We start from the raw sequence: 64100 nt of genomic DNA on the forward strand, positions 1-64100 counted from the left end.
GAGGCAGTTCGTTAACCGAGGCGCTTCATAACCGAGAACCACTGTATGCTTACTAACATCGCTATTAGTCACTACTATCTCGCTAATTTATTTTTCAGCTATCTGTATATAGTCAATGCCTCGGGTATCATGTTTAAATTTTTGGTGGTGAAAACTGTTGAAAAATATTTATCCAGATTATTGCTCATTTGTCCGTCGTTATCAGTTAGCTCGCCAGTATCTGACTATATTGGTCCAATCTTTTCTCGTGTTTTAGTTTGATACGTTTGATAGAATCCCTTGGGGTTTGACTTCGCCTCCCTTGCTACCTTCAGTTCATTATTCCTCTTTGCTTTTCTTATCTCGGTCTTAACCCTACCTGCCAATACTTTATAATAATCTCGGAGGTAAACTTCACCATGATTATTTTCTTTAAATCAACACTGCACTGCACTATATATTGTCAATAAGTAAAATAAATTTCAGAATGACCAATAATTGTACTGTAAAAATTTAAAAATAGTTTATGTTCAAGAGAGCCACAAGCAAGATGTTACCTCCACTGACCAAGAGATACAAACTCACGCCTTGGTGGGTGAGTCAAGTTGCTGATTGGCGCACCAAAAACTAGTTTCCTGTACTAAAGTTATGTTAAATAAGTGTTAAAATGACTAAAAAATTTAATATAAAACTTGGACAATTATTGAATAGTACAACCTTCTTTGATGTTTACTCAAATGGGAATGAATTGAAGCCCTAGAACCGACACTGTATTGGCTGACTACTATTCCAGCTGGTGAGCAAGCACATGTTGACATGATTTCAGAAAATTTCAACCGAATTGAAGATTCTTATGGAAGGTAATTCGCTAACCGAAATTTCATTAACCGATGCCGTTAACCGATCACTGTATTATTTACGTGTGTCGACAACTGTGACCGTGGTTGGCCAGTCTTTAACCTACAGTGACAGTGTTTGATCTAATCTTTGTTGTGGGTTTGTTCATGTTGCCACAGCCAGTGCTACTACTTTGTACTTTTCAGAGCATAAGCTGCACCGTAAAACCCCACGGACAAAATGCCCAAACGCAAATGTAAATTCACTGTAGGGTTACAGAGCAAACTTCCATGTTTTAAGAGAGCAGGGATGAATGGGAAGCGCAGTGTTTGGTGTGCAAACCAGAACGTATCTCTGTGGCAAATAAAGGTATTAATGATTTGCAAACACATGTGAACTCGCAAAACACAAGAAAGCAGTTCGAGGAGAGGGCTTATCCATGAAACCGACAGATTTTTTTGTCAGCCTTAAGCAAAGGTAATTTTTTATATTATTTTTATGATTTCTATACCGTGTCTTGTATTTTAGCCTACATTAAAAACAATGCAATACAGTACACCGATACTGGTGTATATACTGTATATATATTAATGTTATGCAAATATACAAAATTAATTGTCACGGCTGCTTCGAGGTTACAGAGCACCAAAGTGGGAGGGGGGAGGCAGGGGCAGGATGTCTGAACGCCCTTATCAAACTGATATGGCAACCCTACCTATGTTGCCCTATTTTTGTAAAACTCAAACCTTTCTTTTCAGAATGGGTGAAGACAGTCAAGCTACAGTTTTGTCCGGGAAACAGGTGGCTCAGTAAGTGAATTTAAAACTGTAAATTGTCCTTCATTTACTGTAGTGTATTTCAGGGCTCCTAAAACTGACATTAACCCTATAATGTACTTCTATCTGCCTAAAGTTGTCATTGGCATCTGCTGCAATGTGAGGTCTTATTGTCCACAGACCCCAGTCAGTTATGGAAGTAGGTACAGTACACTAAGTCATGATTACTGCCAAGAACCTCATGAAATAAACTGTTTTTAATCTTGTATGCAAAATTTTGGTTGAAATTGCCAGATATGGATTGCTTTTAATTTTTTCATGGTATGGGCTTTTAAATGGCTTATCTGTTCACCAATATAGTACATGTATACTGTACTGTAGTATGTGCATTAACTGAAGTGTTCTCCACAGAGATGTCCGGGACAAGTTGAAGGAACATGTTGAGAAGCTTAAGAATGAATTTGCTGGCTTTGCTCCGAATGCAATTGTTCAGGTTTGTATATTTTAACAATGCTGACTCTGTCAATTGTTACAATTTAAGAAAAACTCAAATCACTGAAGGTGTTGCTGACATACCCAATTTTGCTACAACACATGAACTGACTTACCAACCCAGACCATATATGGCAGCTAGTTGTATGTGCTAATAGCTTACAGGCTGTATTGTTGGCTTACATACAGTGTGACTGATAGTGTGTATTGAGTAATTTCATATAATTTACTGTATTTAATTTTGGGAAGTATAGTTGTCTAACAATGTTTATTTATTCCTATGCCAATGACAAGCCAAATGTGACCAGTTGACCAAATTAAAAAGTTTGGTATAGTATCATCGCCCCAGCAACCAGTCAATCTTTTTTTTTAGCTGGAAGATTGGGGACCAGATATATTCATGCAGGTGGTTGTGTTGTAAATTTGAAACATAAAGAAATTATTTTGAATTATTTTTAAATGTGAGCATTCCTTTATGCATCAGACTGCAATAAATTAATTTCTCATAATAGTCAGATAATCTTATTTTCACTTCCCTTAAGTTTCCACTTGAGTGTTTTCTCTTATGTACTCCTGGGTAGTCCATCAGTGGTGGACATAGTTTCTGTAGGACAACAACCAGGGACAATTTATTTGCCATGTCCTCACAAGGACCTCCTGTATGTCCACTGTCTTCTGACTGTCCACAGTGTTGGACTTAAGTTCATTATTTATGAATACAGTACAGTACTGTACATGTGTGTGTACTGTACATACATGTTGAGAATCATTGTATTAGTTATTGAACTGCAATACTGTATATTGAAGTGGAAGAACAGAACAGTACAGGCATGGCATATCTGTAGGAGTTAATCATGACTGAATATCACCTTTGTTTGGTAATGGTTCATGCATATAGAGTTTGTTTGAAGCGTAGACAATAGGAAGTACTTTATCAACTTGTATATTGCTGCAGGTTGCGGGCGTGAAGACAGCAACGTTTACATTCGAATGAAAATCAAGGCTGCCGAGGAGATTGGGATCAAGGCACAGCACATCAAAATTCCAAGAACAATAACCCAATCACAGGTGGGACATACCGTATTTCTCGGCTTATAAGACGAAATTTGAACATTAAAAAAATCTGCCCAAAGTTAGGGGGTCGTCTTAAGCAACAAATATAAAATTCTTACATCTTAAATATTGTGTCAAGAGTGGTGATGGACACATCGTAAGCCACTCACAAAGTCCTACCAGTAATTATTTTATACTGAAACTTACGTTTGGCAAGCTGGATTCAAATTAAGATTACCGTATATTAAAATAATAAAATGTATTATAAACCTGTCTAACATACCCTGTAATAAACACAGCTGCTATCATCACACACACACCCCCATTTGCCAGTGAGGAGACAAGAAGGAAAGTGACAGCGAGATTGGGCTATTTTTAATGCTGAGGTGATCAGTAATGCATACCGGTATCGTATATTTACTGAAAATAATATTTATCTCCTATAAATAATTGATTTAAAAATTTATTTTTTACAAAGAATATTCAGTAAATGAGTCTGCTAATTCTGAAACTATCGACACTAGTGTTTACACTACACCAGCTGGTAAACATTTGATGCCATTACTTGAAATGAATTGGCCTTATTTTAAGTAACTAACTATAAATAAATAAAAAAATTAAAAAAAAGATCAAAAGTGAGAAATAATATACTGTATGTATGTTGTGTTGTCAAAGTAAGAGGAACAATTGAAACTGCAATTGTGTAAATGAGGCAGAAAGAGTGTGTGTGTATATATATATATATATATATATATATATATATATATATATATATATATATATATATATATATATATATATATATATATATATATATATATATATATATATATATTATATGTAATATTTTTCTAACTCAACCTAATGAAACACTACTGGAGAACATTCCTTTGCCTAAAACAAGTTTATAAATTAAAGAAAAATAATTAGTGTGTTTTATATATTACAGTATATTATAAATAAATAAATAAACAAATAATTTGGTAAATCTATTTCAAGTAAATGGAAAATAAGCAAACAAATGTTATTTACCACAGCTTCCCTCTGGCTCAGGGTGAGATGTAGGGTAGATAACAAGGCTATTTATAGCCTGTCTTTGTGTCTGAAGTGGTCAGTACCCTAATGCACCATAAATAATTCATTGAACATTCATTTTGTACATAGTCTCGTAAGAGCGTATAAATGAAAGAAAATACTTGCAGTGTGTTTAATATGTTACAGTATATTATAAATAAATAAATAAACAAATAAATCGTAAATCCATTTCAAGTAAATGGAAAATTTTACTCGACACCGACATTAGTTCCAGTTACCGGTAAATAAAGGACTTCCAGGTGACGCCACTAATGTTTACACTACACCAGCGGTAATATTTGATGACATTACTTGAAGTGAATTGGCCTTATTTTAAAAACCAAGGATGGTTGGTAAAGGACTACTGAGTCAGTGGGTAAGTGTCACATTTGGGGTACTGGTCTTATACAGCAAATAGAGCTCAAAAGCTACTTTTAAATGAAAATTTGGGGCTGCCTTTATGCACCCCTACACTTTATAGGCCATGTATATACGTAAAGTATATTAATTTTGTTGAAAGGTTTCTGAAATATTACAACAAATTGTACATTGTTTTTGTTAGCCTCATACAATAAGAATACAGTAATAACTGATAATGTATTTATTTCTTGAAGGTAGTTTTAATAACTACTGTGTGGTTCAATTTATAGTGATCTTCTCCACCTAAAGTGAAATGACCAATGACTGTCACTTCAGTATTTATCAGATTTGGTAATTATTTCGTGAATTATGATGTAAGGAATGGAATTAATCAACACAGGTTGTTAGGAAAGTCACTGTGCTCTTGCAATAATTGAGTACAGTAAACCCTTGCCATTCGCAAGTTTGATGATTCGCGGTAAGCAGATGGTGGCTAGCTTGCAAGCCTTTTCCTCAAGAAAAGTGAGTCACACCACAGCATCTCGTGTTGTGCTGTACTCTCAAAACTTTAGTGTTTGTGTGTAATGCCCCAAAAGACTGCCTAGTGTCAGTGCTACTGATGCTAGTGGAGTGAAATGTAAAAGGCAGAAGTCAATGATGACCCTGACATAGAAAGTTTTATTATTAGAGAAGTTAAAAGAGGGGATGAGTGCTGCTGTGGCTGGTCAGTTGTTTGGTATGGGTATACAGTAGTGCACTAAGGTAGTTTAAGTTGCTATTTGCCAATTCGTGCCATTTCTTGGAACCTATCCCTCGCGAATGTCAATGGTTTTCCGTACTGTACAGCTTTATCCTATTCTACTGTCAGTAAATATTGGAAATGTTTACAGTAAATGTTGGAAGTGGATACCATTCCTAATGTTCTCTGCAAGTATAACAAGGTATATAACAGTGTAGGTATAACAAGGAACAACTATACTGTTAATTATTGTAGGTGGACAGGGACTTTTAGATCACCCTGTACAAATTTCTCCACTAGCATAGTAATTCTTACATAACTTTGTTTACTCAGCTTGCTAGAAGTGAAGAAGCTGAACAATGACCCCACCATCCATGGAATGATAGTTCAGATGCCACTAGACTCTGACAACAACATTGATTCAGATCTGGTACTGGACACTATATCACCGGATAAAGATGTGGACGGGTGAGTAAGGCAGCCCGTGTGTTGTTCTTCATCATCTGCTGGTTATAGTCACCATCATCAATAGTTACTTGGTTGGTCACTTAACAACGGTGGTATTGTTGGTGTTCCATGACTGTACTTTGGTAGAGACAAAAATGTAAACAAAATGGGTTGAATCAATCTTGTCTGGCACTACTGTACCTCCTTGCTATAAACATCGGCACCAGTAAAGGGATTCTGTAGGTGACTGGTGGTTGTGTTTTGTGATGGTGACACAACACTTTCTTATGGTGTATAGAAAAAGTTTAGTTCTCAAATAATATTTTGTAAATTTATCAGTCAAGGCATCGGTGAAGATTTTGGCGAAGTCGAAAGAGCTATGGCACTACGTAGACCATTTGCATCAGATTATTCAACTGTTTATCTTAGAATATAGATAACATAGTCTCTCTCTCTCTCTCTCTCGCTCTCTCTCTCTCGCTCTCTCTCTCCTATATCAGATATTTGAAAAAAAGATATTTGATGTCAAGATTTTTTTACACACTTAGAAGTTCGTGTCAGAGACTTGTTAGAATCACTATAAACATAAAGCTTACTGACCTCGTGAAGATACCCAGCCCAGTGTACTTACCAGAATGTTATACAGTACTTGATATACCTATTAACATCAGTGTCTTAATTAACTGTACTGATAAACATTCCTTTATGTTGTTCTATGTGTGGTGGTGTGTGCAGCAGGTGGACTATAGTGTACCTGTACCACATACTGTACACAATATTGTTGATTGCTCGCTTGGAATTGGTACATGTGGGAGTCTGTCGCTCATCTGTTGGTATAATGTAAATAAGATGAAATATATACCATTAGGTCGACTGTATCATCCCTTTGGTACTGTAAATGGAATGCAAGGTCGGGTGGGCTTACCAGTTATGTCCATACTGGTGTGAACTGAGACAGGATGAGAAGCTTTTGGTTTATTCAAGTGTAAGTCTGTGGTGGATGTGACTAGTGATGGGCAGCGGGGCAGTGATGGGCAGCGAGGAGCAGTGATGGGCAGCGGGAACTAGTGATGAACTAGCGAGGAGCGAGTGATGGGCAGTAGGAACGCATGGGACAGAATGGCCTAGAGCGAGGATATTGTTTTCAGTTGGTAAGAATAGAAGAACCCTGTTGGTCTTGTATGGGATATAAGGGTTTAATAATGTACATGCTTACAGTATAGTAATTTATACTGTATATGGAGGTGGTGGTAGTGGTGGTGATGATGGTGGTGATAGTTGTGGTGATGGCAGCAGTGGTGATGATGGTGGTAGTGATGTTGATAATAGTGATGACGGCACTTCATTAATTACGGTTACTGTCATGGCCTTGTCTTGTTACCATCTACACTTAACCTAGCATCACATTACCTCATTTCCACTGATCTTCATTTACCTTGTGACTCTCACCACCACCACTGGGAGGGGAATAAGATGATACAGTACTGGTAAATAAAGATGTTGCTTATTTAATGTACAGGTGCTCCTCGAGTTAAGTGCCCAAGGCTTGTTTGTAAGTCCAACTTTACTCTTGTAGATACCAAACATATTGTAAAAAGATTATGGATATTTAGTAAAGCTACCCGGTATATCCTTTAATACAGCCTTAAAACCTGACTTGCTATTCTCCTCTTAGGTAATGTTTGTTCTATCTGGAATTTTCTTCAAAATAATCCAGTCTTATCCACATTAAACACCTGTTCTGGCAGGTAACCCCCCCCCCCCCTTTCAGTGATGTTTGTGTCTGAAAGTTTGTAAGTTGAGCGTTTTTAAGTAGAGGAGCACTTGTGATGTATAATTTTCTTTTTTCAGTCATCTGGTACAGTACTTGCCTCTCATTCAAGCAGTTTACATAATATTCTGTACTTTGTAATTAGTTATTGTATTTTAGTGTCTTGTGTGAGTCATTATATGAAACCGCTTTATCTGTGGTCCTAAAATTATGGGTAGTGTTTGTCTTAAATCTGATTTTGATGACGTAAACACTAATGACAATTTTTCATCGATTATATAGGAGTCCATATTAATAGTAGTGTTATGTAACTAGATATACGTTCATATAACTACCTGAATATTGGGTCATTGTTATAAATAATCCGTTCTTTCAGGTTGACCACAGCAAGTGCAGGCCGGCTCTCCCATGGTATGTTGGGCCGGAGGCTTCATGCCCTGTACACCAAATGGATGCATGGAACTTATCCCGAGGTGAGGAGATTAGACTTTAACACCTAAATTGTATTTCAGAGATAAACTTGACTAAATATTGAATCTTTTCTGGATGTTTTAATTAGTGTATAAAATCTTCATAATAAACAGATCGGGAGCCAAGATCCAAGGAGCAACAGCTGTAGTGTTGGGTCGCAGCAAGATTGTTGGCACCCCTATGGCAGAGCTGTTGAAGTGGCACCATGCAACAGTCACCACCTGCCACTCTCGCACTGTTGACCTCCCTGCTGTGGTATGTGACCTGGTTTATGTTGCATCAGTACTAGTTAAGAATATAATAAAACAGTAGTGACTTGTATGAAACAAATAAGTAGATTTAGATATACAGTCATGCGCCTGTTAACGTCTGACTGAACAACGTCCGATCGCATATACGTCCGTGCCCCCCCAAACCCCACGTGACGCCTGCTGGACCACCACTCCATGACCCCCTGACGGAGACACGATGATCCTCCCCATACTGGTCAGTTATTATGTGTTAAAGGAATATGCTTCCTTACTTAAGCTTTTCTAAGCATTTGCCTACAGGTGAAATGTTAACCTACATCTATTGAGGATAAAATCTTTCACCTACAAATTGACAATAACACATTTTCTGTAATCAGACATAGCTAGTTGCCTCAACAATTGCAAGTTGCAATTGGGGTTGCAATTTCAAATTCTGTGGCATTACTAAAAATAGGTAAGTTTCTGGTGCACTCTAAGATTAAGAGAAAACGGAAGACTCGAGGCGTCCTGATGTGAGGAAAGCGGTTCGTATGACAGGGACCAAATAAAAAAGCATAGCTACATGTTTTGTGGACTACAGTATTATGGTACAGGGTACCAAGTGACAGCACTGATTCCACTTCCTCTATCAAGGAATAAACAATTAAAATTTAAATTGAAAAAAACATTCAAATAAATTACTATCTTAAAATAATCCCTCAATGTAAGTTATATTCACCCAGGTCGTTTGGGTGGAAATTATGAAGAGCTTAGTCACTTAAGTAATGATAAATAAACAAGGCAGGCCTTCAGAGCCAACTGTCAAATCTTATCTCAAATAAATAAACAACAAAAGCGCCAAACATTCTGTCACCTCCCCCCGTCTTCCCACCACCCTCGTGTTCAAAAGATTGGTGATTTCTTTGCTTATTTTATATAATATCTCGGACTAAAGTTAGGAAAATATAATTTGCATTGCTGAAATCCTTGCAAGACAGAGATTAATTTGAATATAAGCGTCATATATTTTGCTCAAGATATAAAATATGTAGTTCATTAGTGTACAATACTGTAGTACATTTTATAAAAAGTTTTTCAACTGTATTTTTGGGTAGATTTACATAGATTTTTTAGTGCAAAGCTGGAGTGCACATGTACTAATTTGATTACGGTACTAAAATTGGTTTGTCTAGTGCAAATTATAGCATGTTTATATTCAAATTAATCAGTATGTTACAAGAATCCCAGCTATGTTAATTATATTCACCCAGGTCTTTTCACTGGCTTTTTATAAGAGAAGCTTAGTCACCTAAGAACTGATAAATATACACGCGTTAGACCTGGGCCTGTGTCAACTGTCAAACGTACTACCTCCCCTCCCCCCACGCCCCCTTGCTCGCTCCCACCCTCTCTCTCCCCCATCTGCTGGCGTTGCTGGAATCCTTGTAAAACAGTGAGTAATTTTAATATAAATGTCATGTATTTTGCACAAGAGATAAAAATTAATCACCTGTATCACATTACAGTAATGATTTAAGAGTAAAAGTGTATATGTACGTATATAGTATTCCACATACACATAAGTATAAATAAAAAGTTTGTGATAATCGGACAACGTCCATTTCGGTTAACGTCACGTTCCAAGAACGTATCTAGGACGTTAACCGGCGCATGACTGTACTTTTACAGTGAAACCCCCATATATAACAGACCTTGATCTAATGTCTTAAATACAGTCCGGTAGGAGGTTGTTTCACTGGAAGGTTTTTGAGTGCTTTGTTGGCCGAGTATTATTTTTAACATTTGTATCTGGCCAAAATATCATTAAAAGACTGCTAAAATAAATAACCTCCAGCTTGTTGTGTGTGTCTCGGTAATGGACGTAAAGAAGGTTATTGGATACTGCAGGCTGCCCTAACTTTTCAATGAGGATGTGTTGGAAAGGTTATTTATTACAGATAGAAGAAATAGATCACCTTAGAAATAAGTGCTTGGTTATCCTTGATCATATTGCTTAAAGTCAATTGTTGTTATTATTGCTATTCAGTGATCTCATATTAAGGTTGTGTAGTGATCATGTAGTGTGTTCAGCATAATGGATTAGTGACTTTGATGGTACAGTACAGTAAAAGATGAACAAGTTCACTTCTAGAGGTCAAATTATGTGTAGTGTGGTCAAAGTCTGCTAGAGGGCAATACAAATGCTCAAAAGTGACCCCAGGTGCCTCACAAATGCTCAAAAGTGACCCCAGGTGCTTTACAAATGCTCAAAAGTGACCCCAGGTGCTTTACAAATGCTCAAAAGTGACCCCAGGTGCTTTACAAATGCTCAAAAGTGACCCCAGGCGCTTTACAAATGCTCAAGTGTCAGGTTTCTAACAAATGCTCAAAGGTGACCCCCCAAGTGCTTACAAGTTTTGTCTGTGCTCATCCACTTGTGTAGAGTTGATCTAGGGGGCACACTCATAAAAAAAGAGTGTTAGTTACCACACTGGATTTCATGTTCTTGTGTTGTTGATCAATCCATCAAGGAGCCATTCTTAGGTGTGAGTGTTGACCAACATGACATTACTTAAAATGCTGTCAGGCTGTCCTTATTAATCCTCACAAATTTTGTATCATTAGAGACCAGCTTTTAATTCTGTTTGTTCAATTTATTTAAGTGTTTTCCCCTGGCCTTCCTGCCTTCAGCTTTACCCATAGTGTTGGAATAGGAAGCCCAGAGAGCAAACTTGAGCCTAACAATAAATTTGTTGTCCCTCTAGACTCGGACAGCTGACATTCTGGTGGTAGCAATCGGCCGACCAGAGTTTGTGAAACAGTCATGGATAAAGCCCGGAGCTGTGGTAATTGACTGTGGTATTAATGCAATCCCAGGTAAGGTCTTGGTGTTCGTTTTTAAGTACCGGTACTGTACATTTATTAAGTGTTGTGCACACGAAGAAAACCTGAACAAGTCCTGTTATTTAGTTCATTGGGAGTTTATTTTTGTAGTTTGAGTTCTGGGAGCACTAAAGGTTCTAGTGATATTCACAACTTGTTCCCCTTTTTCAAAACACATGAACACATCCATTTTCACATGTTAACACTTCACCACCGATTGGCTCTATGGCTGGTCTGGTGGTTAGGAATTTTTTACACACAATTAGCGAGTACAGCTTGAGTGTACCAGAACATGTATCAGTGTTGGTCAAGTCTGGTCTTAACAAGAGTTCTCACTTGGTGCTGTTACATCATTCTCTGGCAGGTTATTATAACAATTCACAACCGAGTCTTTTACGTTAAAATAACAATTCACAACTACTGTCACAACATTGTCAGGTATTACAACAGTTCACAACTACTGTCAACAATATCAGGTTACAACAGTTCATAATTCCTACTCCGAATAAGTTAATTCTGATAATTTTTTCTGTACTTGTGGTTTCTTTAACTTGAGGCTGAGAAGTTTAGTATAAGAAGACCATTAGAGAAGCATTAATTATTTTTACTATGTATCATTGAACATGTTTTTTGAGGTTTAATATCAACCAAGACAATTTATTTGCTGATGAAAACCCTTGATAGATGGCAACACTGGCCAGCATCTATATAGATCACACATGATTCATAACACCCTAGATTCTATTGTTCCATCAGGCACCTTGAGTCTGAACAACTGCAGTCCAGGAACCAGTTGTTCAGACTCAAGGAGTTATAATTTGTAAGTGTTTTGAAATGATGGAATTAAAGATGAAGTGAGAAAAGGTGGTGTGTTGAGGAATTTATTGGTATATGTTTTGAGCTGTGGTCCAGTACCCTACATTTCCTGTTGAAACACACAAGAGCAATATACAGTAATGTGATTCACTAATGTACCGTAATTCATGGTCTCCCTTTCACGTTACAGTATATCGAGGCTTGACTGTACTCACTACTGCAGGATTGATAAATGTTGATAAAGAACAAGTTTCATATACATGATTAAGATAGATGAATAAGTTAGCCAAATGATGATATAGAAGTATTGTTTATTAATGCTCTGTTTACTACTCAGATGCCACCAAGAAATCAGGATCCAGGTTGGTTGGTGATGTTGCTTATGCAGAGGCTTCAAAGGTGAGCCTCTTAAGTGTTGTCTTTATGTAGTGTGTGTGTGTGTGTGTGTGGCTCAGATTTGGTAAATACTTGTCTGATTATTATCACTATTATTCAGATTCAGTAAACAATTGTTGTTATAAAATGAAAAGAAAAACTAGTCCAGTGAGGTAGGTGTCAATCCATATGCAATTAAGTTGGTTTTTTAATGTACTTTGCCATTGGGTCATTACTCACTATCATGGACAACTGTCTCGCCTCACACACGGATTTAACTCTAGTCTTGTAGGTTGGGACCCCACATAACCTTGTGTCAACCTCCTACTAATAATTTCTAAAGTTTGGGTGAAGAAGTTTATGATGAGAATAGTGTGTTATGGTTTACTTTATTTGTGTAATATTTAATGATGAAAGGTATTTAATGCTTGTTTTGAGGTACTTGGATTACTACAAGAAAGTTTTAGCAGTAAAAATCACATTTTATACTCTTTGAAGACACTGATCATAGATTGATAGAAAAAAAGGTAATTTTCCTCTGGGTGGATTACTTTATTTATCTTGTACAGGGGATCCCCAACTTATGAACAGGGTTAAACTTGAAATGTACGCATACAGGTTGACAACCCTTATCCGAAATTCCGAAAAACGAAAAGCTCTAAAAACCGAAAGTTTTTTGTGGGGTTTTTTTTTTTTATTTAAACAGGGATTATTAGCCCAGCCAGGCACAGATCACTGACCCACATCGGGGCCTGGGGGGCAAAAATGTAATAGTAATAATAATTATAATAATAATAATTATTCATAGTAAATAAAATTTTTAATAATTATACACCAAAATAAAATAATAATGATTACAATAATATAATAATAATAATAATAATAATAATAATAATAATAATAATAATAATAATAAAATATAATAATAAAATTAATAATAATAATAACAATAATACTGTAATAATAAAATAATAATACAGTAAAGAAATACAAGAATGAAAAAAAAGATCAAAAGTGAGAAACACGACCTAGACCTATGAATTATTATTATTATTATTATAATTTTTATTATATTTTAGACCCCCAGGCCCCAATGTGGGTCAGTGATCTATGCCCGGGTGGGCTAATACACATAAAAAAAAAACCCTAACCATTCTGAAAACCGAAAAATTCCGAAAACCGAAATGCCTCCGGCCCCAAGGATTTCGGATAAAGGATTGTCGACCTGTACAGTATTTTATTTACCTGATGACTATTTTTTTTACTTTTATTTACTGTATTTTGTCTTTCTATTTCTTCTTTTGTCTTAAATTAAGTGATTTTAGATGTATATAAGGATTTGGCCTTTGATAGTGGAATTTTAAAACATTTTTCTGTAAGTATGGTAAGCACATAGCATGTGTTTTGACTTGCTTACAAATCCGAGTTAAGAACGTCCTCAGGAATGGAACCCGTTCATAACTTGGGGACCCCCTGTACTGTAAAAATAAGTACTGTAGGTAGTCTTTGATTACTTCAGGGGTGATGCTATTGTATACCTTGCCAGCTGTTCACACCCTGTGGGTTGGCATTAGGAAGGGCATCCAGCCATAAAACTTTGCTTCAACATGCCTGATGGCAACTGGGTAAGCTGAGCTGTGCCCATACCCTGGTCTCTGCTGCATTTTCTGGGCTGGTGCCCTGGGGTTATGGTGATGGGGAAGGGTCTGTTCTGGTTTTACCCAATGGCTGCCATCACGTTATCACAGCTAACCCCCAAAAGTATGGAAAATGGGTGTATAATGTTGATAATCATCATTATCATCTTTGTACGGCCAATGGAGTAATGGATGAAGATGAAATATTATGCTGTAGTTAGAGGTCTTGGTTTACATGTACCATAACTTTCTACTCTGGTGTGAACAGGTGGCTTCAGTGATCACCCCAGTGCCAGGTGGTGTTGGGCCCATGACTGTAGCCATGTTGATGCAGAACACAGTCATCTCGGCTCAGAAGGCTGCTGCCCAGATGAAAGTGTCCAAATGGAACATCAGTTATTTACCTTTAGAACTTCTTGAAAAAGTCCCGAGGTTTGTCAGCTTTGTTATGTTGACTATTGTCTGCTTGTATACTGTACTACTTTTAATAATACTTCACCAAAGATTGTTTTAGATATACTGTACTGTACTCTAGGATAATCTCGAGAACTGTTGGTACAGGTATACTATACTGTGCCTTCATTTATGGTAACTATATAACTTTTCTATTTTATGGTGGTAAATTTACATATTCAGATATTTTTAAAATTAGTAAGTTAACTTGGGAGTCTTGCCAATTAAGTTAACACTCACTCATCACTCAGGTGGTCATACTTTTATTGATCACTCGCATTGTAAATTGGAAGAATTTTATTAATCTAGATATTTTTAATGGATACTTTATATATTATATATTTTGCTAATAAGAAATTCTACATTTTGAAGATGATTCATATTTCAATGCCATCAAAATTGTCATTATAGCATAAGCATAAAGGAGGGCCACCTGACTGGTGCCTTGCTCTACGGAACCTCAGCTACTCGGAGAGATTAGAATACCTGCAATTGCCTAGCTTATACTATAGACAGGCGAGGAGCAACCTAATTGAAGTGTATAAACATCTCGGAGGAGCATTACTTGCTCGAATGTACATACCTGGAGAGGTCACAGCTCAAGGTTGAAAAGCTACAAGTCCAGAAAACTGTGAGGGCAAACTTTTTTGGAGTGAGAATTAGGAATTCTTGGAACAACCTGCCAGTGTTGTGACAGCACTGAGTGTGAGCTCTTTCAAGGCCAGACTTGACCAATACTGGAGCAGGTTCTGATATACAGTTTACAGAAGCCACTGCATGCCCAGAATCTGCCAACAGTGCATAACAGAGATGTGACCGACCACCCAAGCTACTAACGAGCTGATCAGTGGCAAAGAGGATAAAAGTAAAAGTAAATAAATTTATAGGAATAAATAAAACGGTACAGAAAAACAGACGTCCTACAATCCACGAGCGTGTATACAATACTTTGGAATAACCGAATAGTGTTGCTGCCAGACATATGAATCGGATATGAATGTGTATCTGATAGGCCAAGCTCTTACACACACAGTATGTTGTCTGTTGGATGGCAGCTTAAAATAGTAACCCAGGCTGATTAGCTGAGTATGTGTGTCCTTGATCTCGGTGTCAGATGTTGTCAGCGGGACATCACCTTGTACACTAAGTAGTGATACATACACACTAATACTTGATATGTTAGTTTCTTTGTCTCTTTTCAGTTGAGCGAGTCACCTGCCTACTAGTGGCTTTCATCTCTTAAATATCCAGTTAGTGTTAGTGTGGTATTAACAGTGCTAAAGATGGAAAAGAAAACTATCTTATTTGATGAGTGACACAGTTCACCATCATCTGTGGTGTTGAGGATAACAGCAGTGATGACGCTCTTTGATTGGAAGATAATTAAAACTTTTATTTACTGGTTAATTTTTCCTTTGTGAAAAAAAGTATTTCAAAATGTTGATCTAGAAGTAAAATGAAAGCTTTGAGGCCACAGCCACAATGAATGTTGGAGTGAGTAGAAAGTGTCCTTTACTCTTAGCTGCTAATTTGTGAGATTTTAGCTACAGTCATAATCAGTGTTGGAAGGAGTAGAAAATATATGCTATTGATAAACACACAGGTCTTGTCATTGTCCATTTCACTTCTTTGAAAAATTTTGAGTTTTTACAACAATAACTTCATGAAGCCCTGAACAAAATGGATCCAGTTTAGTGGTGGTTGTTCCTTTGAGAAGAAAAAACTGAAAACTTTTGATATAAGGAAACTTAAGATTTAAGGCCAGTAACCTTAAGCAACACTGGTGAGGAAGTTGTTGCTAATTTAAGAAACTGAAAAATATTTGTTCCCCTAAATATTCCTGGCTAATTAGGGGCCTGTTTAATGTGGTAGTTTGTTTTTCATTAAATCATTACATATTAAAGACACAATAATATTTAATATTGAATCCACAGAAATTAACATTATTTTTATATATAGTAATTTAGTACAAAGTAATATCCCTATAATTTCAGTGATATTGAGGTGGCTCGTGCTCAGACACCAAAGGACATTGCAGAACTGTCAAAGGAAATAGGACTGCTTGGGTCAGAAGTTGATCTTTATGGTAAAAAGAAAGCCAAGGTGTCCCTTTCAGTCTTACAGCGACTTGTTTTTCAAAAAGATGGGAAATACGTCGTCGTGGCCGGGTGAGTATAGCCGGGTCGCAGCTGTTGATGAATTGTAAACACTCTTGAAACTGTCATGTGTTGATCACTTGAAACTATAATATCATTTGCTTGTAGGTGTCCCATGCCTTAAGTGCTTCTGTTTGTATTACTAATGCTCTCTTCTGTACCTTAGAATTACTCCTACTCCCCTGGGTGAAGGCAAAAGCACCACCACCATTGGCCTGGCACAAGCATTGGGAGCCCACCTGAAGACGAATACTTTTGCTTGTGTCCGACAGCCCTCACAAGGTCCTACATTTGGCATAAAGGGTAAGTAGTAATAGTCTCATTCTTCATCCATTTGTCTGAGCTGGTGTTGGTGTCTGTAGGGTTTATGGTAGAAATCTTCCCATATCTTAAGTGACTTGAAACAGTGAAATAAACAAGATGAAGAGTGATAGTTCCAAGTTCTCTTGATCTTGACTGTCAAAGTAACATTAGTTGGTATTTTCCCATTATGCGTTGATTGTGTATGTAAAGTAAAAATAAATGTTGGTACAGATACGACCTAAGTAGATGCTTGATGAGTCTCTTTTAATGCCCCACTGTGTATAGAGTAGTAAAGGCGTAGTGTTGCTTCCGTCTGTACTCTCATACATACTGCCTGGCCACACACACACACACACACACACACTACTGACCAAACAGTATTAGAAGTTACAATCACTTAAAGTTTTGTATAAAAGGTTGATGACTAATCTGTGTTTTTGATCTTGGTTAAACTTTTGTGTTTATCTCATTTTAGAAATAACCTTCATGGTCAAAATATAACACAGGTCATCATGTCTCACAGATAGTTACTGTGTTAGATAAGCTTCATCATTAGTGCAGACCTTGAAATTATGATAAAATCCTTCAAGACAAATCAGTTAATTTACTATTGTCTTGAAGAATGTGTTCATTACCAAACTTGTTTGTGATTAATAAAATGCAGTAATGTATTGTATAGTGGCCAGGTAGTGTGTGTAGGACTGGTCATGTGAGCAAGGTAAGATGTCTGTCACAGTCAGGACCGGTGTTCATACAGCTGTCTGTTGAAGTTAAATAAAAAATCTTAAAGCTTTAATATTTTGTTAATTCTGTCGCTTTTCCATGAATTTTCGTCTTTCCTAGAGCGTATTGTTTCTGCCAGACCGGCTTGTGCCAATTTCCGTTGTCAGTTCGAGCTCCACACTCGATGATGAGGGATAGTTATAGAAGATACAACTTTGAACACAGAAAATAACTGTACAGTATTATTTTCAATGTACAGTAAACCCTTGATAACTCGGCACATACGGGGACTCTGGCCTTGCCGAGTTAACCCAAATTCCAACTTATCGAGGCACTTCTCTCCTATGAAAATACTTGTACAACGTAAAAAATTATCGACCCATATGTGTACATGTAATTACTAACTGTAAAAAGGTAACACTTACCAGCACTGTAGGTGAAGAATGAGGCATCATAATAGGTGACACAGATGCCTGGTAGGTGACAGGGGCATGGTGACACAGGCATGGTAGGTGATCCAGGTGGCTAGATATGCCGATATTTTCCCAGATAATTTTATATATTTCGGCATTTCCCGAGTTATACAGTACAGTACTAATACATTCTGAGACCATGGCGAGGGTTTACTGTCTTCAGTATCACATTCTTAAAAACATTTCTTAAGTTTACAATTTTTATTGAGGTTAATTTTCCTAAATACAGTACATACAGTATACATCCGATATGTTTGTTTACATTAGAAGTGCTTGGCCGGGGTTTGCAGTTGACGAATAACAATACATACGTGTGTATCACAAGGGAACGCTCAGAGAAAATAACAATCCTTCGGAAAGTTTATACACGAAAATAACTCTAAAAGTGTCAGGTGTGATGTCACTTTAACTGTCTAATGTTATGTTTTCCTGCATGCTTACCAGACCTATGTAGTATTAAGAGGTAAACAATCACTGGAGTATAACTAATGTGTTATGTTGGGGGTCCTACAGGTGGTGCTGCTGGAGGAGGGTATTCTCAGGTGATTCCCATGGATGAGTTTAACCTCCACCTGACCGGAGACATCCATGCCATCACAGCTGCCAACAACCTCTTGGCTGCCCAGATTGATGCCAGGATGTTCCACGAGTCCACCCAGACTGACAAAGCCCTGTATGGTAGACTGGTTCCTAACATCAAGGGTGTTCGTCAGTTCTCACAGATCCAGGTTTGTTGGTTATTGTGGTTCATGGGAATAACATCACTGATTATATTGATGGGCGGACTCTGGGTGTCACTGACTCCTGTAATTTGAGGTAAATGGGTAAGTATTAAGAAATACTGTACGATGGCTGAAGAGATAGTGAGGAAGCATGAGAAGTGTAACCAATGTTGAAAAATAATCAGTGTCTTTAGTGAATAAGTTGCTAAAGTAACTTGTGTATTTCTTGAATATTTTCTTGCGTTACAAATTTTGTGTCCCGAGTACTGTTGTCATATTACTTAGGTTCAGTAATACTCTTTAAATTTTCTCGGCACAACAGGTGAACCGCTTGAAGAAATTGGGTATTGTAGAAACTAACCCTGACAAATTGTCTGAGGAGGAGATAACCAAGTTTGTGCGTTTAAACATTGATCCAGCGACCATTACCTGGCAGAGAGGTTAGTTCACATCTTACTGTTGATTATTCTAGCATGGCTGACCTCACATATTAATGAAGTGAGGCATCTTGGTCAACCTTATGCTCTGTTATATCCTCCCTCATATTTTAACCAGCTTTTCTTTTCCCAACATTATTGTAAAATTATTATTTTTTTATTGCTAAATTCTTAGTTATATATTTTGGGAAATTGCATGAAATTAACTGACTAATAATGCATCTGTCCGAAGTTATGGACACAAATGACCGGTTCCTGCGGAAGATCACCATTGGCCAGAGTCCCACAGAGAAGGGCAACACGAGAGAATGTCAATTTGACATCACAGTGGCAAGTGAGATCATGGCCATCTTGGCTCTGACGACCTCCCTGTCAGACATGAGGGAGCGGTTGGGGAAGATGGTTGTTGCCTCTGATACATCTGGTAACCCTGTCACTGCAGAAGACTTGGTGAGCAACTCTGTCTCAGGAATATCTTGTTTGAAGCTGTGTTGAAGTTACAGTAATGATTAACCCTTACGCCCCGGGCTAGGGTGCCGCCGGCCTTACCCCCAATGCAGGGTAAAATGAGAAAGATCAACTTTTCCAAAAATAAATTTTAACCTTTATAAATGATAAAACAATAAAAAAGAAATAAGAAAACTATACATTGTCCCTCAATATTCTTCTGTGGCGCCTCAATGACGAGGCAAATAAAGGGAAAGTTTATTTTTATTTTTATTTATTTATTTTTTTTTTTTTTTTTACATCAAGTGCTTGCTGTCACTATGCACTTAGGGGTCATTTTTCCACTTGCCTTTGTGTCCGAGTTGGCCAATAATGCATATATTTACTGATCATAATACTCGTATCTTATAAATAATTCATTTATAATTTATTTTATTTGCATTTCTCTTCATAAGCAGTTCTCAGCAACACACACACGCAGTCTGTCGTCAGGCTTTGTTTGGGAGAGCACGTAGGTCATACAAATAATTATTGGAATAATAATTCCACAAATAAATACATTTCTAACATAATCGAAGCATTATCATCTAGTAATACTAAACTAAAATAAAACTACACAACTTTTAGTAATATTACTTTGATACAACATGATAAAATAGACAATGAAAATAAACAAACAAGTTATTTACCAAGAAGCTTCCCTCTGACGGCTCGTAAGAGGGAGGGAGGTAAGAGGGCTAATTTTAGCTTGTCTTTGTGTCCGAGGTGGTCACTAATGCATATATTTACTGATCATGACACTTCTCTCTGTGTGTTTGGTATAGCAAGTAATACGTACATAAAATAATAATAATTCCACAAATAAATACATTTATAACATAATCATAGCATTATCTTCCAGTAATACTACACTACAATACAACTACACTACTTTTGGCAATATTACTTTGATACAACATAATAAAATGGACAAACAATGAAAATGAAACCAACGAAATCAGTATTTACGTTCAGGAAGCTTCTCTGTGGTTGGTGTGGTGTGATAGACAAATAGTCACAAGGGAACCTGATAACCCGCTCTGGGCATTTAAACAGTGGCAGTAAAAGGCGAGCGTTCTGGAACGTCACCCGGGGCCAAAGGGTTAATAATGTTGATAACTATTTAGTTTGTTTAATTTTTTATTAGAATGTAATTGCATAAAGTCGTTAATTCCACATATTGTGTTGGCATTTTGAGGAGATAGGCAACAGCAGATTCAAGAAGAGGTATAAATTAGAAGTTGATGACAGAAACAGAAGACCAAGGATGAAGAACAGGAAGGGAGGGAGATGGAAATGCATGAAGCAGCAGTGTGATGTGTGGACCAGGCTGAAAGATATTTATCAGGATAGTTGTGCTGGGTATGCCTGGGTGTACGTTATTATGAAGTACGTACATGTAAATCCTATGAGTACTGTATCTTGAGGCCTTGTTGTGGACGAGGACCACCATAGCAGAACACATGGCCTGGCAGTTAGAGAGGATAAACAGTATAAGAAGGGTGTGTGTGTGTGTGTGTGTGTGGGGCTCTTCATTTTGGTTGACTTGTACACTTAATAGGAACAAACTTGTAAAGAAAGTGAAAGTGAATATCATTTGGCAAGATTTGTTTGCTGTTGTGTGAGGTTTCTAGATTGAGAAAATTGCTTCAGTTATTTGTTAGATGTAAAAACTGAATTTAACTGTAGGGTTTATATTTTTAAAACGCTCGATGGCCTTTGGTTTTTATCTTTCTAGGGAGCGAGTGGTGCACTAACAGTCCTCATGAAGGATGCCATCCAGCCTAATCTCATGCAGACCCTGGAGGGCACACCAGTGTTTGTACATGCTGGACCATTTGCCAACATTGCCCATGGCAACTCTTCCATCTTGGCTGATAAGATTGCACTTAAGGTAATTTTTCTTATGACTAGAACAGACAATTATTGGGCATGTCTAAAACTCGTGTGTAGTTAAATGCAATTCTTTTAGATTAATTATTGAATAAACTATTGTTACTCATGCCATCAAGGCTAAATGAGTAGGGGAATTAGCACCATCTGTCTATTTGTCTGTATACTGTAGTTACCAAGCTGTGTATGTCAACATACCTCAAGAACAGAGATGGCTACAGTGTTTGTTATTGTCGTGTTCTCATCTTAAGTTCAAGCATTAGAAAGATTTTCAGATTAAATGGCCAAAAGACAAGGCCACAGCATTGAGTATATCACCACCTGGCATGCATTAGCACCTCTTTCGAGTAAAGACTACTTGCAAGTTTATTTTGGTTATTTTTAAAACCAACGTGCAGGTCCCATTTGTTCAATTTAATCACATGGTTTAATAGTGCAGTATATTCCATTCAACATTACCACAGCTGGTTGGTGCAGAGGGCTTTGTGGTGACAGAAGCTGGCTTTGGTGCCGACATAGGTATGGAGAAATTCTTCAACATCAAGTGCCGGTACTCTGGTCTGGTGCCCAACGCTGTGGTTCTGGTGGCCACGGTACGAGCCCTCAAGATGCACGGTGGCGGTCCTACCGTCACACCGGGAGTACCTCTCCCACCCGAGTACACTAAAGTAGGTTGATGGGGGATTGCTTTACACACTTGATGCCAACCATTGCATAGTATGGAGGATTGCAGGTCAATTGTTTTGTTTTCTTTACTAAGCTCCAGCCAGCCTCACTTAATCATTAGAATTGAAGTCTGTTAGGAATGGTTATGTTAGGACCCATTTGACTGATTACCGTAAGAACTAAACTGCTTAATAATGTAGGAAAAACCTGGAACTCCTTACTCAATGGATGCTGATTATTAATACAATATTAGCACAGTCATTGAGGACACCTGGTGACCATCAGGACTCTGGCAACTGCTCCCAAAGTGTGATAATGGCCCCATAGTGACAATGGCCCTCATAGTGTGACAGGACTACTTATGCTCAGTAATTTTTCAGGGTATTAGTCAAACTTTCTCTTTACCAGGAAAACTTGGAGCTAGTTGAGGGAGGCTTCAGCAACTTGAGGAAGCAGATTGAAAATGGTAGGATATTTGGTATCCCAGTGGTAGTAGCCATCAACTCCTTCATGTGAGTATAGCTGTTGTGTTCTTTGTAAATAAGAATGAAATTAATGAAGTGTTATATATAGGAGTCATTCAGTTGTTGGTGTCATAGTCTTTGATTTTGTACAAGTTGTCTACTGTAAAGGTTGACCCTTCTGTAAGGGATAAACTTTTTTTGTTGAATTATTAGTCTCTTTCTCTCTCGTATATAGATTGTGAATTAATGAGGTGTGACTAAAAAAGAATTGCACAAGACCAGCTTCATGAGGGTTTAGTAATGAAAATGAAGCTCTCAAAATTATGATGTAAATTGTGTTATTTTCAGAACTGACACAGAAGCTGAACTGAATCTGATGAAGAAGCTGGCCATAGATGCTGGTGCTGTTGATGCTGTTATCTGCAACCACTGGGCCAAGGGAGGAGCTGGAGCAGTCCAGTTGGCAGAGGCTGTTGTTGCTGCCTCAAACCAACCTTCAGATTTCAAGTAAGAACTGGTGGCTGCTGGTAGATGGCCAAATGGATAGATGACGTTACAAAATTACTGTCTGTAGGAAATAGATAAATGAATTGGCAAAGGACTGCTGTATGATACTTACAAAGGTCATTATTATTATTTAATCAAAATTATTCAAAAACAAATGTGTCCACCTTGAAATATGAAGCATTGGTAACCACTCATCTGTAGTAGTGGAGTTGTGGGAGAAAGCTAAGTATAAAGAATCTAGTACTGTATATGCTTCTGATAACCCGAGGAAGGTAACCCACATATCCGAGACATTTTCCATGAATTTGTGTCTTCCATTGCATACGGTTTGCAAGTTCTTCACTTTTGTTATAGATACAGTTAATGAACTTGTGTAATGCTCTGTAAGTCTGGAGCAACTGAAGTTTGATTTTATATTTTTAGATGTGAATGTGTGTGGCTGTTGATGACAAGTGCAAGAGTCATTTAATGTGGAAGCTTGAAGATAGATAACATGCACATGACATTGCCTTTGATTGCTTGGAAAATGTCTGTGAATTTTGGAAGGTGGGTGAGTGAAAACACAGGAGAAAACTTCAGCATTCACAGAATTTTGTGCGATCCATTTCATAATTTTGCAGGATCTCCTTTTGAAGTTTTGTAAGACCCGTCTTTAAATCAGGTGATAAGTTATAGAAAACAAGTCTTAAGTTTGTCCTTGTACAGATATTTATGGAATGAATTGACTAAATGTTGGAGCTCTTCATTTTAGGTTCCTGTACAACTTGAATCATCCCATAGAGGACAAGATTCGTGCCATTGCCCAGAAGATCTACGGCGCTGACGACATAGAGATCCAACCTGAGGCGCAAGAACAGATTAACCGCTACCGGAAACAGGTCGGGACACACAAACAAACACACACACACACACACACACTGTAGTCTTTTGTATGGGTTATATAGGATGCCTTACATCCACAACTGAACAAAACCTGCATATTGATCTAAAATATGTTGCTTCTTTTTTTTTTCTTCATCTATGCATGTTGCTGTGGTGTAATGGTCAGCATGCTCACCTCACGAGCGAGCGGACTCGGGTTCAATCCCCGGGCAGGGTGAAACTATGGGCAAGTTTCTTTACGCATTTGCCTCTGTCTACCCAGCAGTAATTGGGAACCTGGATGTTAATCGATTTGCGGATTGTGCTCCGGGGTAATGGTTAGCCAGTGCAGTTAACGAGTTGTCTGGTCTTCTCGGACTATTCCTTGACACTGTGTGTAGCTTGTTAACTTAGGGTGTGGTTGTTATGTTAGCGACATCTTCTACACCTGAAACACTGGGTCATGCAGCTCATTAACTTAGGGTGTGGTTGTTATGTTGGCGACAGCTTCTACACCTTAAATAAATTCATGCCAAGGTGGCCCTTTGGCCGGCTATCCTCGTTACACGATGGGCAGCATTATTTATTTATATTTGAAAACCCAATTGGCACTGATGTTGGACTCTCGGTATTGTCTTATTTTTTTTCTGGCAATTTGTGGACTTGTGATTGAGTTTAGTACAGTATTTCCAATATACAGTACGGCCCAATTTGTGATCCATCTTGTATTTTTGTCTTGCACTTGGGTTTCCTCTATAGATCCCTCACACAGTGTAGAGGAGCTATGTTACACCCACAAGCTGTAGTTGTTTTGTCAGTGGCATTCACCGGCATTAAGCTTTTGTGGTCCATTGGTTATAATTTAGTAGCCAACCACTCTCCCCGTTCATTTTGTATCTGAAATGTAACAATTTAGTTCTGCGGGTTACCTACCTTTTCATCAAATAACACTTGATTACTCTGTCAGTTATGGTTAATTCACCTCAGTAGTTACTTTCAATCTTGTTCATTTACATATACATTAATGTATAGTATTTACTTCATTATCATGGTTTTTGGATTTGTTCTGGAGGGTTATAGTTTGTCTGATCTCTCCAGTAGCAGGTAACTGTACCAGTGGTTTAAATGGAAAGATGATCCATATATGACTGGTTGGTTCTACTTGACTGAAGTATAATACAGTTTATATAATAATTAAGTTATCCAACAATTTTCTGCTGTGTTTTGTGAGGCTTAGTGCGAGTCTTGTTGGTGATTGATGGGTGCACATATGATCAAATGATTCCAAGTACTGTACTCAATTGTTAGTACAGTAGTTACTCTCAGAATGGCTGTCATCCCATTTGTATGACATTGCCAGGAATGAATTATCCTCATGTGATTGGCGTTGTTATTAGACTTTATCGTAATTTATTAGTCTTATGGTGATCAATACCATTGAGAGACTAATTGATACATTGCCGTTATTGTAGTGAACGAAACAATGTTTAGGAAACCGCATATAGTGCAGTATTTTGGTTGATATATTGGCTTTTTCAGGGCTTCAATGACCTTCCAATATGTATGGCTAAGACTCACCTGTCCCTGACATCAGATCCTAGTAAGAAGGGCGCACCCACAGGCTTCAAAATTCCCGTTAGAGACGTACGAGCATCAGTCGGTGCCGGCTTCCTCTACCCTCTTGTAGGAACGGTAAGTACCCCCACACACTGCTCTTGTATGAGGTGCATGATGTAGGTCTTGAGTGGGTGTGAACTGTCTTGTATTAGTCTAATAATTTGACAGTGTAAGGTTTAGTGGTATGATTATTAGTCCTGTATTATGATTTAGGTTTTGCAAGTCCCTTATACCAGATCATTTAATCACCCTAATATTGCATGACTCTTAAGGTTTACTACTTAACTGTGTATTATCTAAAGCATTTACCTGTATTTGTGGAGTACTGTATACTTGTAGACTGGTAGAGTACAATGGCAACCCAGGTGTTGTGATGTAAACCATTACATGCCAGAATATGAAATGTTGCCTGTGTCAGTTTGTCCCGATTTTTACTTCAAATTATTGAATATTTTGCTTAACTTAGTCTTTTTATCCTGCTTGTTTATTTCTGGGTACCTGAATGGGCAGGCTGCGTCAGTGGGGAGGATCTGCTTGGTATACAAACTACAGTATTACCCCGCTTTACGCGGTTTCACTTAACGCGATTTCTCATATACGCGGTGCCTCGCCAGAACCGAACTTTCACTTAACGCGGTTCATCTACTCATATACGCGGGAAGCGGCGCGGGCACGATGCGCACAAGGTCGCCCAGTCATCAAAACATTACCGAGTTCTTCACCCACCACAGCCGGCCCAAGTCAGTGATATTAATTATAGTGAGGATATGGACTTATATGGACTTTGAGGGGTTTGACAAAGAGGCCCTGCAAGCCTCTGTGGTAGATAGTGATACAATTGATACAAGTGATACAGGTGAGGGCCAATAATCTGCCCTCTGCCTCGGAACCAACCCCCCATCCCCGTGTGCCCACCCATCTTTTCTACTAATGTAAGTGTTAAAAAACCTAATATTATTGATATTTCTCTTAATTATTAATTGCGTGTGCATACCATCATAAAGTTAAGATAATATTTTTACTACAACATAGTTGTGTGTCATCAAAAAGTGGAGTTTGGGGGTCGGGCCAGTCTCTATTGGAATTAATCCCATATGTTCTGTTGTTCCATTTACGCGGATTTCACTTAACGCGGTACCCTGTGGGTTCAATTGACCGTGTAAATCGGGGTACTACTGTACTGTACTGGAATATTACATTGTTATCCACAGCTTAATATAGTTAGGTTCTATGGTGTTTGTGCTTTGGTGCTCCATGATTTGAGAACCTATTATGTCCCTGTTAGAGAACTTGGTCACTTGTCCTTGATCTTCCTGTATAAAACATTGGTAGGCTTGTGTAGTTTCATGTCGGTAATAGTTTGGTTAAGTTTAATGGTCGTGCAGTTTTTCTTACATTGCTGTGGCTCCAGTTTGATATGAAATTTTCTAGACAGAAATATTGGAGGAGTGGGTATATGAACCTGAAACAATTTCATTTTCCTTCCAGTGGTACTGTACTGTATTGAGGAAGTGATGTGTTGTAGCCTCTTGATGGTCTGTTTGAATACTGTACCTGTAGAATTAGAACACAGACTAAAACTGTGTACATAAACATAAGACTCAAGTGCTGGAATAGATTCTATGGTGGCCCTTACGAGATGTTCTACGGAATAATTACTTGGGACACTACTGTACTTGTGGCATTGTCTTAGCTGTGTCGTGTGGTATTCTGGATTCTTCGTGGTCAGTTTTATCTTGTCAGTGGTGTTCGTCCTCTTGTCTGGTACAGTGTTGATGTGGGTTTGTTATATAAATCTACCCCTTTATGAAGGCAGTCTGTGGCAAGGTAGTGTTTAGTGCAGTCAGACGTGATGCAATGTTAAATATGTGTGAAAGTTGTTGACAAGTATAGATGAAGAGTTAGGCTTTAGAATGGAAATTGGCAGAGAAAAAGAATATATAAATGCAAGAAAGGCAAATTTGGATTAAGAAAAAGGAAGTTTTTGAATTCGTTGTTTGATATCAACTAATTCAAAAACTTTATCATGAGATTGGATGAACATGAATGGTGAAAATGTTAAGTACGTACTGAAGATGAACGGGATGGCGAAGATGATGTAAAGGGAGGAGAGCATTAATGAGGGTAAGAACAAAGTAGAAGTACCATGTGGGTGAGATGGGTGTTAGTATGATTTAGGGAGCATTGTTGTGCTTGGTTAAAATTCTTAAGTTGAAAGGTTCATTTAACCCCCAGCTGTGTAGTGGTAGGTACTGTGTGGATGTTGGCAAGTGATGAAGTGCTTTGGTTGTACTGTAGCAACAAGTACAGTGTGACAGGCCTTGCTTTCGGAGGATTCAGTTGGAAAAGAATGTGTGAAGTTAAGGGGAAGTGCTAGTAAGAGAAAGCTGTGTATTTTGCTGTTTCTTAAGGATTGGAAATATGCCAGAAATGCTCCTTTTCCCCCATTTTTTATGGACTAATTAAAATGGCTAAAAATATCTTTGATATGATAGTTACTAAAAACTATAACCCAAGACCGTTTTTAAAATGGAAGTGGCTACTTAGCCGGGAATTCTCAGCCTGGTAGCCTGGAAGCTACTTTGCCGGAAAACCAATCATGATGAGCTGGTGTGCTCAGTGACTGTATTCTCGGCTAATTCGTGTGCTGTTCCAGCAGTACACCATAGGTATATATCGATCATATTATAAAGAAATGTATTAGTAGAATTAATATAATTTATAGTCATAATTTTTTATGTGAAAATTTTTACATGTGAGTACAATAGTAGTTTCCTGTCAATTTTATTTATGAATTCAAATGTGGTGTAAAGGTTGTGTAATGCTAGAAACCTGTCACCTTACTCTTCACCTCTCCTACCAGGCAGGTCTGTTAAATTCACATATAAAAAACTTATCCTCTCATGAGCTCATGTTCCTTGGGTGGTGAGGTCAGAGAACCTTCAGACCTTGGCTTATGAGCTGGAAATTGTACTGTATAGATCTACTTTACTGTACAGTACTCTGTAAATCTCCCTCTGTACTTTATTTAGTTTGTTTGATGACTTGATACATGAAATATCTTGTTCCTGTGGTTTATTTGTACTTTAGATGACTTGTGCGAAGCTTGATACATGGCAAGATGTCGAGTTGAAGAATATTGGAAAACAAGATGTGTTCAGTTGTGGCAGAGATTCTAGAAAAAAAAAATTTCTATCAATACATTTTTTCAAAATGGGTGATACTGCATATACCTACAGTGTAATACTAGAACAGCACATGAATTAGTCGAGAATACCATCGTTGTGCTCGCCAAATCGCTATGATTGGTTTCCCGGCAAAGTAGCCTCCAGGCTGCCCGGCCGAGAACTCCCGGCTAAGTAGTCACTTCCATTTAAATTAGATCCTTTGGTGTTTTTATTTTTTGTTTTAGTTGTTATTTTGAAGACTAGATATTTGTCAGATTTAAGCATGATCATGTGTGTTACCTCGTAGAAGGAGTGTGGGCAAGTCCCACGTCCACCCACGCTGGCTCGTGGCTTGCAATGGCTGCGACGCCTCACGCCAAAGTGAGGCCTCGGTAAAATTTGAGGTGAGTTGATGCAATTAAAGATGATAAGGACTATAGTGTTAGTGCCTCTTATGTTGTAAGATATCTTGTGTGAGTGAATGGCAGAGATCATAGCTAGTCACTTCCTATCACAAGTTTTATCTCCCAAACTTTCTCCATTTCTAATTAAGCAGTTGCACCAAGTCTCTCAACAATATGCAATTAATCTATTTAAAGTTTAATCTACAACGAGTAAAGTGAATCGAGATTTCCATTACTATTTTCACATTTCCTGAATGCTTCATAATTATTCATTCTTCTTGGTAAGTGGACTATCTAATGTGGCCTCTGTCTATATATTTTAGCTTCTCTAAAACCATTGAATCATTGGCTGTTAAAATTAATCCACTCGGTCATTTGGTTAATTCACGAAGTTAAGTGATCTACACAATTGTCTTGGTTTGTATTATCAGGTTCATAATATGGGTGTTTTGTTCCTATCAGAATTTAAGGGGCAAGTGTGTGTAGATTCTTGTGTATGAACATAGCCATGAACCACCTCTTAAAGTGACCGACTTTATTGGCAGTGCTGAAAGACGTACTGTTGGCATCTGTGTTGAATATCAGAAAAATTCTCTTTGAATCAATAATCAAGAGTATGGGAACATTGAGGGATGTAGCAGGTATAGATGTATAGGACAGTAGTGGGAAGTTACAACAAAACAAAATGGTAAGGATAGAGAAATGAATTCATGAGTAGGAGAGAGAAGGGGACCTTACCTTTACAACCCTCCAACATTGTGATTCCTGCGTGGTCAAGGCTTATTAGGCTTCCTCGTTACAGTCGAACTTAATTTTGTAACTAATATCCCAGGTCTAATACATCTAATAGTCTTGCTATTAAGCCCATGAGAATTGTAAGCGCTTCTCTAGGGTAATGTACGGTGAAGGATAAAGTCGGATCTTTAAACATTTCAGGTAAAAAAAGGTTGGCTGTGTGGTTTAGGGTTCATGTGTTGATGGTTACTGAGTACTGTACCAACCCACTTGGGAATGGAGAATGTTGAGAGATAGAACATAATTTTTTGTTTTTCATTATAAACTTCAGTGTTGAGCAATGGAATATACTGATGTAAAATCATTAGGTTTACTTATGAGATGAAACTTGTACAATAATTTCAGTGGTTTTATTTGTTGTTGATACTTTCACGTCTGAGTACAGGATGGAGTGGCCTCATTGTGGTAAAGGAGCCATTAAGATTAATGAAGGGAAAGTGAGCGGATATTAACCTGGCATGAGCAATTGAACTATATCGAGCTTACTATTTGTATTTGTAAAAGCTTGAAGACTGGAGTGGTTTCCTTCTTAAGCTTTGCTTTAAATCTTACAAAATATGCTTGTTAGATTCATAAGCTTTTGCCTACATTAAAATCTCCTGCTCTTTGCCTCCCCCTAGAAAAAAAACCTTTTATTGTACAGTACTTACAAACATTTTAATGCCTAAAGCTTATGTAACACTTCATGTATGATTAAACTTAACCTTTAAGAATCTTTTAGTAAATAGCATTGGTTTAGTTTCATACTTCCACTCCATTACTGGTACTGTACAGTACGTATTATATATAGTAGAGGTCTTGGGTGTTGGGGTGAACCAGACTCAGTTGTATCATTCACACAGCAGAAGAGAGAGAGTACACTAGTAATTAGGTTCTCGGGTCAGGTTACAAAGGGGCTGGTGATTTATTAAGTTTGTCTAATCAAATATAACCAGAGAAATAATGTTGGCAGTTATTTGAGAATATGGAAATACTGTACTGTCATCTCTCTAGGTCTTTGTTGTGGACATTGCCTAGGAAGGAGAACTTTTAATGAGAGGAGAGTTACAAGTGTTGATTCCAGTACAGGTTTTGTTTTGAGCCGACCAATGGCCAATTTGGAGCTTGATCTTAATCTTCCAAGTAAATTTGTAGTAAATTGTGGAAGATTTCAAAGCATATTTAAAACTACAATACATTATGCAGTGGTGGGCACAGCTAAACGAAAAGTTAGCTTTGCTAACCTCTAATCCGTAGTATTTATTCAAGTCAATTAGGATAGAATATTATTGTAATACAACAGTTTTTTAACGGAAAACCAATCGAAAAGCGATTACGGTAACATCTTTTGAACGAAAGAAAGCGAAAGTCATTGTTTTGTCACTATTTTATCCAACTTTCCACTGTAATATGTACGTCATTTCAGCAAAAATATTCCTTTTCCATGAATGCTTTATATCAAGCACAGTATGAATAGAATACCATTGTAAAATAACAGTATTTTAACCAAAAACTATTTGAAAAAAGTACATAAACCCCGACTTACGACGGGGTTAGGGACCCAAATCCAGGTCGTAAGTCCGATATGGTCGTAAGTCCGATATAGATAAATAAAAAATCTACAATGAAATACAGTACAGTAAAAGTAATGAATAATGATGAATGGATACAGTACAGTGAAAGTAATAAATAATAAGGAATGGATACAGTGTGACTGAGCACTTAACCTTTAATGTAGTCAGCTGAATGCACATGGGGCCCCCATAATTTTCTAATTATACATGGAGACTACATTAACTGGAAACGTTTCGGTATAGAAAATGCGTGTCTATCTGAGGCGGTCGTAAGTCCCGACGGTCGTAAGTCCAAAGTCGTAAGTCGGGGTCTAGGTGTATATTCTCTTGAACATCGGAAGGTTAGGTAAAATCTTTTGTTTTCGTCATGTATTTTATCCTATTTTACATTAAAATACATCACGTTTCAGCAAAACCACTATTTATTTCCGAGAATATATTCATTCAGGCGCAGTTTAGGTATAATATACGTGTGATGTAACAGCTTTTTAACTGAAAATGATTCGAAAAACACGTGTACCGTCTAGCTGATACTCAACAGCTGGTGGTGCGTCATGCATCGTTGTAAACAATAGGAGGTTGAAGTAGATTACCGGGTATTATATTAAGTGTGAAATATCGAAAAGGTTTTTATTACCGGTATTTTTTGTAGCTCAGTGAGAACTGTGATACCGTATATGATATGATAAGTTAGCCTGTGCTAAGAATTTCAACATAGACTACTGAAAACACGTAAGGTAATTTAGCCAATTGTAAGTTGGTGAGCTTCATTTGTTAAAGGCACTGCACAACTTTTCATTACTAATTGGTACATATTTTATGTTTTCATTGTTTACTGGCAGTAAATGGTAAATATTTTTCATGTCTGAAGCTAAAAGTTGCATCCTCCCCCACACTAGTGGTGATGTTACATTTAACCAAAAAGACACTGGTGTTTTATCCCAGCAGTGGGTGGACCAGCATTTTAGGTTAAGGTCCGCTTAGGTAATAATCCTACAAATCTAAAAAAAAAAAAAAAAAAATTCAAATTTTGTCTGAATTATCCGAAATCCGGATTAAAGGGGTCCCAATTAACGAGGGTCGACTGAACTAACACGCAGTCAGCCAAGCGTGCCTGACTGGCTGTTGGAGACATGCGTCGCTGCGTCACAGGAACAAACATGTATAAATTTTGATAGTGGAACTAAATTTAGCGGAAGCTAATTGGTCCGCTAATGGTTTCCAAAGTTAGTGAAAAAGCTAATCCCCTACCGAGGAAGTTAGCTTCGCTGATTAGCGGAACCGTGCCCACCACTGACATGATGTAATATTAAAAGTAACTTGTGCTGCTCATTATTTTATATTTTGTACATCGCCATGGAGTCATCATTGTCAGAGGTCAGATTGACTCGCCAGATTGTGGGCACCAGAAGATAACGTTGCTGATATTTGGTAGGATATATCACGAGTCTGAAATATACCTGTGGTCTAGATACTAAACTGCTCAGACAACTACAATGTGCAGCTTCTCCCTTGAACAGTAGGTTGAGGCTCCTCTGGAATGAACTGGTTAAACATTACTTCCCCAACATCTTGAGGGAAATTAAGTTTTTCCAGTCATTAGTTTGGCTTTCATGAGTTCATCTAGTAACATTATCTCACTCCATCCCTTCTCTGGCTTAATCCAATCCTCGGATTTGATGGTTAAACCTGGTCGAGGCCGGCTTTGTCTTGTACCTCTTTGCTCATTGTATAATTAAAAGATTAACTATTTTACTGTTGCCTCTTAATTCTTTATCTGTTGCTTATACAGTATTGTTTAGTGTTACCATACATTCAGTGTGTGTTAAGTGTACAGCTGCTAGTTACAAAGGTTTACACAAAACAAAGTGGAGAAAAGCTTTAAAGAGTGTACAGTGTATATAGTGGTTACTAGTATAATAGTTTTTTTTTATGCATGTACAGTAATATCATTAATAATTGCTAATTAACCGTAACCCAAAATGCAAGTTAGGAACCTGTTTTTACTCCTTTTCTGTCTAAAGAGTTATGCTCCCTGTGGGTGTGTTTATTCTTGCTGGCATTTTACCGAATCCAGCTGGTATGAAACACGAGGTACCATATATATATATACTTCATTTTTAGTCCCAATGAGATTCACGGCGCCATCAGCTCGATGAACAGGCTTTGTGTGAAATATAACAGAGCCTAGGACTGCTTTTAGTGTCCTTGTGGGTTGGTCGGTAGCATTCCCTAGTCCCACCCAGTAGGTTGAGGGTTCGAATCCTGGCTGGTGAGGTCGTTGATTATATGTTCAAAGTCCACGTGTTATATGCACTAAAAATGGTGTGTGTGTGTACATACATACATACATACATATACATATATACACACACACACACACACACACACACACACACACGTGGAAAAAACCCGCGTTAAGTGAAAGTTCGGTTCTGGGGAGGCACCGCGTATACGTGAAATCGCGCTAAGCGGAGTTTTAATGTATGTATATATATATCTCTAATCCTTTTTTTTACACGCCACGCTGCACCCAGCCAACACGGAATGCTCACCTTAGGCGGTGCATGTACTTTTTTACGCGGAGAGCGGCTGGCGGTCATGTCGCGCCGCGTCATTTTTGGATTCAAACCTCTCGCCATGTTGGGTAAGCAGCACGAGTAGGTCGCACAGTGTATGTCTTTGTTGCGTTATCGGTGACGTCATATGATATATCGGACTGTGATTGGGCCAAGCATCCTTACCTCCCTCCCCCGCTAGCTGTGATTGGTTTCATGTACTATGACGTGCTCCGCCGCGGGAGCGTTCAAGCCCCTTGACCCACCTGCGCCAATTACACCCCTTCAGGCTACACCGTGTATATCGGTATCTATTGTTCCATAAGAATGGTTCCGCCGGACCACCACCACCACCGCAAAGAAACCTTGCATTACCTGGACCCAACCGCCCTAAGCCAAAGAAGATACGACTTTCCCTAAGCTACGAAATTAAATACAAGATCATCCAAGAGTTGGAGAAAGGAATAAGACAGGTTGATCTTGCACGCCAACATGGTGTTAACGAATTTACGATCCAGACGATCAAGAAGGATGCAGCCAAGATAAAGGAGCACATGAACATCACAAAGTCTACAGGTGCTTCTATGATCAAGTATTTCCACAACCAGGTGCTTCTCAAGACGGAGAAATTACTTGTGAGCTACTTGATTCGTCAGGCGCGACGGAACATGGCGGTGGACACGCGCCCAGTTAAGGAGTACGCATGTGAACTGTATGCTGCAGTGTCACGTAAGATGGGAATTGCAGAGCCCAAACTCTTCAATGCTTCCTCTGGGTGGTTGCAGAGGTTTAAGAAGAGGAACAAGATCACCAACATTAACATTGGTGGTGAAGAAGCTAGTGCTGACCGTGTTGCGGCTACGGATTTTCCTCCGTTTTTACGCGAGATTATGGAGGAAGGACTGTACACGGACCACCAGGTGTTGTTTAACATGGACGAATATGGTCTTTTTTGGAAAAGATACCGTCCAAGGCCTTCGTTGTGAAGAATGCCAGCAAGTGTAGGGGCCGGAAGTTGCAGAAGGAGCGCATCACCGTCCTGTTTACCACCAATGCCTCCGGTACCTGTAAGATGAAGTTATAGGTGATCCACGCAAGCCGCACGCCTACAAGAGCATGGACATGACCAAGCTAATTGACCACTGGCTGACCGCACGTAAGGCGTGGATGTTCTCTACTCTGTCCCTCTCCTGGTTTGATGACTGTTTCGTTCCTGACGTGAAGAAATTCTGAGCAACAGAATGTTCCATTCAAGATTTTGTTGCTGCTTGACAACGCACCAGGACACTCGACCCTACTGTTGGATCGTCACCCCAACATAAAGTGGTCTTCCTTCCTCCCAACACTGTCATTAATACAGCCCATGGACCAAGAATTGATCTGTAATGTGAAAGCTGCATTCTCTATAAAGAAGTTTAAGCTCCTGAATTGCTATACCAACACCAAGGATGAGTTGCGTAATCTGGGTGACACCGATAGCAAGGGCGAAGAGGACGAGGAACAACAGTTGGCAGAGCAAGAAGTACTTGTGAAACGTTTTTGGAGAAAATTCAACGTCAAGAAAGCGGTGGACTTCTTGGGGGAGGCATGGGATCAGCTGTCTGTAGCAACGGTTCGTCACGCATGGAGACATGTGTTGCAAGGTATTCCAGGTGGGAGGCAGAGTCAATCTGTGACTGGTGAGGTTCAGACTGTTGGAGTAGCAGTGGACCTTGCCAGAGAAGCTGCGCAGAGTGTTACAGCTGCAGGCTTCTCCGAGACCACCATCGACGACATTATGGAGGTGATAAGGGATCCTGATGTGACTGCCGACAAAATGTTAGATGATGACGTCAGTGAAGAGGCAGGTGGTGAGTCATCCCAAGAAGAACGCAAGTTATCGCATAGTAATGTAAGGGGTGCCATCGAGTGTGTTGAGAAACTCGAGCTGCTCCTTTCCTACGACCCTGACGATAACCTGTATGAAGTCTTCACTACCCAGCTTTTGCAGACTATGGAGCCCTACATCAAGGTGTATGACGACAACATCAACACCAGCCGTCAGCAAAGCATTACTGAGTTCTTCGCCCGCAACCCATCACAGCCAGCCCAAACCAGTGATAGTGACAGACAGTGATGGTGACTTTGAGGGATTTGTCAGGGAGGCACTGATAAGTGTGGATGACTGATGATGACTCACCTGAGGGCCAGTAGCCTGCCCTCTGCCTCGGAACCAGCCTCCATTCCCGTACGCCGACCCATGTTGGGAAAAATTCGTAAGGAATTCATTAACCGAGGGTGTGCTCGTTAACCGAAGTGAAGAATATTATGGAAGGTAATTCGTTAACCGAAATTTCGTTAACCGAGGGATCACTGTACTATACTGTAGTGTATATACTAGTTTATAATGGCTGATTTAATGCTTGCCTAACAGTGAATAATATAATTGATGTAGCCTCATTCTGGGTGAAGGTCAGTACGGTAATGGAAAAATAATTCTGGTTAACCTAAACAGGCAAGTTTTTGGAAAAACTAAAATTTTCTTAATTTCAATCAAATCTAAAAGAAATCAAAGTTATCATTTGAGCTTGGCAAGAATCTGTAATACCTGTATTTTCATATTTTCTTATCCTTTGTGTTCAGTTAGGAATGGCCTAAGGTTGCTAAATATGGATAATGGTTCCTTATATTAAGATTTATCCTTCCTTTTCATCTTTGAGGCTTCCATTATATTTTGTGTTGGCATGTCCATATTAGCCTGTGAGAGGTAATGCTGTATTTAATAATTCAAAACAACTTTCATAAGTGTCAAGGACTACTGTTATGGGTGTAATTGCATGGTATATTCAGCATATACAGTTTGTGGGTGTCATTGCAAATACAGTAGTAGTATTTCTCAATGAACCATATTTTAACAAATTTTTATGTATTGATTAGGATAGTTTGATATAATTCAGTGATGTAGATGGCAGTTCTTGAAAATTAAATGACCTGGGAGCATTGTATTGGCAAGGTAGCTTGGAGGGCTTACTGTCATGGTCACTCTTATAGTGGGAAAGTCAGCATCATTTAACTTTATTCTAGGAAATTCTACCTCCTCCATCACCTTCTCTTACCTTTAATTTATGCTTTACAGTTTTTGTTGCTTTCTGCTACCACACCATCTTCCTCTTCTTAAATTATTACTATTTCTTTATCCACTTTCATTTTTTCCTTGTTTGGTTTGCCTGCCTCTGCCACTTTATTTTTTCTTTCAGTAATAGTGCCAGTACTTACTTTTACCCTCCTTTACTTGCATCTCCTTCTTTTCCCTTTTAAGCACCTCATTCGCCCAATCTTTCCCATCTCTTTATCTATCCTTTCCTCTAATTTCATTTCTTTTCTCTTCTCCTTCCCCCATTTGTGTAAAAATTTTTTTTTTTTTACCAAATGGAAAATTGCTGTAAACCCATTGCTAGCTAACTAATATTATTTACATTCCTCAGATGAGTACGATGCCAGGGTTACCTACAAGACCCTGCATATATGACATTGACCTTGACTTGGAAAAAGAGGAAGTTCAGGGGCTTTTCTAAACACTGTAATGTTCTACAATTAATAGTCTATGTGCTCAATAATAGAAACACAGGCCAGTGGTAGGTAAGTAGGTTTGTATAACTTACCATCTGCTGGTCATCATAGGGTAAACAATTGTTGATATTCCTTTGTTGATATACAGTACTGTACTTGTATGGGTGGTTAACTTACTGCTGATAAATGTGAATGTAAAACAGTGCCAAGAAATTTTGACGTTGAACAGTTGTTATACAGTACAAGAACTTTCACTGTGTATAAAGTATCCTGTTAAAGTTGTGCCATTTCTATACAGTTAAGTATTTTTGGTTGTCTCAGAAAAGTTAATGGCTCTGTAAATGCAATCCTGAATATATTTTATGAATCCAGAAGTCTACTGGAGAGGTGTGTTGTTTGTATTCTTGTTACATATTTTTGTAAAATGATGAATATAATAAATTAAATGAGGGTCATTTGCTATGTACGTATTTGTTTATACCTCGTGTAATTTCAGATTGTGATTGAAACTAGTAATAATGTTAGTTGATATTATTTGTATGCGAGTGATTGTTTTATCGCATGTTCACCGTGTTATTGTTGTGTTTGTTGTATGGTGTGAATATATGTTTAGAGTAGAACCTCACTAAACCGGACTAACTGAGGCAGACCCCAATCCGATGAAAGCAAATACAGTAGTACCCCGATTTACAATTGAACCCACAGGGTACCGCGGAAAGTGAAAACCGCATAAAGTGAACAACAGAACATCTGGGATTAATTCCAATAGAGACTGGCCCGACCCCTCAAACTCTACTTTTTCCGACACAATAACTATGTTCTAGTAAAAATAACATCTTAATTTTATGATGGTACATGCACACAATTAATACTTAAGAGAAATAGAGAAGTACAGTCGCCAAGTTAATGTCCATTCAAATAATGGACAACTCCTTCCCCCTCTTCTCACACTACACTCGCTGGCTCTTCCCCCTCTGAGAAATTTTGGGGGGAAAACCACTGGATTTTAAGGTATAGTAATAAATAATACCTCAAACTAAAGTTAGGATAATATAATTGACACTGCTGGATTCCTTGTAAAACCAGGAATATTTTGAATTTAAATGTCATATATTTTGCACAAAAGATAACATATTTACTCAGAGTAAACATTAGATCTAAAATTTGTATGTCTAATGCAAAATCTATGATGTTTATATTCAAAATGATCATCATATTGTAAGAATTCCAGCAATGTAAATTATATTCTGGCCGGGTAATTTGTATGAATTTTATGAGCTAAATAAAAAGAAAAAAATATACTTCACCGTGTATATGAGTAGATGCACCGCGGAAAGTGAAAGTCTGGTTCTGGCAAGGTACCACGTAAATGAGAAATCGCGGAAAGTGAAACCGTGTAAAGCGGGGTAATACTGTACAGTAATATCTCGGTTAGCCGGAATTCTCCAATAGCCAGAATCGAAATTTGCTCAGAATTTTTCCGGAAAATTACCTAAATTCCAGGTTCAGGTACAAATTCTGATATTGAAAATCGGTAAAATTTTCTGGGAAAAAATACAAATTCTGGGAAATATGTCCCAATTTTTATTTCTGGGTCTGGGAGCAAATGTCGATTATGAAATAATGCGCAATTCCCAGAAAATCTTAGAAAATTACGAGAAAATCACTTCAAACCTTTCTCCTCAAGGCCTGGGAACAAATTTTCTGGGCGTTGAGAGAGTGCATCTTGTTTAGCCGCATCCTCACATGGTTGGTGCGTTGGTGGGTAAACCAATCACTTGGGTAATGCTGGATTTTTCTGCCCTTTGTCTATTTATAATTACTATGCGTATATAAACATTTCTTTAAATGTACACTCCGTAAAAAAAACTACCATACAGGTGGGGGTCTGATGATTTTCCAACTGAACATTTCCGTTGTCTCGCGAGGGTTAGTATAGGCCTGAATGTGAGACATTTCATACTTAATTTGGAAGGCTGAAATTAGCCGTTTCATTGACAATATTGAATTACTTTGTTACAATATGACTGGAGAATGTCAGTATATCTAGATAAGTTAAACTATGTTATATTACATGTTCCACACACCATGGACTACAGTAGCCTTGGAAGTGGATGAGTTGCCATATAGGAATGCATTATATGTTTGGCAGAATAAGTGGATGTAGTAAAGGTACAAGATTATTTTGAATCTGTATTTGCATTGCTAATTCACTTTGGGCTAATGCCATGTCATTCTTTATTCATATTGGAAAATATACTATGCTGTTCCGTCATAATGGAACCCAGCCCAACGACGTTTTACTATACGGTCGATAATTCCGGAAAGTCTAGTACAGCTCCTCCCCGACTTACGACGGGGTTAGGGACCCAAATCCAGGTCGTAAGTTGAAAATGCTTAAATAATACATAGAAAATCTAAAATGGGTGTCTCTCTTTCTTCTCCGCACCACAAAACTCTCACTTTTAAGCTTGCCAGCCATTTTAAAGCGAATTACAAACGAAAATTTTGTCAGTACACAGCGCAATCACTGACGTTGGGACTCGAAAATACGTAATTTGACAACATTTTGGTATGACTGAGGCGGTCGTATGTCCGGGAGGAGCTGTACTGGGTTTCGTTTCAAAGTGCCGATCACTTGTTTTGAGCACGTGTGGCCGAACCCATACACGCGCAGCGCTACCAATGCGAGGAATGCCTGGGGGGGAGGGGGACCCTTTTTGAAACTCTTCCTTTGTAGTGTCTGTTTCGCGCAGGAATTGTAACGGTAGTTTTTTTTTTACAGTGTATGTTAAATACTAAAAAAGTAAAATAATACAGTAATAAATCGGTGTAATTCCGAGCTGAGCTAACAAAGCAAAGGGTGAGGTGATGGAGTCAGATGGTGAGGTGATGGAGTCAGGTGGTTAGGTAACGTGCCAAGACACTTAGACAGCACACAAATTACCGTAAGTTGTGGCATTGAGTCGACATTTTAAGCTTGAGAAAATCTCTTCCAAACCAGAGGTCAACGTATATGCCGAGTATAAAATGTGAAGCTTTACCACAGTGGTAAACAAGTGGAACAGCCTTCTTAACACTCGCTGTGCATCACTTAGCGTAACTCCCGTGGCCTGCCGCTAATATTCCCTTCTGACATTCATGTTTGGTAAACTTATTTAACATTAGATATTATAATAAAATGTAAATTCCAGTATAATTAAACTATCACAACACCACATGCCATTTCCAACAGCTGATGCACAGTAAACAATCGATCAGAATGGCTGGCCGCATACCACTAAACCCAGGCAGCCAGCCAGACAATTACCCGGTACTATATGTGTGCAATCTGCACAATATTATGATTGCGTTATAGGTACAGCTTCAAACTTGAGTCATATTTCATCTTTTGCTGTGGGAGCCGTGGGGATAAGATATTTTCAGCTGTTTAAAAACTGGATACTCTGAGTGTTAAACAGCTACTACTGGACAAGAAGACATCTACAGTGTTGTCAGGTTGGTGTGTGGGTAATGAGTGGATGCCAGCAAGAGCATAAAGTCACAATGGTTTAGTAAATTGCCACGTAGGCTTGATCAGTGTATGGGGGGGGTCAATAAGCTGTTTACAGTCTAAGCTGTGTGCCAACGGTGTAATGGACCCATAGTTTTGCCGCTGGCTGCGTGGTGTTGGTGGCGCCACTGGCAGTTTGTTTACACCAGCTGATGCAAATGCCGGATTGTAAATTTGAAAGGTATTACGTTAAGTGTCTTAATGAAAGTGGCGTGGCCTTATTGACAGGTAGTAAGCAGCTACCAAACAGGGAGGTACTACCGCCTAGGAAGATATTGGAAGCATAATGTGTTGTCTAATGGTAGATCCTGCTGCTATATGGCATCACGAAAATTGTGACCAAGTCCCAGGTTGCTCATTTGACTTCTGCCTCATTTAAACACAATTGCAGGGTCTCAATTATTTATCTTACTATTGACAACACAACACAAATTGTTTCTCACTTTTGATTTTTTTTTTCATTTTTGCATTTCTTTATGGTTCTTTATTATTATTATTATCATTATTATTATTACAGTGACCCCTCGTTTAACGAACACCTCGGTTAACGTAATTTCGATTAACGAACTGCCTTCCATAAGGATCTTCAATTCGGTTAACGAAAAAAAATTCGGTTAACGAAGTTCTTACGAACCGACCTCAACATGTTTTCGCTTGCACTGACCGGGCAACCAGCTTTAGTATCAGTCCGCCAACACATTAATCGGTTCTAGGGCTTAAATTCCTTACTATTTTAGTAAATATCAAGAAGTTTATACTATTAAATAATTTTAAAAGTTTAATATTCAATTTTTTAGTCATTTTAACAATTATTGAACATAATTGAAGGTAAAGTGACTAGTTTAATGCGCGGCATCCAGCCTCTTAACACAGTAAACAGAAGTTAGTCTCTCTCTGTTTTCACTGGAGGTAACATCTTGCTTGAGACTCTCTTCAACTAAATGCTTTTTTTCTGTGTTTCCAAGCAAATTATTGGTCATTTTGAAATATATTTTACATGTTGACAATATATAATGCAGTGCAGTGTTGATTTAAAGAAAATAATCTTGAATTACACCAAAGAGAGCTAAAATTTTATGGGTGAAATGGTGCTATGGGGTGACTTCTCTTCCACCCCAATGCCTTCTCTTCTTCCTTCTCCTCCACCCCCATTCTAAATCCCATCATCATCATCATCATCATCATCCAGGAGCCTTCTACATACACACCTCAAAGTAAGTGAACTTTTCTACCATTTTTGTTGAATTTAGGAAATTTTCGGTGAGCTGGAACCATGCAAAACCCATTGAAACAATGGTTTAGTTAACGAACTTTTCGGTTAACGAGCGACCTTCTGGAGCAGTTGAGTTAGATTAACGGAGGGGTCACTGTATTATTATTATTCTCATTATCATTATTATTATTACATTTTCGCCCCCCAGGCCCTGATGTGGATCAGTGACCTGTGCCCAGGTGGGCTAATCCCCGTAAAAAAAAAAAAAAAAAACTTTCGCCATAGGCTATATTCACATTTCAGTTCTAGCCTAGCCTATGTTTGGGCCTATGTAGAGCTGGTTTTATAGTATTTTTCTAATGGTATTGTTGTGGCTCCTCTCTCCTACAACTTCCAACTGATGACTGAGCTCCCGCACGCCTACCAGCCAATCAGCGTACAGCCAGCGACGCTGGTAGACCTACTCCACAGTGCGGACGCACACGTAGCAACGCCAGGATCAGGGTGCCGGGTACTTCTGGCATTCTCCTCTGTGATTGGCTCTCGCTCTACACGCATCCCAAATCCTGATCCTCGTAAATTGTATAAATACGGCCATGCCTGTCCATGGAGAGCATTCTACACTCAGCTACTGGACCAGCAACATCTCTCTCAGCTCCTCACCTAGTCACTCCTAAGCACTGCGCTGTACAACAATATATATACAGAAAGCGCATCGTGAGTTTCTATCCAACCTCATTCCTGAGTGAAGGTATCTACATGTACGTACGTTTGTGTGCCCATACAAAGAGATAATAGACAACTAAAGAGAATTGACAACTGGCCACATACAGTACACTACAAGATATCGGCGCATTTATCCTCTTTGCCACTGATCAACGTTTCCAGCACAGGAACAATGTCATAGTTTTTGGAGTACCTGAGAGCCAGGCGGAGGGAACTGAGAGTAGGATAACACACGATAAGATGCAGTTTAAGAATATTTGTACAGAGGTTCTGAAGATGCCTTCAACCCCACAGGATGTGAGGAGGCTGGGACAAAAGCAGGGGATAAGCCTCGCCCCCTCAGGATCACACTAGTGAGTGAGGAGGAGAAATGGGAGGTTATTCGACAGGCAAAAAAATTAGCAAGGAGCGAGGCATCTCGGGGTGTGTTCATTCACCCAGATCGCACGGTAATGCAGAGGGAACAGCACAAGAAGCTCCTGCAGGACTTGAAGCAGAAGAGGGAGGAGTCAAGGAGGAACGGGGACGGGTGTACATGAGTTATATTCAGGGGGAGGGGTAGTGGAAGCGAGTGTGCCGACACAGGACCAGGGGGCAACAGCGCACCCTCCACCTGCTCTACCCCCCACCAGGGAGGGGGCACCAGCTCCGCCTATCAGCCTGGAGAAGGCGAGTGCCGTGTAAACAATGACATTTCTAACCACACCCCAGTGCCGGATTTAGACCTGTGGAGGCCCATGGGCAGCCTCTTTATGGAGGCCCCCCTCATTATAACTACCCAAGAGGGTGGGGTGGCGAGTGAAGCGAGCCTAAACATCAGGGAGTTCCGGGGGGCACTGTAAGCCCCCTGGGAAAATTTTTAAATTTGAACATTTCTTTGGAGAATTTTGAAGCCACGTGCAGTTATATTGAGGAAATTAGAACATTGAGAATTTTTTAATTAAATGTATATATATTGATAGTGTACAAATTTCCAATACATACACACACACACACACACACACACACAAGTGAGACATGACTGGAGTCATTCATGTGGCTTCAAGTCGACCAGCCCTGATATACTGTAGCTACTACCGCACATGTTAAAAATTTGTGGAATTCTAAATATATTATTAGCAACACAAACAAACGCATTCATTAAAAATATACGGTTCATAGGAAAACCAGGTATTCATGAATTTCAAGGAGTATGTAGTGGACGTCTCCCCTACAACTGCGTAGCCGCATTCCAATGCCACAGTATCCTAGCAACCAGCCACCTACTACGTCTTCCCTAGCAACCAAACGAGCGGCCCAGGGGGGGGGGCGTCACCAGATGCCACAGTATCCTAGCAACGGAGTCGAGAAACCGGCGACTTCCCACGGATTTACTTCCGGCTGCTGTGTATATAAGTTCTGTCTCTCCATTGAGATTCATTCTGGCCTCGGTTCCTGAACACGCAACACCTCCTCCTCCGCCGCTTCCTGGCGGCCCTCGCTTCTCCTCCGCCTGCCTGGCGGTCCTCGCTCCCGCCGGCGAGCATGGCGACCCACCAGCTGTCCTTCTCTGAGCGTCCTCACCAACCAGCTCTCTGATTCTACTCTACGTTCCTGATCACGCAACACCTCCTCCAAGCAAGCTCCTCGCTGTCCAGCTTTCATTCAACCAGGAGGCCAGCAACAGGCAACATCTTCTCTAACGAAGCTCCTGCACATCTACCTCCTTCAACACGCTACTCACCGAACGTGTCTACTGAGCAGCTCCTCACCACACGGCATCTCCAGCACCAGACTGTCTACCATATAACTTATATTATATAAGAAAACCACCACCTTAGAGTTTCCATCCATCTTGAGTGCTAGACAACATAAAATCCTACAAGTAGCTAGCCTAATTTCTATCACGCTTCTTGCTGAACATAGTTTTACGTGATGGAATAGATAAACATGAATTTTAAAGAATGAAAGTAAAAATAATCCAAATGAATAAACAAATAAATAAAATAATGTAATATGTGGAGGCCCCCAGATTGTGGAGGCCCCTGGGCAGCTGCCCACTTTGCCCACTCCTGAATCATCCCTCGCCACACCCCTGCAAAAAATGTTGAAAAATTTAGCAAATGCTGCAGTTTGAGAATGGAGGGGGCGGAGTTACTACTAAGAGCAGAGACGTTACCGAAAATTTTTTCAGGCTTGAATGTCATGTACACTAATACTGACACGTTCCTTGATAAGAGAGAGAAGTTTGAAACACTACTGAAGGTACACCAACTCGATATTGTAGGAGTTGTAGAACTGTTGTACAAGAACAGAAGAATCGACCCAGAGGAATGTGCGTTCAGTACTACTGGATATGATTCATTCATGAACCTTTCTCAAGAAACCTGCAAGAGGGTTGTGGTTATCTATGCTAGGCAAGACCTTAGAGCCAGCCAGGCGATTTTTTGAAGAGTCCAGGTGGTGTAAAATTAAATTAAGGGGAGGGGACTTACTTACTGTCGGGTGTAGCTACAGATCCCCAAACTGTGGCCCACTAAATCAAAGGAACTTGAGAGCCTTAATAGTTAATGCAGCGATGCTCAACCCTAGCCACCTCCTTATCATGGGGGGACTTTAACTTTGACGACATCGACTGGAGAAACGAGTTCGCCCCAAAAGACTTGAATAACCCTGCTACTCTTTTTGTAGAAACTGAGAGATAATTTTCTGTTCCAACATGTTTAAGACCCGACACATTGCAGAGGGGAGCAAACACCCAAGTCACTAGACCTCATCATAACAAACGAGGAGGGTATGGTGGCCAAACTGGAACACCTTGCCCCAGTTGGCACCAGGTACCATGTAGTGTTGTCATTCAGATTTAACTGTTACCTAGTTCATGATAAAGCCAGACCAAGGTTCAAATATTACAAGGGAAATTACGACGGGATGAGGGGTATCCGCTGGCCTGACTCACTAAGGCACAAGAACGCAGACACTACGCTGAATATCATAACCGTTAAAAGTGACCCATTTGATCGATAAATATATACCCAAGACCAAACCAAGTGCCTCTAGGAATACGAGGGGATCCCTACACATGAACCATGCGGCGGTCGACAAAGTTAAGAAGAAATCCCAGAAATTCATGACGAGGGTTAGGTCAAACGATGAGCAGGACAGGAGGATGTATGCAAGACCCAGAAACCAAGCAAAGGCAGAGTGTAGAAGGGCTGAAAAGGAGTTCCAGAGGCTGGTTGCAAGTGAGGTCAAGTCAAACCCAAAGGCGTTTTGCCGGTATGCAAAATCGAAATTAAAAAAGCGAGTAGGAGTATCAGACCTGAGGCTTGAAGATGGTAGTTATGCAGATTCTGACCAGGATAAAGATGAGGCATTGAGCAGCTTCTTTTCCTCGGTGATCACAAGAGAGGATGCGATTAACCTTCCTGCGTTTGAGGACAGACGGTTCGACACAGCACTGACCCACATTGTGTTCACAGAAGAGGGTATAAGAAATAAACTGTCAAAGCTAAAGGTCCATAAGAGTCCCGGCCCTGACATGGTGCATCCCAAAGTGCTAAGAGAGTTGTACAACGAGCTTGCCGAGCCCCTGAAGACCCTGTTCTGTAATGAACAAAAGGTCCCCAGTGATTGGAAAATGGCTTATGTGAGTCCTATTTTCAAGAAGGGAGATCGTCACTCCACGAATAACTATAGACTGGTGATATAAGGGACTGTGTGTCAGTAACAATTCTTTTTACTCTAATACTTATAATCATTGGTAGCGTGACGAGAGGAGGCTCGTGGGTATATGTAATGATAGTATCAAGTAATAGGGAAGAAATAACGGTAGATACTGTAGGTAAATAATAGACACAATATACAAATACAAAATTTATTTAAACATTAATATGGAGGTAGGAGAAAGAATATATATGTACCAACAGACGAAATCTGGTACTATGCCCTCAGGCTCAACATACTCACACCACTACTGGGTGGACATACTCAATATCACTCACACCACTACTGGGTGGACATACTCAATAACACATAACTCTTATAGTCACTTAGCACCATAAAGACCAGGGGCAACTGCCACTACAACACTCAGTCGTCAGGAGTGATACTCAAGCAACCGCCATGGGGTCCTGCCACCATGGGGTACTTTCCGACGAACTCTGAAGATCCCAGTGGATTAACCCCACCACACAAATAGCCCTACTGAGTTAGACACTCATCCACCAATGATGGGGGCTGGTAGTGGTGTGTGGCTTGGTGATCCGGGGTCACCTCGCAGGCCGAGCGTTAGGGCCAGACGAGCCAGCTATGGGGCCATAGGTAGTCTGAAGTGTCTGACGGCCGGGTCTCACGAAGGTAACTGATCCTACTGGACCTCGGACATCTCCCCAGACATAGTGGATACAACATCCACGCTACAGACACGGCCTAGGCTGCGTTAGGGACCTGTATGGGTGAAGGGGCGAGCACTTACTAACAGTGACAACGACATCACATTTCAGGGGACGTTAAAGACGTAAATATGACTTCACTCAGAGCATATCAACTACGTTACTGTAACACTTGCACAATCAACTATTAATTGGGTCAAATCACTTAAAGAAGGGCGAATTACAACACAGAGTGGAATGGCCTACCTGTATGGGTAAAGGGGCGAGCACTTACTAACAGTTGAAATGCCCGCGGCACCCTCACTCAAAATAGGTCAGGAAGTCCACGTACTTCTATTTCGATGAATTAATTTACTGTACACTCTGACGTTGAAACTGAGACTATGAACTCCGTTTCATTCCCTACTATTATCCTCGCTAACAATGCTCTGGCTGAGCTATCAAAAGCAAAATTAAATTGCTTACAAGGGGTTGGATGGCAACAGGTCCCAACATACAGCGTCTTGCTACGAAATCCGCGGATTATATTCAAAGTTCCCTTTAGACAAAGACGGCCTATCGATGACGTCATCAAGGAAACAGAGAAAACGGGGGACGTTTCCACTGGGGGACTCAGAAGGTTTTGTGGACGTTTGAGCGTAATATGAATCCTTAAGGTTTTCAGGTTAGCCGTCATCACGATCATGACAGTGAGCCTGGCCAGCATAATACGTAAAGTACTTGAGAGTATTATCAGAGATGCCGCGATAGAACATCTACTACGAAACAACCCTGTAAGGGATTGCCAACACGGTTTTATGCCGGGGCACTCCTGCTTAACACAACTGCTCAAGGTATTGGATATTTGGACCCATATTCTGGAACGGGGTGGTAATATCGACATAAATCACGTTGTCTCGAATATTCCTAAGGTTTTGTGTATGTTTACTTCTATCTTCTTCAGTGTCGAAGAGGATAAAAAAGTAATCATACACAAACCCTTAAGAAGATTCATCCGGACAACATGATTCCTGTTGTATTAATGACATATTATGTATGTTCTATTGTGTAAGAGTTCCATCACTCTTAGCCAAGTAAAAAGTAGTGCCTGTCACAGTTATTATCACAAATACATATATTCATTTTGTTTGTTGCTGTCTTGTTACTTGATTAGTCACCCTATTTGAAGTCGGTTTTTTCAAGGGACATGGGATGTGTGTATGCACCTTGCCTTGTCCCTATGTTCATTGTCCAGTGGCTTTGTTAAATTGTTGGGTGTGTACCAAGGATAAGATACTCTAGTCCTTGGGCGTGAACAGCCTCAGCCTTCTGGGGAGCATAGCCACGTTGACTCTTATGTATATATTGTTATACACACACGAGACACTGTTACGATAAATTTGTATAAATATACCAAGGGGGAATTCAAAGTGTTGTGCTTGGCAGCTTGGATCTTGTCAAGACATTAAGTACGGCAGAAAAGCACTCGAGGGTAACTTTACGTTATCTCTTCGTCACTGATTATAATCAGTTACATCAGTTACATAATTATGTAATGGTAATTCATCTTTTTAATTAATTCCTTTATATATATTTCCGTTACATAAATAACGACATATATCCGAAAAATGAAATTATTTTCAGATATTTAATAAAGTATTGGTGTAAAAGATGGAACCGTGACTTTCGGAGCAATGAAGTTTGGACTTGTTGGTCAAGTTATTAATTCCTAGTTCTCCGTTCTTTAAATTCGTATAATACTTAAAAGATCATGAATTGTGAAGTAGGAAGAAATAAAGAGGTACCTTCAGTTCGGCAGGGCCCGTAAGGGACATGTTGGGTCAGCAGTAGGTAGTAGGCAGCTGTCTAACAGGGAGGTACTACTGCCAGGGAAGATATTGGCAGCATAATGTGTAGTCTAATGGTAGACCCTGCTGCCATATGTGACCAAGTCCCAGGTTGATGATCTGACTTTCTGCCTCATTTACACACAGTTGCAGGTCTCAATTGTTTCTCTTACTTTGACAACACAACACAACACAACACAACACAACATACTGTATATTGTTTTTCACTCTTGATCTTTTTTTTGTATTTAATATTTTGTTTTAATTTTATTAATTTTTAATAATAATAATAATAATAATAATAATAATAATAATAATAATAATAATAATAATAATAATGATAATAATAATATTAATAATAATAATAATAATAATAATAATAATAATAATAATAATAATATTTTTATTATTATTATTATTATAATTATTATTATTATTATTATTATTTCTCACACAGGCCCTGGTGTGGGTCATTGATCTGGTGGGTTAATCCCGTAAAAAAAGTGCAGAGGCTCATGGAGTGTGGGAAGTTTGGTGTGTAGTGGCGTCTTCTCCCAGGAGGTGAAGAGTTGTTCTGAAGAATAACGAATATTAATTTTTGAAAACAGTAAGATTAACTATTTTAATACTCAACTTATGTTTTAGAATATTTACTGGTTAGTTCTACATTATATATTTGAGTAATCTTGTATTTAACAGGTGTAAAATCACTTTTCATGGCGGTCTGAGATGTTGCGTCAATTCCTTTCATTTTTTATTCTATAACTTACCAGTTTGACACCAATGTATCTTAATGTAACTTGCCAGTGTAACTTTCTAATGCTCTCTGAGTGATAATAGTTCGACAAAATATATGCTTGACAGGGAAAGATAAATTTTCAGCTGTTTGCATTCATCTAAAATTTTATTATTATGGTCTTATGTATAAATAACAAATAAGTATTTATTGATATTTAATTCATATAATTGTTTATTTACATTAACGTTTGAGGCACTTTTTATATAGTTAGGTAATTTGTTTCTTGTGTCTACGGCTGGGAGTGTGTGTGTGTATATTGTCTGCAGAAGAAAGTAATATAATCAGTGTTTTATATGCGCTTAATATCTAGAAAAGCTTAATCATATCGCCCTTTTCTCTCCTCTTATGTGATATTGTCGAACCTAATGCTGTTTTATATAAGTGTTTTCTTATAACTCTTGTGTCTGGCCGACTTAGTTGTCCTGTTTTTGAACTTTTCCCGTCTGCCCATGTCCCTCTCATATATGGGGGACCACAGCTGCATATAACACTAACTTTTTCTTGGTTTACATTTGTTAAACATCTTAAATTCTTCCTTTGTGTTATAGCCAAAATACATCAACTTGGTTTACTGTATATTAAATGGCAACAACCAGTCCACTGACCATGTTGCTGGTGCTCTGATTTCATCTTGTATTTCTTCTTTTTATTTTTATTTTATCCTCTTCACCAATGATCGGCTCGTTAGCCGCTTGAGCGATCGGTCACGTCTCTGTTACGCACTGTTGGGAAGTACTGGGCATGCACCGGCTCCTGAATGTACCTGAACCTGCTCCAGTGTTGGTCAAGTCTGGTCTTGAAAGAGCTCACACTCGGTGCCGTCACAACACTTTCTTGTAACTAATTTTCTCCAATCGCTCTCATTAGTTTAATAGCAGCGACAAATATTTCAACATTAATTTCATGTTTCTTGAGAAATCATTTATTTAAGTAAGAATACTACTTGTCTAAAAAGTGACCTTTTAGAAATTACACTAGTAATTTCTTGACTGACAACAGCGCCGGGTTTAGGTATAAGCTAGGTAAGCTATACAGCTTAGGGCCTCACAGGTCGAGGGCCACTCCGAGCTGAAATTTGTAAAATTAAATAAGTAAATAATGGTAAACAGAAAAATAACATAAATTAATAAATAATGCTATACCCTGTACATGTACTGTAGACATAGATTGAGGTGTGTGTGTGTGTGTGTGTGTGTGTATGTGTGTGTGTGTGTGTGTGTGTGTGTGTGTGTGTGTGTGTGTGTGTCTGTGTGTGTGTGTGGGTGTGTATGTATGTATGTATGTGTGTGTGTGTGTGTGTGTGTGTGTATGTGTGTGTGTGTGTGTGTGTGTGTGTGTGTGTGTGTGTGTGTGTGTGTGTGTGTGTGTGTGTGTGTGTGTTTGTGTGTGTGTGTGTGTGGGTGTGTGTGATAGACTGCCAAAGCAGCTACTTTACAGTCACCGAACGAATAGTAAACGTAACCCTGGTGGGCAACTGAAGACTGAAGAGGTATAAGGATAGTCTTAAGACAAACCTGAGAAAGTGCCAAATCGGCCCCCTCACCTGGGAGACGATTACTCCACACAGTAACGCTTGGAGGAGCACCACATGAGAAGGTGTCAATACTTTCGAGTTAGTCCGACTGCACACCGAGGTAGACAAGCGCCAGCGCTGGAAAGACGCTGCCGCCGCCCCTCCCGCACTAGATGTAGCCCCCCACGTGTAACATTTGTGAACAACCCTGCCGGTCCCGTATCGGGCTCTTTAGTCACCTCAAAGCTCACGAACCTAGGTGACATCCTTAATAACTCATATCATTGTATCAGTGCTGGATGATCGTCATACTCGATTCCGAGTGACAGCAAAGTAGTGGTGTGTGACGATCTACTCACTCCTTTTTCTTTCTGGTGAATACTGAAAAGTATCTATAATAACTCCTAAAACTTCAAATTTCGTGGGTCAATTCTGCCTTTTGTTGTGGTTGAATGTGGGTGCGCCAAGTCCGTAGACTAGTGATAGGACGACCCAGCTAATTATCCCATTAATTCCAACGATGATGAAGATGAGATGGAGAGAAGAGAGCCGTTTGCTCTGAAGATGGAAGACGGTGTAGGAGGAAGGTAAAGTTAGGACGTGGGATATAAAGTGGGAAGCATAGTACATGTTCTTTTATCGGTTCTGCTGACGCGCAGGGTTCTCGGCCGAAAAATCTGGCAGCCCCGTTGACGCACCATGTCACTTCACTGTCAGCTGATCACGCCACACCGACAGAGTTGACTGCAGGTGAAGAAATGTGTTTTATTTTTAGTGTTTTTGCAATTATTTTTTTGCCAGATAATTTAATTAACTGATATTAGATATCGCTGGACAGTTGGTATAAGGTAAATGTAAGACAACTCCGCCGATTAACGAAGTTTAAAGGATGAAGAATGTTGTCTAGTATGGTCAATGTGTTGGGTGTAGCTTCTCATCAACTTTATCTTTGGAAAATATTTCAAGAAATGTATTTTTAAGTGGTAGTGGCCTGGTGGGCCTGGGGGTCTCCCAGGATGATTGTTTAGGGCCTCAACATGGCATAATCAGGCCCTGGCTGACAGATCGTGCTCTTCTCACCCCTGCACACTACATTACTCAAGAAATTTTGTACAGTGTAGTGTACTGTATAATATTTAATGGGCATAAAATTACCAATGTTTGTTTACTTTCGGTGAATCTGAACTTCCTGAAGTACAGATACTGTAATATTTTCTACAGTAATTTGTCGTTCATAAAATGAGCCAAACTAACATGCCTAAAGTTAACTTCACCTAAGCGTTATAATGTGTTTTTTTTTCAGATAATCGTCCTCCCCAGCATTCGAAGATTACAGTACATGGCAACTGCTGCTCTGCAAGAACAAGCAAATTATTCTGTCCACTACAAACAGTGAGGTAATGCAACATTTATCGTGTCTTCCATATCCTGTATATAATAAGTGCAAAGTCAGGTTGGCATTCCAGGAGACTATTGTGAATTTTATAAAGAAGCAGTACTGTATCTGGTACTTCAGAAAGACCCTGTCTCGCATGTCAACAATGACGCTTGTGATGTCATTATGTCCATTAAATACAGGACTAACTCTTCCTTTACAAAATAGAACATAACTGTGATGTAGTATTTTAGATTTTTGGTTCTAATCACTCTGGGTACTTAGGTTCACCTTAGGTACCCAGAGTGACTAGAATACTGCTACCTAATATAGTATGTACTTAACCTAACCTAGGAGAGGTTGGTTCATTTTATAGGTGATAAATTATATAATGTAGCAGTAACTGGTAAGTTTTGGGAAGCTTTCCTGTTGATGATATGAAAAGCTCGGCATTAAAACATTGAATATGGCGTTGTAGCGTGTCAACGTTGATTATAGTTACGGAAGAAAAAATCATAACAATAATACTGTATTATTTAAATTACAAAATATTATCACTGAGCTAAGAAAACATATATCTTCTACAGTGCAGTGCAGTACAATACAGTGCAGTGCAGTACAGTACAGTGCAGTAAAGTACAGTGCAGTGCGGTACAGTACAGTGCAGTACAGTGCAGTGCAGTACAGTGCAGTGCAGTACAGTACAGTGCAGTGCAGTGCAGTACAGTACAGTGCAGTGCAGTGCAGTACAGTACAGTGTAGTACAGTACAGTGCAGTGCAGTACAGTGTAGTACAGTGCAGTACGGTGCAGTGCAGTGTGCAGTGCAGTGCAAAGCAAGGGAGTGTAGCAGTGCAGTACAGGCACAGTATTAGCACAGTACAGTGCAGTGCAGTACAGTACAGTACAGTGCAGGTACAGTGCAGTGCAGTGCAGTACAGTGCAGTACAGTTGCAGTGCAGTACAGTGCAGTACAGTGCAGTACAGTACAGTGCAGTACAGTACAGTACAGTGAGCACAGTGCAGTGCAGTACAGTACAGTACAGTGCAGTGCAGCAGTGCAGTACAGTGCAGTGCAGTGCAGTAGTGCAGAGTGCAGTAGCAGTGCAGTCAGTGCAGTGCAGTACAGTACAGTGCAGTACAGTGCAGTACAGTACAGTGCAGTACAGTACAGTACAATACAGTGCAATACAGTGCAGTGCAGTGTAGCAATAGTGCAGTACAGTGCAGTGCAGTGCAGTACAGTGCAGTACAGTACAGTGCAATACAGTGCAGTACAGTACAATACAGTGCAGTACAGTACAAGCAAGAAAAGTCTCGATTTTTTCTTGCTGGCAGAAAATAATTCAGGCAATAGTAATCATTGAAAACCCTTATGCTACCCTAACCCGATGCGGTCAATTTTCACTAATGCATCGGTCTTTGTTTGGAGATTAAAATATGTTTTTCCGATGTTATTTGATGAGTTTTGAATGAATTTGATATTCATTTCAGCCGGAAATCATGCATTTTTTAGACCCCCCCCCCCTCCACCCTACCCACCAATCTTAACGAATTTTTTTCTCGAGTAAATCACATAAATAAAAAACAAAACAAAACAAACCTAACCTAACCTAACCTAACACCATTTTTCTGGTGAAACTCTGCAATTGACGTAAAATAATCTCCATCAAATGTCGGCACAGCTCTTTCCACCTGTTCAGCTACTGTATATCCAGTGCCGGATTTAGACCTGTGGAGGCCCCCCTCATTATAACTACCCAAGAGGGTGGGGTGGTGAGTGAAGCGAGCCTAAACATCTGGGAGTTCCGGGGGGCGCTGTAAGCCCCCCGGGAAATTTTTGAAATTTGAACACTTCTTTGGAGAATTTTGAAGCCATATGTGAACAAATTCCGAACACACACACACACACTTGTGTGTGTGTGTGTGTTGGGAATTTGTACACATGAATTTGAAAGAATGAAAATAAAAATAATCCAAATGAATAAACAAATAAATAAAATATTGTAATATGTGGAGGCCCCCAGATTGTGGAGGCCCCTGGGCAGCTGCCCACTTTGCCCACTCCTGAATCCGGCCCTGGTATATCTGGTTATTCTGGTACTGAAAAATAAAATCTCCGCTCCCGACGCACCCACGCATTGTTCATTGGCTAAGAAAAAAAACTTTTGCCCAATTATAAGTCTCCCATCGCTGTAGCCAATAACTCCCCCGCACATGCAATGTACTGTAGACGCTTAAGAAGCCAACACGGAGGTAAGGAGCACTGCGTGATGGATGGCCAGACCTAGATGAGATGTAAACAACAAATGGCGGCACTTGTGACTGATCAAATCTAATAATATTGAAAAATTAATATCTCGGTTATCCTTAATTTCCGGCGGAAATATCACAGAAGAAAAAGGTCTTAGAATTGTCTAAACATTGCGAAAAAATACACACACACACACACACACATATATATATATATATATATATATATATATATATATATATATATATATATATATATATATATATATATATATAATATATATATATATATATATATATATATATATATATATATATATATATATATATATATATATATATATATATATATATATATACATTTATATATATATATGTATGTATATATATATATATATATATATATATATATATATATATATATATATATATATATATGTATATATATATATATATATATATATATATATATATATATATATATATATATATATATATATATATATATATATATATATATATATATATATATATATATATATATATATATATATATATATGTATACATACAGTATATCGGTGGCCCTGAATATGTTTGCATTTACAGGGTATCCCAAGGACATAACCCTCGTGTACTCTGAGATCTTACTGTACTGAACATAAAAAGTATCACTGACCCAACAAGTCCAAATTAAACATAAGTATGTGAGTTTAAAATTAAATAATGTACAGCACAGTGGTGTACATAACCAATTTAATACCTGTACTCGCCTTCCAAGGAGCTGATGCGTACTCAATGTATAGATTTCATCAGGGGCTGGAGATGCTGTGAAGGATTTGTGTGTTGGGGAGAGGAGGGAAGGGCATGGCTGTGAGGTGGTATGGCACCTGGTGATCGGGTTTGGTAAAACAGGACAAAACAGCCACTGTATACAACTGACTTCCAGTAACGTACCTGTACTTGTTTTGTAGCAGCTAAGTGAAGGAATAGTTTCAATTCTGTTCAAAGTTTTACAGGTACAATCCAGGGGGATCCCCAGTCAACCAAGCTGTAAATGAGTACCACAGTTTATAGCTGTGGAAGTAAAGGCAGGCAAGTATAGCACCAGCCACACTGCCTCCATGTCACTGAGAGCTTGGCCTACGGTGTGCTGTATCCACACTATCCCTAACTGGGGATCTAGGTTATTACTTGCACCTTTTAAATATTTTTGCACACATTACCTTATGTACATTTTTAATGTACCTTTTCCTTACTTTTTTTAGGAGAAGCCTCCAGAACCACAAATGAATCCTGAACAACAAATGAATCCTCATGATCATCCTGAGGAACTCATTGAACCCAATAAGGAACATGTTGAACCCAAGAAGGAACACGTTGAACCCGAAAAGGAGCATGTTGAGCCCAACAAGGAACATGTTGAACCCCATAAGGAGCATGTTAAACCCAACAAGGAGCATGTTGAACCCCATAAGGAGTATGATGAACCCCATAAGGAGCATGTTGAACCCGATAAGGAACCTCCAAAGAAACATATAAAACCCAATAATGAACACGTTGAACCTAATGAAGAACATGTTGAACACAATAACGAACACGTTGGACACAATAAAGAACATATTAAACCTAATAAGGAACATGTTGAACACAATAAGGAACACGATGAACCCAAGAAGAAATGTGTTGAACCCAATAAGGAACATATTAAACCTAATAAGGAACATGTTGAACACAATAAGGAACGCGATGAACCCAAGAAGAAATGTGTTGAACCCAATAAGGAACATATTAAACCTAATAAGGAACATGTTGAACACAATAAGGAACGCGATGAACCCAAGAAGAAATGTGTTGAACCCAATAAGGAACATATTAAACCTAATAAGGAACATGTTGAACACAATAAGGAACACGATGAACCCAAGAAGAAATTGTTGAACCCAATAAGGAACATATTAAACCTAATAAGGAACATGTTGAACACAATAAGAAACATGGTAAACACAATAAGAAACATGGTAAACACAAGAAACACATTAAACATAATAAGGAACATGGTGAATACAATAAGGAACATGTTGAACCTAATAAGGAACATGTTGAACCCAATAAGGAACATCTAGAACCCAACAAGAAACATGAACACAATAAGAAACATGGTAAACACAAGAAACACATTAAACACAATAAAGAACATGTTGAACCCAATAAGGAACATGTTGAATACAAGAAACATGTTGAACACAATAAGAAACATGGTGAACACAATAAGAAACATGATGAACCCAATAAGAAACATGTTGAACACACTAAGAAACATTGTGAAAACAAAAAGAAACATGGTGAACACAATAAGAAACATGGTGAACACAATAAAGAACATGTTGAACCCAATAAGGAACATGTTGAATACAAGAAACATGTTGAACACAATAAGAAACATGGTGAACACAATAAGAAACATGATGAACCCAATAAGAAACATGTTGAACACACTAAGAAACATTGTGAAAACAAAAAGAAACATGGTGAACACAATAAGAAACATGGTGAACACAATAAAGAACATGTTGAACCCAATAAGGAACATGTTGAATACAAGAAACATGTTGAACACAATAAGAAACATGGTGAACACAATAAGAAAAAATTGTGAACACAATAAGAAACATGAACAACAATAATAAGCATGTTGAACCTAATAAGGAACTTGTTGAACACAATAAGGAACATGTTGAACACAATAAGGAACATGTTGAACACAAGGAAATGTTGAACCTAACAAGGAAATATCAGAATACAATAAACATGTTGAACACAAGAAATATGGAACCTAATAAGGAACATTTAGGACACAATAAGGAACATCTTAAACCTAATAAGGACATGTACCCAAGGAACATGTTGAACACAATAAGAACATGTAGAACCCAATAAGGAACAACTTAAACCAATAAGGAACATGTTGAACCCAATAAGGAACATCTTAAACCTAACAAGGAACATGTACCCAATAAGAATATGTTGAAAACAATAAGGAACAACTAGAACACAATAATGAAATATCTAGAACACAATAAGAAACATGTTGAAAACGATAAGGATCATGTTGAACCTAACAAGGAAACATGTTGAACACAATAAGGAACATGTTGAACACAATAAGGAACATCTAGAACCCAGTAAGAAACATGTTGAAGCCAACAAGGAGCTTGTTGAACACAGTAAGAAACATGCTGAACACATTAAGAAACATGGTGAACACAATAAGGAACATGTTGAATGCAAGAAACATGTTGAATCGAATAAGGAAACATGTTGAACACAAGAAACATGGTGAACACAATAAGGAAGATCTAGAACACAACAAAGAACATGTTAATACAAGGAGCATGTTAAACACAAGAAACATGTTGCACCGAATAAGGAACATGTTAAGCCCAATAAGGAAACATTTGAACACAATAAGGAACATGTTGAACACAATAAGGAACTTGTTGAACACAATAAGAAACATTTTGAACACAATAAGGAACATGTTGAACCCAATAAGGAACATGTCGAACACAATAAGAAACATTTTGAACCCAATAAGGAAACATCTTGAACACCATAAGGAACATGTTGAGCACAGTAAGAAACATGTTGAACACATTAAGGAACATCTAGAACGCAAGGAACATGTTGAACACAATAAGGAACATCTAGAACACAAGGAACATGTTGAACACAATAAGGAACATGTTGAACACAGTAAGGAACATGTTCAACACAATAAGGAAACATGTTGAACACAATAAGGAACATGTTGAACACAATAAGGAACATCTAGAACACCAGGAACATGTTGAACACAATAAGGAACATGTTGAACACAATAAGGAACATGTTGAACACAATAAGGAACACGTTGATCACAATAAGAAGCATGTTGAATCCAATAAGAAGCATGTTGAACTCAATAAGGAACATGTTGAACACAATAAGGAACATCTAGAACACCAGGAACATGTTGAACACAATAAGGAACATGTTGAACACAATAAGGAACATGTTGAACACAAGGAAACATGTTGAACTCAATAAGGAACATGTTGAACACAATAAGGAACATGTTGAACACAATATGAAGCATGGTGAAGCCAAAATGGGACATGTTGAACACAATAAGGAACATGTTGAACCCAATAAGGAACATGTTGAATACAATAAGAAGCATGTTGAACACAATAAGAAGCATGTTGAACCCAATAAGGAACATGTTGAACACAATAAGGAAGATGTTGAACACAATAAGGAACTTGAACACAATAAGAAACATGTTGAACACAATAAGGGACATGTTGAACAAAGACATGTTGAGCCAATATGGAACTTATTGAACACAATAAGAAACATTTTGAACCCGATAAGGAACATGTTGAACACAATAAGAAACATGTTGAACACAATAAGAAACATGTTGAACAAAATAAAGAACATCTACAACCCAATAAGGAACATCTAGAACACAATAAGGAACATGTTGAACCCAAGAAAGATCATGTAGAACACAGTAAGGAGCATGTTGAACACAATAAGAAGCATGGTGAAGCAAGAAGGAACATCTAGAACCCAGAAAGAAACATGTTGAACCCAATAAGGAACATGTTGAACCAAGAAGAAACATATTGAACACAAAAGAAACTGTTGAACCCAATAAAGCATGTTGAACACAATAAGAAACATGTTGAACACATAAGAAACATGTTGAACACAAAAGAAACAGAACCAAAAACATGTTAACACAAAAACGTTGAAAAAATAGAACAACAAGAAACATGTTGAACACAATAAGGACATGTTGGAAACCCAATAAGGAATATGTTGAACACAATAAGAAACATTTTGAACCCAATAAGGAAATATGTTGAACACAATAAAAACATGTTGAACACAATAAGAAACATGTTGAAAAAAATAAAGAACATCCAGAAACCAATAAGGAAACATCTAGAGCACGATAAGGAAATATTGAACACAATAAGAAACATGTTGATCCAATAAGGAACATGTTGAACCCAATAAGGAACATCTAGAGCACGATAAGGAACATGTTGAACACACAAGAAACATGGTGATCACAATAAGGAACATGTTCAGCACAGTAAGAAACATGGTGAACCTAATAAGAAACATGTTCAACACAATAAGGAACATCTAGAACACAAGGACATGATGAACACAATAGGAACATGTTGAACACAATAAGGAACATGTTGAACACAATAAGGACCATGTTGATCACAATAAAAAGCATGTTGAACACAATAAGGAACATGTTGAATCCAATAAAGAACATGTTGAACCCAAGAAAGAACATGTTGAACACAATAAGAAACATGTTGAACCGAATAAGGAACATGTTGAACACAATAAGGAACATGTTGAACACAATAAGGAACATGTTGAACAGAATAAGGAACATGTTGAACACAATAAGGAACATGTTGAACACAAGGCATGTTAAACTAAAAGGAACATGTTGAACCACAATAAGGAACATGTTGACCAAGAAAGAACATGTTGAACACAATAAGAAACATGTTGAACCCACAAGAACATGTGAACACAATAAGAAACATGTTGGAACCAATAAAGAAAATGTTAACAATAGAAACATGACAAAAAGAAATTGCACAAAGGAGACAAAGACATGAAAAAAGAACATGTTAAACAATAAACATGTTGACAATAAGAAACATAGCCAAAGAAATGTTAAACAAAAGATACAAAAGAAATGTTGAACCAAGAAAGAACAATAAGAATACAATAAGAAACATGTTGCACCCAATAAAGAACATGTTGAACACAATAAGAAACATGTTGAACCCAAGAAAGGACATGTTGAACACAATAAAGAACTTGTTGAACACAATAAGAAACTTGTTGCACCCAATAAAGAACATGTTGAACACAATAAGAAACATGTTGAACCCAAGAGAGGACATGTTGAACACAATATGAAACATGTTGAACCCAAGAAAGAACATGTTGAACACAATAAGAAACATGTTGAACCCAATAAAGGACATGTTGAACACAATAAGAAACATGTTGAACCCAATAAAGAACATGTTGAACACAATATGAAACATGTTGAACCCAAGAAAGAACATGTTGAACACAATAAGAAACATGTGAATCCAAGAAAGAACATGTTGAACACAATAAGAAACATGTTGAACCCAAGAAAAACATGTTGAATACAATAAGAAACATGTTGAACCCAATAAAGAACATGTTGAACACACAAGAAACATGTTGGAACCCAAAAGAACATGTTGAACACAATAAGAAACATGTTGAACCCAAGAAAGAACATGTTGAAACAATAAGAAACATGTTGAACCCAAAAAGAACATGTTAAAACATAAGGAAACAATAAGAACATGTTGAACCCAAGAAAAACATGTTGAACACAATAAAGAAACAAGTTGAACCCAAAAAGAACATGTTGAACCAATAAAGAACAGTTAAGACAATAAGAAACATGTGAACCCAATAAAAACATAGTGAACCCAATAAAGAACATGTTGAACAATAAGAAATATGTTGAACAAAAGAAACATGTTAACCTAATAAAGAAATATGTTGAAGACATAAGAAATATAGGAAACCCAATAAAGAACATGTTGAACACAATAAGGAACATGTTAACACAAGGAAAATGTTGAACGCAACAAGGAACATCTAGAAACAATAGTATGTTGAACCAATATGAACATTTAGAACACAATAAGGAACATCTAGACACAATAAGGAACATGTTGAACCCAATAAGAAACATGATGAACACACAAAGCATGTTGAACCTAATAGAACATATTGAATAAAAGAACATGTTGAACACAATAAGGAACATAACACAAGGAAAATGTTGAACAACAAGGAACATCTAGAATACAATAAGAAACATGTTGAACACATTAAGGAACATGTTGAACCCAATAAGGAACATTTAGAACACAATAAGGAACATCTTAAACCTAATAAGGACTTGTACCAATATGGAAATATTGAACACAATAAAGAATATGTTGAACCCAATAAGGAATATCTAACCTAATAAGGAACATAAAACAATAAGGAACATGTTGAACACAAAAGGAACATGTTGAACACAAGGAAGCATAGTTGAACACAATAAGAAACATACGGAACACAATAAGGAACATGTAGAACAAAAAAGAGCATGTTGAACATCTAAGAAGCATGTGAACAAATGACATGTTGAACACAATAAGCATGTTGAACCCAATAAGAACATGTTGAACACACAAGAAGCATGTTGAACACAATAAGAAGCATGTTGAACCCAATATGAAACATGTTGAACACAATAAGGAATAAGACACAATAAGGAACTTAAACACAATAAGAACATGTTGAACCCAATAAGGAACATGTTGAACACAATAAGAAACATTTTGAACCCAATAAGGAACATGTTGAACACAATAAAAAACATGTTGAACACAATAAGAAACATGTTGAACAAAATAAAGAACATCCAGAAACCAATAAGGAACATCTAGAGCACGATAAGGAACATGTTGAACACAATAAGAAACATGTTGATCACAATAAGGAACATGTTGAACCCAATAAGGAAACATCTAGAGCACGATAAGGAACATGTTGAACAATAAGAAACATGGTGATCACAATAAGGAACATGTTCAGCACAGTAAGAAACATGGTGAACCTAATAAGAAACATGTTCAACACAATAAGGAACATCTAGAACACAAGGGACATGATGAACACAATATGGAACATGTTGAACACAATAAGGAACATAAAGGAACACAATAAGGACCATGTTGACTCACAAAAAGCATGTTGAAACACAATAAGGAACATGTTGAATCCAATAAAGAAACATGTTGAACCCAAGAAAGAACATGTTGAAACAATAAGAAACATGTTGAACTGAATAAGGAACATGTTGAACACAATAAGGAACATGTTGAACACAATAAGGAACATGTTGAACAGAATAGAAATACAATTGAATAAGGAACATGTTGAACACAATAAGAAGCATGTTGAACCCAATAAGGAACATGTTGAATAAACAATAAGGAACATGTTAACCCAAGAAAGAAACATGTTGAACACATAAGAAACATGTTGAACCCAATAAAGAAATACAAGGAATAATAACAAGAAGAAACATGTTGAACCAATAAAGAACATGTTGAACACAATATGAAACATGTTGAACCCAAGAAAGAACATGTTGAACACAATACGAAGCATGTTGAACCCAATAAAGAACATGTTGAACCCAATAAAGAACATGTTGAACACAATAAGAAACATGTTGAACACAATAAGAAACATGTTGAACCCAAGAAAGAACATGTTGAACACAATAAGGAACAAGAAGGAATGCTAATAAAGAAACATGTTGAACCCAAGAAAGAAACATGTTGAACACAATAAGAAACATGTTGCACCCAATAAAGAACATGTTGAACACAATAAGAAACATAGTTGAACCCAAGAAAGGACATGTTGAACACAATAAAGAACATGTTGAACACAATAAGAAACTTGTTGCACCTAATAAAGAACATGCTGAACACATAAGAAACATGTGGAACCCAAGAGAGGACATGTTGAACACAATATGAAACATGTTGAACCCAAGAAAGAAATATGTTGAACACAATAAGAAACATGTTGAACCCAATA

The 64100-nt window shown here is 38.4% G+C and overlaps 3 protein-coding genes and 1 long non-coding RNA gene across 5 annotated transcripts in view; all 4 read left to right on the top strand.

The window, feature by feature from the left end:
- Window positions 1–2091, top strand: part of LOC121865050 — a 15817-nt gene extending 13726 nt beyond the window's left edge. The window contains exons 2-3 of the long non-coding RNA XR_006088711.1: window positions 1575–1625; window positions 2004–2091. This is a non-coding gene — a long non-coding RNA (uncharacterized LOC121865050). The remainder of the gene's footprint in view (window positions 1–1574; window positions 1626–2003) is intronic.
- A 6023-nt stretch (window positions 2092–8114) lies between these two features.
- LOC121865049 (C-1-tetrahydrofolate synthase, cytoplasmic-like) lies at window positions 8115–38189 on the top strand. 2 transcript variants are annotated; one of them, XM_042364378.1, is made up of 17 exons: window positions 8115–8254; window positions 10995–11106; window positions 12266–12327; window positions 14209–14372; window positions 16388–16561; window positions 16716–16852; window positions 18562–18776; window positions 19093–19210; window positions 19440–19657; window positions 21432–21587; window positions 22051–22254; window positions 22661–22764; window positions 23065–23223; window positions 23975–24101; window positions 25624–25776; window positions 29176–29272; window positions 37643–38189. In XM_042364378.1, exons 1-16 carry the CDS (start codon window positions 8180–8182, stop codon window positions 29251–29253), a joined length of 2256 nt encoding a protein of 751 aa, XP_042220312.1. In that variant the 5' UTR covers window positions 8115–8179; the 3' UTR covers window positions 29254–29272; window positions 37643–38189. The 2 variants fall into 2 exon arrangements, with proteins under 2 accessions (XP_042220312.1, XP_042220313.1); XM_042364379.1 differs by having other exon boundaries at window positions 29179–29272.
- Window positions 38190–56222: 18033 nt separating this feature from the next.
- Window positions 56223–58680, top strand: LOC121865110 (histidine-rich glycoprotein-like). Its single transcript, XM_042364439.1, has 3 exons — window positions 56223–56228; window positions 56624–57291; window positions 58482–58680. Exons 1-3 carry the CDS (start codon window positions 56223–56225, stop codon window positions 58678–58680), a joined length of 873 nt encoding a protein of 290 aa, XP_042220373.1.
- A 2221-nt stretch (window positions 58681–60901) lies between these two features.
- Window positions 60902–64100, top strand: part of LOC121865111 (uncharacterized protein MAL13P1.304-like) — an 11677-nt gene continuing 8478 nt past the window's right edge. The window contains exon 1 of the mRNA XM_042364440.1: window positions 60902–60982. Within this exon, the coding sequence (XP_042220374.1) occupies window positions 60902–60982 (81 nt within the window). The remainder of the gene's footprint in view (window positions 60983–64100) is intronic.

Source organism: Homarus americanus, unplaced genomic scaffold (assembly GCF_018991925.1).
Source record: "Homarus americanus isolate GMGI-L3 unplaced genomic scaffold, GMGI_Hamer_2.0 scaffold2539, whole genome shotgun sequence".
Classification (NCBI taxonomy): domain Eukaryota; kingdom Metazoa; phylum Arthropoda; class Malacostraca; order Decapoda; family Nephropidae; genus Homarus; species Homarus americanus.

What these genes read in the sequence shown, in the direction of transcription:
- LOC121865049 (XM_042364378.1), top strand. Translation starts at nt 8,180, where the DNA reads ATGGCAGAGCTGTTGAAGTGGCACCATGCAACAGTCACCACCTGCCAC. An exon ending in AAATACGTCGTCGTGGCCGG is followed by an intron (nt 16,562 to 16,715) that starts GTGAGTATAGCC and finishes TCTGTACCTTAG; the next exon opens with AATTACTCCTACTCCCCTGG. An exon ending in GACCATTACCTGGCAGAGAG is followed by an intron (nt 19,211 to 19,439) that starts GTTAGTTCACAT and finishes ATCTGTCCGAAG; the next exon opens with TTATGGACACAAATGACCGG.
- LOC121865110 (XM_042364439.1), top strand. An exon ending in GATGAACCCAAGAAGAAATT is followed by an intron (nt 57,292 to 58,481) that starts GTTGAACCCAAT and finishes GAACCTAACAAG; the next exon opens with GAAACATGTTGAACACAATA.